The sequence below is a fragment of the Eucalyptus grandis genome, chromosome 7 (genome assembly GCF_016545825.1).
Source record: "Eucalyptus grandis isolate ANBG69807.140 chromosome 7, ASM1654582v1, whole genome shotgun sequence".
Lineage (NCBI taxonomy): Eukaryota > Viridiplantae > Streptophyta > Magnoliopsida > Myrtales > Myrtaceae > Eucalyptus > Eucalyptus grandis.
The window spans coordinates 18,719,494-18,791,582 of NC_052618.1; the positions used below are offsets into that span (position 1 = coordinate 18,719,494).

The window sequence follows — 72,089 nt, forward strand, 5'->3', positions numbered from 1 at the left end:
TTTATTTCCTGTGAAATTTGGATATGTTGTGCCTCAAGAGGTTCCCTACAACTTTCATTAAGGGATATAAGTGAAATTTCCAAAGAATAGTCACCATATGGGTCCAAGAAGTCTCGGGTGTCCAGTACCGTATTTCCAGATTTACCGTCTTCAAGAGAAAGTCGATTCACTAGGCTAAACTTGCTCATTTTACCTCAAATTTTAGTATGTTAGTCTTTAGGATGTTCGCTACAAGTTTTATGAAGAAGTCGAAAGGAAATTCTCGGTAAAAAGCAACATGCAACCCACAAAACTACCAAAAGGTCAACAAAACAGTTCCAGATCTAATGTCTTCGTAAGAGGAGGGTTTCACCCCTTAAAACTCAACCTTTTCGTCTCAAAGTTTAGTATGTTATACTTTGAGATGTTGTATACAACTTTCATGAAGGAGTCGAAGTCAAAATCCAACTCGAAACATGCATGCAAGCCTCCACAAGTTTCTGGGTCGAGCGGTATACACGAAATCAGCAAGCATTTTCAAGAACAAACCACACTAGCTTCGGTTCCTTACTTCTAAACACCCAAGAATTCAACCACACATGCAAGACACACATGCAAGAGTAGAAATTGATCCTAACTTGCCTCTAAGATCAGGTGAACGACGGCACACGGACGGCACACGGACGGCGAACGGGCGGCGACGGGCGTGCGGGCGAGCGGCTCCTTCTTCTCCTCTCTCTCTCGACTCCTTTCTCTCGCAACCCTCTCTCTCTCTCTCTCACTCTCTTGGACGACAGCCCTCAACCGGCCACTCTCTCTCCCCCTTTTATTTCCCTTAAGCCACAATCATTAGCAATGATGATGTGCCTCTCCTCAAGCCAATGCATGATCTACACTTGGCAATTTGAGAGAGACACATGGCCTTCTTCATGCAAAGATGGGCCTCATTCTCGGCTGGGCTTTGGGCCAGCAAATGGGCCGGTCGACAGCCCCTCCTTGGCTCCAATGGGCCGGCCATTTGGCCCACCAAGAGTCCAAGCTATTGGGCCTAAGGCCCAAACCTAATTAAACCCTAAATTTCACTTTCAATTATTCATCTTTAATTCTTTCTTTTATAGATTTCAAATTTTAAATTTCACATGGCCAAAATCTTGTAACATTTTATCTATAGGAATTTAGCCTATGAGGTGCATGGCCAAGAATAAATCATTCTCATTAATTTATCCTATAATACTAATTTTAAAAACTCATGAACACAAGCCTATACCACTTAGTCTTAAGAGAAAACTAATGGCTAAAACATAGACCATAGGTAATTTCATTACCTAATTATGGGCTTTAATACACCTTAGAGCTTGTCTTGAATTTTTGGGATGCCACACACATAGTCTCTCTCTCTCTCTCTCTCTCTCTCTCTCTCTCTCTCTCTCTCTCTCTCTCTCTCTCTCTCTCTCTCTCTCTCTCTCTCTCTCTCTGCTCTCTCTCTCTCTCTTTTTACACTTGTTTTTTGGATAAGAAAAGTGGTTTTGTCTTGTTTCATTCAATATTCTAACCATGTGAGGTTTCAAACTTATCCAGCATGCTCAAATCATGCTTGAAGAATTTTTGGTGATTCTGCACTCTTCAGATTCTATAGCTCTTGTTGGAATCCTACACGCATTGGCTTTTCATTTGGAAACTAAGGCCGAATCCGTATCTCTTGGTAGTTGCGACAAAATGAATGATCTCCATCATGAGAAAATATTGGGTGGGTCTTACCCTCCATGTAGGCGTAGGGTAAGACCATTTATTATTCGACACGTGGCTCCACATAGGCGACAGGTCAGAGGTTTAAAATTTGCGCGGCGCGCTCGTGGGGCCCACCACTCTGATGCTCTTTGTCCTCTCAACAACCTAGCGCTTCTTTCTCTCTCTCCTCTCTCTTCTCACTCTCTCCCGAATGACTCTCGGCTGGTGGCTCGGCTCGGCTCGGGTGGCGGAAGAAAGGACGGGCGAAGGGATGATAAATGCGCGCTTAAAATTTCTCTCTCCTCACTCGAATGTTTTTTGGGTTCTCTCGTCGTGGAAGAGCAGAGAGAGAACCGAGCTGCACTTCCTTCTCAGCGCATCCCACCGCCTCCGCCTCCCCAAAAAGCCTCGCCGGTTGCCTCTGTCCGATTGCCTCCCTCCGACGAACTCGTCATCAACTCTGACTTCGAGCCGGCGCCGCCGATGGTGTCCTCCGTCTCTGGCATCTGCTCGTCCTCCCCCTCCCTCAGGCTGAAGATGCCGCCGGCCTCCACCGCGAAGCCGTTGATCTCCGGTAGGAGGGAGGCGGCCTCGGTCTCGTTCTCGAGCGGCGCCAGGCTCCCCGTCGTCGACCGGGTGTTGTCCCTGTCGCTGGCCTGATTGGTCGCGAAGGAGATCTCGGTGGACTTGGGCAGGGCCGACGGCGCGGCGAAGAAGGAGAGGCGCGGGCTAGAGGGCTGGAGAAGGATTCCCGCTCTGTGGAGGAGGTACGTGGACTAGCTGCACCAGCACCGGAGCTAGGGCTTTTCCTTGGATGTGAGCCGAATCGGGTTCACGGACGAGTTCGTGGAGAAGATGGAGCCTCGGTTCTAGGCTGCGTTTAAGGCGATGGAGGAGCTGGATAAGGGCGCGATCGCGAACCCGGCCTGGACGAGGGCTGCATGGTCGGGCACTACTCGTTGAGGAAGTCGGAACTCGTCGACAACGGTCAGCGGTGAGGTCAGTTATGGAATTCCAGTCTTTGTTGCTCTCCGTGTGGTAAAAGAGTGTAGGTCCCTGCGTTCTTTTTTTTTTCTTCTTGGGAATCGGTTTGCTGTAGATGCCTGTTTCAGTTTTCTGGTAAATGCCAGCGTATCTCGAGGAAGCGCGAGCCGATGATAAATTGAATTGGTTTCTGGTCAAAGAGATGGAGAGCTCGTTTACGTATTATTCACTTGAAATGACCAGAGATTTCCAACTCTTAGACTCAGTAATTTCAAAATTTTCTTCAGGTTTTCCAATTAATGTCAGCATGAAATTCGGTTTTTGATCGTTGGTTTTCTTTTAGTATGCTTAGCTGATTGCATCGGACACGGACGGATTGATTGACTTGATAATGTTTGACGCTTAATTTGCAGATTAAGCCCCCTCCTACTTCTCCTGTGGATCGCTTTACTCAAGTACTTTCAGTTGGAATAGGAAGTTCAGCTCTTGGGCCACAGTTTGTTGCAGAGGCATTGGCTCCTGATAATCCTCCATTGAAGTGTTAAAGATTGGAGTGTTCATCCTCCTCTCGCAATCTACCCTTCAGGTATTCAGCTTCATGGATTGTGCTGCTCTGCTCTTTTAATGTTTTATACCTTCATTGATCTATCCATTTGAGTTGTCGGTCGATGCACATTGCACCGCTGATAGTGGAGGTGAGCACAACCCTTTTTCATTCAGTTGGGCACCGAACCAAACAAACTGCATTAATACGGTTTACCAAACCAAACCACACTATGTTCTTTTTGGTAACTTATACTGCATCCTATTTTTCAATGCAAGCTGAACTGCTCACTTCCTTCGGTTTTATTGGCAAATTGTGCGGCAAGCCAGACTCTGTTTTTCTGCTTAGCGCATTCCTTCCCCCTCAACAAAAAAGAGTCCCCCTAAAATCTATGGCATGGACAAATATGTGCACTATTTGGTGGTTTAAATCAGCACCTAACCTAGCTTTTCACCTTATGTCAAGTTTTATTGTCTTTATTAGGAAGCAGCAGGAGTTGGTATTGCTCCATGCTAAAGAAGTGGACGAAACTGATGTTCAAGGTGAATCTGCGTTCAAATCATTGGAGGTATAGATCTATGAGAGAATCCCTATTTGAGCTTTGCTGTTAAATTCTTTATGATATCTGACATTACCATGTTTTTCTTTTATTTAATTTTTCCACATGAATCGATGAGCTCTAAACTTCTAGAATTGAATTCACTGCATTTTTTTGCAATTGATTAGGATATCTTTCCTCACAAAGTATCATTCCGTATCATGGACACGGCATGTAGAAGATCTACTCTCATCATGTCTATGCTCTCAGCATGTCCCAAATGAACTTCTTTTATACTTCTCTTATTTATTTCTTCCTTCAATGAAGTAGTTTAGAGTTTAATAAAGAAAGTGATCTATCTAAATTACTTCCATTCACATCATCTACAGCTTCATGTTTAATTGCCAGAATCAAAAATTGCTACCTGTTTTATCGCATTTCAAGTAACTTCAATGGTTAATTGTAATAATAATAGAAAACTTTCATGGTTAATCACATTTAAAATAAAGCGAGCTACAGAGGATGTATATCCACTGGATAAGAATACCTTAAATCCCAGTACTCATTTCAAATTGTTAAGTTGCTCAACATTTGACACTCATAATAATCTTTTAGTATCAGGGAAAAGTGTTGAGAGATGAGAATATGAGCCCCAAAATTATTATTTGATACTCCTGATAATTGCTTAGTCGTAGGTGACTTAAGGACACATAAAAGAGTTACATATTGCTCTACGACTTCAATACTGGCTTCTTGTTGACTACATATTATTGTTTGTCATCTAATATTCGTGAAATTAGTTGGAGAGCTTGGATTAGCGGTGCACAGCAAGTCCAGTTCAAGCCAAGAACCGGGTAGAGCCATCCTGATGAAGTCCGGTTCCAGGTCAATTCTCAAAATTGGTCCACTTCTTGATAATGAAACCGTAGAGTCGGCCTTTTTCTGGTTTGGCTCCCGGTTCTTATACTAAAACCATCTATTGGACCTTGAAACCGACCAACCAAGGGGTTCTAGGCTCGAACCAATCTAGAACCCATGTTTCACCTTATTTAAAAAAAAAAAAATGTAATAGCAAGTTGCAACCGAGAGGGATTGGAAGCCATGACCTCAAGTATGAGGTGTATGCATAACACCACTAAGCTCACAAGAGTTTGCTTGACGACAGTTATAAAAGATGATCAATGATATTTTAGACCTGATTTTCACAAAAAAACCTGTTTCTTGAGTACTGGAAACCGGCCTGAAACCAGCCAAGTGTAATTGACTCGGTTCTTGATTCCAGCCTAGGAAATGAATCGCCCAATTCCCAGAAAGAGCTTTTGTGGAAATCAGATCATACATATTGTATGTTATTTTCCATTGCTCATGTCCAGGTCAGTTGCAGATCATTTGTAACTGAGACCTCCATGGTTTGTACTAGGTTTTTGCCATGGAATTGACACATCCTAGAACAGGTTGCCTGTAGTTTTAGATGTCAATTAGCAGTATTCTTTATACATCTGATTTCTCGATCTCAAATTTTCCTTTCAATGATTCAAGGAATTGATACTCCACCAACCGTTGTTGTTTGATAGGGTGACAACAATCTATCCTTTTTCTCATTTTTTCCCCCTGCCTATAGAAGTTTCACCGACAAGTTGTTGAGTTTCATGTTTTCTTTAAAGATACTAACTAGAGCAGAGTTAACAACTAATTATTAGCTTCTCATCACACGCAAGAGCTATAAGCTATTGAATATCAGACTTATCCTTTTTATTGCAAAGAAATTAGTTGATCTTGGTTGATGTGCTCATGTGGTTATCACAGAGTAGGTTCCATGGCCTTTCTATTATTGTTGCACATAATAAATAAATAATAATAATAATAATAATAATAATAATAAATCAAACACCCTGTTGCTTTCTTTTCTGGTTGAGCATTTTCTTTAGGGCAAGCTTCCAGATGTCTCAGGTTGAACTCTATTTTGGTGCATGTATTTTATAATTAGGATTATCCAGTTTAGTGGATTTTTAAAGTCATTATTGCTAATGAGGCTTAGTCAGTTTGTTAGTCTTGCGTGGAAAAGTTATTGCTTGTGATGTATAACAAAATCTTGGGTTACTGGACTTGCATGAAGTTATGTCAAAATTAATCTTTTCGGTCGTTTGCTTAAGTGAAATTTTGGCACCTTCAATTTCGCAGATATTGCATTGATCACTATTTTTCCCATCATGAATGCAGGGTGTCCCCATAACATGAGAACTCGTTGTTGGACAATACAGTGCGGATTGAGGGCTGGTTGGCTAGATTTCCAATGTTTGACGGGGTGGGTGGCAGAACATCTGACATGTCTGCAGTTGGTCTATTTCCAGTAGCCCTTCAAGTTCGTAAGCCTTACTTCTAATCTCCTTGTGGTTATATTCTGATTTGACTCGAAGAGCATATTCATTAGCGAATCCAACTTCGGGGGGTTGATATCAGAGATGCTTGTTGGTGCATCCTTGATGGATGAGGCTACCAAGATGAAAGTGGTAACATTGCTGTCAACTAATATTTGGTGTTTCTTCGGAACGTTCTGTTGTTACCCAAGTCCAGTAAGGGAATTAGTTTTGGTATCAATGGGGCAACTTATGGTGTAAAATCTTACTCAGTGTGTAGTGCTCAGGATTCTGCATGTGCACTTTTATGATGTAGGAAGCTGAGTCGTCAGAATGAACTAAGTATGGTTGAGATATCAGTCTTGATTATAGATAGCTAATCAGGCATTAAAGGATGTCAGCTAACAAGTTGAATGGTTGTCTTTGATGGTATGCACTGTGATGTATGCAAGAGTAACTTGTGAACTTATATGCAGTAGAATCGTACTTGTATCCAGTCATTGTGCGCTGAGAAGATTTTGTCGTATATGTGCTAGAGGATGTCATACAGTATAATTCATTGTAAAATAAAATGTAGAGGATCCATTTGATGCATTTAAGCTCACGACTGGCAATTGCTAGCAATTGATGTTGTTGTCGTTTAGTTGCTTCAAGGTATGTTCATTTGTAGTTGCCAATGCACGCTACAGTGAATCAAAGTACAATGCACTTCGATTTGTGCCTTCTCTTGTTGCCTGCTTGTAGTATCAAATTTCCTAGCAATTCGAATCCTTGTTCAGGATGCAGAGTAAATCTGCAATGCAAGTCGGGGAGATGATTATGTTTCTTTGTCCAGGATATCCATTATTTTGTAAGTTGTCTGAAAAAGAACCATAGACACGTTCATTTAGGGACTGATAGCATATCCACACTGTTTGCATTCCTAGATTGTGATTCCTTTGCCTGCTTGCAGTATTAAATCTGGCAACAAATAAAATTCTCTTTAAGGATACAGTCCAATATAAGTCTGGGAATTAATTCTGTTTCCTTGTCCAAGACATTGCTAACTTGTATGTTGCGTCAGAAGAAGATCCACAGAAAATTGATGTAGGGACTATAGATTAACTTAGCATGTCCACATTGTTTGTGCTTCCTACATTGTAAATCCTTTGGCAAGTAACTTATCATTGTACTACTTTCGTCAAATAATCACAAACATAAATGTCAAGGTCTGTTTGGGTTGGCTGTGAGTTTCAGCTTGCCTTTCTGGTTTTAGCTGTGGGTTTGAGTTTTTGGCTTTACAAAAATGAAGTTGGCGGAAGACATAACTTCTAACTTGAAAATGACTATGGCTCATTTTGAGAATTTAATAATACTCAATGCTGAACCTTAAACAATGATGTTTGGATTCCTGGATAATTTTACTTCTAAAATGAAGCATGTGATGACTTTTAGTGACCAAAAGCCATATACCTGATGCGCAGTCCCTATCATCCCTCCCCCCCATCCCTGGTGGGTGCAAAAAAAGAAAAAGAAAGTAACAACACACACACACACAAACAAAAGAAGAAGTTACAACATAAGCAGTATCAGTAGTTTTCCGTGGCTGTCTGAGTGGCTTCTCTACTGATACTGATGAAAGGATGGTTCTTGCCTTTTGTAGTCCTGTGCAGCGAAAATAACTCGTTTCTTTTCCAGGTGAAGAACAACCCTGCTGCATTTCCAGATTCTTTCTCCTTTTCTTTGGTAGGAGTAAATCATTTATCAGAATGACTGTTCTGTAACTATAAGTAAGGAGAAAATATGGGCCTCCATCTTTCAAGATTCTTGCTCTTAATGCTTTTTATGATCACTTGTGTTTTGTAGATGGGAGAAATATCAAAGTGAGGAGGAAGCGGCTCTTGGTTGGGGAAAGCGTGTTAGAAAAGTTGTTTCTTACAAAGAAGCATAGGCAGCACATCCAAGTGAAATGGCCAACGAGGTATTTTATCTAAATTGCCTTCTCTTATGCTGTTAGGGCTCGAAACTTTAGAATAAGAGTGCACCTGATGGTGTTAAATATTGACCAAGGGATTATGATGGTGATGTAATGGTTATTTCTTTGATATGTTGAAGAAACTCTCTGTTGTGCTGAAGAGCAACTTCATGGATCCACTTTTAACCATGCTCCTTTTATGGAAAGGGCAACTAAATAAATCCCTTTGTCATTGTTCTTTATTTATTCTGGGTCCTGGCAGTTGAAATTTGGATTATGAAGTTGCAAATGTCTTTCCTTTTTTAATTGGTTATTATTCCACTAATAAAGGAAAGTTCAGTCGCAAACACTTGTAAGGAGGACTCATTCATTGAACATACGGCTTATTTTCCTCCTTAACGTTTGTGCATGCATGAGTTTGCTTTCAAATTCCTGTTGAAAGATATATTTTTTCTCTTCATCTTGTCCTAATGTCGCTTTTAGCTTGAATTGCTGACATCCTTGAAGGTAGGATGCTGGTCTGTATTTTGAGTTTTTCACTGAGTATAATAAGCTATTTGCTCCATTAGAAAATTTATGGGCTATAAAATCAAATTTGTTCCTGATCTCAATGGTGCTGAGGTTTTCATGCATTGACTTGCACTTATATAGCATCATAATTTCATTATTTTTTGGTTTACCTTTGAAACATAAAGCAGAGTGGTGACGAAGAGGAACGGGTGCCAGAGCAAGAGCTAGAACGGGAGTATACACCTGCTGGACGCGCTCTAAAGGAAAAATAGTAAGTGCCACAATTCTTTATGTTTTTCTTCTTAGTGTAAGTTTTTTGCTGCTAATTCAATTGATGAAAGGGATGCCAATGCTTATTCAGTTGATGAAAGAGAAGTTGTGACTGCTCCTCCGCCCCTACCAGATCCTGAGCTGCCACCCATTGTATCTGCAATAGCTTAATCGGTGAGACTGTTAAATGGGGAAGATAAGCCTACCATTCCACCTTTTGTGATACCAGGCCCTCCTTCTCGACCTAAGGATGCGAGACTCATTCTTAAAAAGAGAAAGAAGTCAGAGCAAATGCGGCCCATCCAGGCAGAAGTCCAGGAGAGCAGGCAACTCCCTCCGCGGAATTTCTTAGGTGATGATGCTGCTTCAAGTTCTATCCCTCTGGTCCCTAAGCTTAATGCATTTCCACCATCGGTGGTCACAATGACAGGTCCTGCTCAGAAGGAGGCTCCACTTAACACATCAACTTCAGCGATGTGTCAACCTTCTTGGGAGAAAATGAATGCAGAACTGTCCTAACCATCTGAAGTACTTCAGTTGGTTGCGTCGAGCATTGGTCTAGGTCAGCAGCTTGCCCTTTTTCTGCCCGCGAAAAGCTTAGATCTCCCTGGAAGTGATGTATCCTTAATGAAACAGTCTTGACCCTACAGGCAATTCTGAACCAAATCATGCTGGAGGCAAGGAGCAATCACATCCCGTCGATGGGCTTGCAGATCCCCAGAAGTTAGACCAGCCTGAAAGTGGGAATTCTTCCAGTAAGACTTGGTCGGTTCTTTCTTGGACTGATCATCTTGATGCAGAGGAGTCTCATATGAGGAGATTGTTTCAGGTCATCCCAAGAGTGACACTGATCCGTAAATTCAAGGCAAGGGAGTGACAATATATGGAAATCACAATTCTTTCATGGGACTAGAAGCATTAGGGTGCTTTGCAGATGGTGGCATAAATTCTTTTCTTGTAGACTTTGAGCAGTGACGGTGAGCAATGAAACCGCAAAGACAGGGACGATTAGCTAAATTAGGACACCTCTGTGTAAAGCTTTTGTTATAGAAAATGAGATTAGTGTTAGTCGATGTACATTCATCTTACTCAAATGTTGCAGGTGCTAGATTAGCATAAAGATGAGTTAGTGCAGGCGTTTAACCAGAGTAAGGTTGCTGAGTGGCTCTGTCCAATACATCACCCTTAGATCAAGTCTAACTAGTGCATTTACCTTTCTTTTCTTCACTTGCCTTGTTTTATCTCCCCAAGCTTTTAGAAGGTTCTTTTGTATGAGACTAAAAGCTTGTATCATATTATTGTATCATCAAAATATCACAAATTTTCTATGTTAATAAGGGTTCATTTTCAAGTTGTAGTGAAATGAATTTTTTGCATAATGAGCAGTATTAGCAACCATGAAAAGCCATTGTTAAAACTCTGCCAAGCTTTCAGGAGGACAAAGGGGAAACGTGCATATAGTTTACCTGATTTGTGAATCATTTCTTATAGATTCATATTAATCAAAATCGGGACTATGAGACTGCAGAGTGTAGAGTTATATCTCTTCAGGCACAAAAACATACTTAGTGAAATTGAGTTTTACTATGATGACCAATCAAAGGAAGGAACGGGTATGGAGACTACTAATGAGATTTAACTAGCTAAATTGAGAGCTTAAAGGACCAAAGTGAACGGACTTATAACTTATTAAACCAACATCTCGTCAGAATTGAACAATGCTGCGTCTTCTCACCCACATTATCATGCGAAATCGAAAGTGTATTTTGTATGACACTGGTATTATGTGGTCAAGGGCCAAAAAGGACTCAAACATAGCATTTCGATGTTTGAATAACAAAGTTTTCAAGATATCTTCCAACAATACAAAGAGTGAGAATTAAGAACCACTATATTCTTTATAACAAGAATTAAAAATTCAAGATTGCTCTGATTTCCAAAAGTAACTGAAAATTAACTAATATCAATTTTGTTTGTATATCTACACACACTCAAAAGCTGCAGAAATTCTTTAGATCCTCTTCCTTGGCATACTGGCTTGGTATTTATCTTCGAAATGTGAGGATATAGATTCTTGGAATTCCTAATCATCCCCTCGGTGACTTCAGTAACAAGTGATATATTTGCACAAACATTCGGTTATTTATATGCACGCGTTGTTTCAAATGCCATTTACATATGCATCAATATGTCTTTAGTTGTTTAAATTGAATAGGATTGGAGAAACTAAAACCTTGGGGAGACTTCTTCTCATCTGAGAGCTGAGTGGTAATGTAAATAATAGCTGCTGCAATGGATATGGGGCTCCTCCTGCAAAATTAGAGGATAAAAACAGAGGAGAATACGTTCAGCACTAAAGGAACAACAGTAAAGCATTTGAACTAAACCCGGTAAGTAATCTTTATACACAGCAGGTCTACATTGACAAACCTGCTCAAATCACGTCTTTCAACCTCAATAGAAGAAAGATGAAATGTTGTCAACCAAGTTTTACAGTTTTTGACTCTTCCTCCAACTTTACCATTAAAATTCCAGCTGATGTGAGAATTAACCACTGAAAAACATTCAGATTGTGCAGTTTGATATCACTGTCAATGCTTATATCAGCTTGTCTGTCATCAGCAAGTCCACCCGTCTCCTGCATCTAAGTTGATTTCGCCATGAAGTACTATGTCAATGTCTGTCCTGCTTCTCTAGAACAAGTAAACTAATAGAATTAAGGATGTCTACAATACATACAGAAACATAAAACAATGAACTTGCATCATTACCTCTAACATGACAGCCCAAAACCCGATCAACCTGAAAAATAGAAAAGTATCAAATGAATTAAAGATGGATTCTAAGATCGATCACCAGAATCAAACAACAAAGTTGGTCGTAGGTAGATTTACCCGGTGAAATTCTCTGGCAGCGTAAATGGTGCGACGAGCACCAGCATATTAGGCATGAGAAAAATAAGGACTAGGGGAGAGAGAGGGAGTAGTATTTATACCAGGTACTATTAACTGTCTCATATTCATGTGGTCCAATTCTCTCTACACTTAATATGTACAACTCAGTACATCCTCCCACATGATGGCACACCCCTCAAGTGTATAGTATCTTCTCTTATACATAATATGCATCCCACTAGCTAATTCAGGTTATATGCCTCTCACTAACTTAGTCACATAACTGAGACCTACTTCACAACTGAGCAGCACAGCATCTAGTTTCTCTGGACACAGAAAAGCCATGAAAACATCAAGGTTGTGTATGGATTTAGCCAGCTTTCTTCTGAATCACACGTTCCATCTTTGATTGTCGTGTTTTTCAGTATGACTGTTATCCCTGACCTGATGTAGAATCCTTCTTCTGGTCCATCTGCTTCTTGAACACCCTGTAAATGGAAGGATCACATCTAGTCATAAATCCGGATGGAATTGAAGTATCAAGATTGCAAAAGGCAATACTTACATCGGTGTTGTGAATAACCACATTTTTCCCTATCTGGGCATTCTTGTCAATTATGCAGTTCCTTGAGAAAGGAAAAGCAAGGGAATTTGTCAGTGGAAAGATTGTGAACTATTCTATTAACAAGTTGTCGATTCAGAATTTCCTATAGACATGCCTATTCAAAAAATGAATAATTACCTGATTTTAGTATTTTGTCCGACCCCAATAGGAACCTTCCGTTGTGCCAGAAGAGATGTGATTTCAGCTTCAGTCTGATAGTAATCTGCACCCATCATCATGGTATCCTGCAAATTCAAACGTGTCCCAAAAACCAGCACCCATTAAAGTATGTTACCATTGCTACAGAAATTGGCACACGAACTAACCCCAGTATTGTGAACTTTTAGGAAATTTGGAATGTCTATACTGATGACTTGCTTAGTACATTAGCTTAACAAAGGAAATTAGTGTCTATAAAAAACGACACGTAAAGCGACCATCAAGTAATCTAAATACTTGTATTAGAAGCATCCTGACTTGTTCTAAGTCCACTATACCTTCAACTTGAGGAAATACAACCAATAGATGAAGATACAGCAATTCAAAAAGATCACTGTACACCAGAGTTATATGAACAAATTGAATGGCATCATTTGCCCCTGTTAAATCTGGTCCACCACCTCAAAATGTTCTAATGGGATCTATCAACCCAAATTTTTTTTTTTTTTTGGTAAAGTTATTAACCCAAAAAGTTGAAAGCTGAAAATGTCAACATTCCAACCAAATCATCCGAGAATCTGAAAATTAATTTTCTCAAGCAATCACCATTATGATCTTCAAAAGGTCAAAGAATGTATACAAAAGCAGCACACCTTAAACTCAACACCATAGTCTAGACGCAAGCGCACACCAACAATGGAGTGTTCAATGCTACATTCTTGCAAGAAGCAACCGTGAGAGATTATTGCATCTACAATCTGCAGAAATAGTTCAAACAAGAGACAGTTTAGACCATAACAAAAACAGAGACTTATCGTGTTGACAAGCTTACCCTGCATTTATCAACTTTACTGGGGGGTAAGAATCTTGGAGACGTGTAGAAAGGTGTTTGCGGATCATAAAATTCGAACTTTGGAGGCTGCATTACAGGAAATTAACCCACATTTAGAAAAGCCACTATCTCCTCAAAGGACAAATAGTATCGCTTTATGACAGCCAAAGTTTGAACTCAAAGCTTCTATGATTTTTCTGAGAACGTGATTGAGATCAGGCCCCAGATTGACATAGAAATTGTAGCCAAAAAGATCTAAAGAGTAAGTATTTTTCCAGCCCTAACGTTAAGCCAGCATATCAAGTGATTAACGACTATAGAAGGTGATGACTGAATTAGCAGATGACATTAACAACTCCAATTTTGAGTTATCGAGCAGAAGATGCAATACCACACACACACCTGCTCTGTTAGGGCCAAATTAGTGTCAAAGAATGACTTGATTGTTCCAATGTCCTCCCAGTAGTCATTAAACATATATGCTTGACAAATCAATGCATCCAGATAAGTCAGCATTTCTGTTAAGGTAGCTTGCAAGTACAAGTTACATATAAACACACATCTCTAATGAAGGGGATAGAGACAGAGAGAGACAGAGAGAAAGCCCGCAGCTTAGTCTATGTTAAAGAAAAGGTCCTGACCTGGACATTATGCTCTGCAACAGCTGACGGAATTATTTCAGAGCCAAAATCATTGCATGAGGGGTAGCTCCATCTCAGAAGCTTTAGTAACACGTCGGTTTTAAATACATAGATGCCCATTGAGGCAATGTATGGCAAGTTCACTGCATCTTGCTTTGATAGCCCAAGAAGAGTACTGTCAACTTGCTATGGGCAGAGGTTTGTGCAGGAGACAAGAATCCAAATAAGATTAGTAACTAGTTAATGCATTACATGATGTGCAGAGATGTTGTCTGCTAAGGAAACAACCAAAGCAGTCATGTCAAATGATAGGAAGTGTTTATTGCATTAATGATACCATTGATTTTAGCTCATTGCCCTTCGGTTTTCCAGCAAATTGGATAATCCGTCCAGTTCTGTCAATCTTCATCAGTCCATAACCCAAAGCACGACTGCAGCAACAAAAACCAGAAAGGGTTAGTTGCTTTCTGGTTTTTGTTGCAAAACTCATCAGTAGCTCTAAATTTAGTGCAACTGAAAACAGACGTAAGAAACAATATAATCACAAAATTTTGGTTCTTCCCAACCATAAGTGGAATGTCAAGGAGAACTGAGCTTTATATGCTCTTAAATCTTTTAAGGCAATATATTTAACCACAATAAGAATCTGTCATCCATTGGGACACATGAAACTGTGATATCGGCATTTGTATCAATATGCTTCTGCAATCAAGCCACAACTGGTCAGTTTAAACTCACAAACATATTAGATGGAGTTTACCATGAAATCTTCAAAGTACCTGTACAAAATTCATGTAATTCATCCAGTACAGGTGGTCACCAGACAAAATCAAGATATTCTCCACATTCTTGTTCTTGGCATCCTACGGAAATAATTTGAAACCAACATTCAACTTCAAGAGAAACTCCAAAAAACTTTGCACAAGTAATTGTCAAAACCCTAAGCACTCGCCTCAAAGACCCATATGAATTGCCTAACAGCATCAGCAGTCCCCTAGAACCACCTCTTTCCAGCTTCACCCGGAGTTTGAGTTGCCGCAAGGACCTATATGTGTTACCAAATTTTTTTCATATTAACTTCAGTCGTTTCTTTAGTTAAGTCATCAGGAATCCAAAATAATAAATCAGGAAAAAATTATACCTCCACAAATCCATCACCAAAACTAACACCACTATCAAAGTTGTATGTCCAGGAAAGGCAGTGATTGAGGGAAAAGGAATTAAACTCCGTTAAGATGAATATTTTTCTGATACCACTGTTAATGCAATTGCTCATTGGGATATCAATCAACCGGTAGCATCCTCTTATAGGAACCTACAGATTTAAAAAACCACATAATTGATTATATAGTTGAGAGAGTGCTATGTGGGTAAACAATGGGCACATACAAATAATCACTGCCTGCTCACTTGACCCTTCTGCTAGTAAGTGGAAACAGTCATGTTCCAGCACCTCCTCCTAGTATAATTGAAGCAACACTCTTCGGGTCTGCTCTTGGAGTTTCCAACATTGGAGCTTGAAGAGTCTGAAATCACAGTTCAAGGAAAGTAACAAGTAACCCACATTAGGGAACAACATACTGGGATCCAAAGTAAATCTCAGATAAGAGGAAAGAGAGGAGAGCTTCTTCAACTGAGAACTTCCCCATTTTTAGACAACTAAATTATCTCAATCAAGTACGATAAGACAAATGACAGCAATTAACACATCGAACTCAAGGCAAAGACCCCTCAAATAGCTATGAACTACCTTGAGAGGAGGATCAATGCACTCAATATGAAAGGTCTGGGGAGCTATCACAACATAACAAGTTGCCTCCAAGATCACTAATAACGCCTTCATAGTAATACTGCAAGACAAAATGTTACAAAAACCACTAGTTAGAGAACAATAGATGGTCCTCAAAAAGTCATCAACATCGAAATGATACGAATTCTCAAGACATCTAATTGACACAAAAGAGGATAAAATTTTATCCTGTAGACAAAATTTTGCCTATGGTCACTGTTATGATTCAACAAGGGTTTAGTGTAAATATAAAGGAAAACTACAAGGTGCCTCACGACTTAAGAAACGGCATAGTTACAAATAAACAGAAGTGGCATGTGATGCCAAAGCAATTAACAATATATTACCCCCATCAATTCCTTTCTTCTTCGATGAATACCAATCTAGAGAAATTTCAGATTTTAGCTTGTTCCTGGCAGAAGTCGTAGTCTTTGGGACCTCCAAGGCTACTGAATTCTGTTCTTTATAATATTTCTGAGTGTCAGGACTGTTCTTAAGTACTCGGGGCAAAAGCCTCGAGCTACAGCTTGCCATGTAAGCTCGAGACCGAAAAACTTCTACGAACTCCAGAATTTAATAGCCGATTCATCTCGATCCAAGAGCAAATAATACATTCCTCAGGGATATCTATGAGCTCAAGACAAGGGATGAGCGAGAGAAGATGACGGCGAGAGAGAAAGCGATCCACGGGAGAAGTAGGAGGGAGCTTAATCTGCAAATTAAGCGTCAAACATTATCAAGTCAATCAATCTGTCCATGTCCGATGCAATCAGCTAAGCATACTAAAAGAAAACCAACGATCAAAAACCGAATTTCATGCTGACATTAATTGGAAAACCTGAAGAAAATTTTGAAATTACTGAGTCTAAGAGTTAGAAATCTCTGGTCATTTCAAGTGAATAATACGTAAACGAGCTCTCCATATCTTTGACCAGAAACCAATTCAATTTATCACTGGCTCGCACTTCCTCGAGATACTAAGACAATGCTGGCATTTACCATAAAACTGACACAGGCATCTACGACAGCAAACCAATTCCTAGGAAGAAAAAAAAAAGAACGCAGGGACCTACACTCTCTTACCACACGGAGAGCAACAACGATCGGAATTCCAGAACTGACCTCACCGCTGACCACGTCGGCAGCAAAATTGCAGACGGCGTCGAGCGTGCTCTCAATCTGTGCCTTCAGGAATCGGGCCGACACGAGTTCCGACTTCCTCAACTAGTAGTGCCCGACCATGCGGCCCTCGTCCAGGCCGGGTTCGCGATCGCGCCCTTATCCAGCTCCTCCATCGCCTTGAATGCGGCCTAGAACCGAGGCTCCATCTTCTCCACGAACTTGTCCGTGAACCCGATTCGGCTCACGTCCAAGGAAAAGCCCTAGCTCCGGTGCTGGTGCAGCCAGTCCACGTACCTCCTCCACAGCGCGGGAATGCTTCTCCAGCCCTCTACTCACACCTCTCCTTCTTCGCAGCGCCGTCGGCCCTGCCCAAGTCCACCGAGATCTCCCTCGTGACCGATCGAGCAAGCGACAGGGACAACACCTGGTTGACGGCGAGGAGCCTGGCGCTGCTCGGGAACGAGACCGAGGCCGCCTCCCTCCTGCCGGAGGTCGACGGCTTCGCGGCGGAGGCCGGCGGCATCTTCGGCCCGAGGGAGGGGGAGGACGAGCAGATGCCAGAGACGGAGGACGCCATCGGACTCGGAGTTGGAGTTGATGATGAGTTCGTCGGAGGGAGGCAATCGGATGGAGGCAACCGGCGAGGCTTTTTGGGAGGCGGAGGCGGTGGGATGCGCTGAGAAGGAAGTGCAGCTCGTTCTCTCTCTGCTCTTCCACGACGAGAGAACCCAAAAAATATTCGAGTGAGGAGAGAGAAATTTTAAGCGCGCATTTATCATCCCTTCGCCCGTCCTTTCTTCTGCCAGCCGAGCCAAGCCGAGCCACCAGCCGAGAGTCATTTAAGAGAGAGTGAGAAGAGAGAGGAGAGAGAGAGAACTGTTGGGTTGTTGAGAGGACAGAGAGCGTTAGAGTGGTGGGCCCCAGGAGCGCGCAACGCAAATTTTAAACCTCTGATCCATCGCCTACGTGTTTTACAAAATTTTACATTATATTAGAATAGGTTAACAGTGGCTTCATCGAATTTTACAACAACCAGGCCAATTCTAGTATTATATATTTCTATTTCAGCTTTCATTTGTGGAAGATACTGTGTCGGGCGTATATCTTTAAAGCGTCCCAACAGTGACCTTCCGTATCTTGCTTGTTCTTTTTCAGTTTTTCAAGTCAGCGTGTTCTTTGGAGTGCAAGAAATTCGAAGTCGATAAGACATTTCTGTCCATGCCTTCTTCTTTTTTTTTTGGTCGAAAGTGCGTTTGATTTCATTTACTTAGGAAAGTTCGGACTAATTACATCAAGAATGTTAGCAAATAATAAATCAAATAAGGCTGTCAGAGGATAAATTACCCAATTACTCGGAAGAATATTCTCACGTTGGGCTTTTGCAATCCAATCCGCGGGCTTGTTGGCCTCTCTACTGCAGTGGGCCAAGGAAAGGCCCTGAAATTCTTTTAATTTTTCCTTGATTCGATCCAAGGTCGGCAGCAGCTTCAAACTGAAGACTTCTTCGAACAATACCCCTGCACGAGCTACAAGCAATCTGAGTGGACTTCAAGACTTTCATTCGTGCATTCAAATGGAAAAGCTAGGGTTTCCAGCAGAGAGATGGCTTCTACTTGTTCCGCCGAATCGGCCTCCACCTGCTTCGAGAATCCGTCAATTAGGCGTCCCCGCGAGTCTCTGCAAATACACGCGATGGCTGCTCTGTTTTCTGTCTGTCCTCTGGTTTCTTCCCGACTCGCCGCTTCTTCCGCACCCGATGTCTCGGCTTCCCCGTCGGATAAAAGAGGCGTCGATATTACTGGGAGTGAGCCGACAGGCGGGGTTGCCATTGAATCGTGTAAGTTTCTCGCTATTTCTCCTTTTCTGCCCTTGTGTTCCAGGTTTCGAAATTGGCTTGCAATGCAGCTGCTCTGAGTAGGGTCTGTTTCGGATGGAGGGGTTTGTTCTGGAAGATGTACTGATTTCGATCTTGCTAGATGCACCACAAGGTAGTAGCAATCTTGTTAAACTTTGTTGCTCTTTGAGGGTCTTCTTTCTGGGTATACAGCCAATCATCAAACCTGGTTAACCCAATCCTATTTATCTTTGTTTGTAGCGAGTTGTCTTTCCATATTTGAGCTATCCAGGGGCATCACAGCAAGGTGTGTTCTATTGTCTCAGCTTCATGATGACACACGGGGCAAAGTGGATCAGGTACTATTTTTCTTCGGTATAAATTGTCCACTGTAGGTAGTGCGTTATGGCATGTGTTCCATAGAAATTGCCTGACTTTAGGTAGAATTCCAGAATGCCAGATGTGTTTCCATAGATCTGGCTTTGTTTGGTGGGAGGAAGTTGCTGTTCTTTGGTGTGATTTGCTGCTTGATCCCTTGTAGTGAAATAACCGCTCTTTACTGAGTACAACCCTGTTTTATCTTGCATCCATACAATTTTATCTTCTATTGTGGGTAGTCCAATAGGAATAGCAAGGATTTCCTTCGCCCTTTGTTCATCAAACAGCATTCGAATCATTGTTTCATTCCATGCACCTTTCCCCTGCTCCATCAGTCCATCCACTTTCTCGGGTTCATCTCTCGTAGCCGAGCCTCCAATTGATCCACTGCTCAGTCATCTATCTTCTCGTACCAAGATTTTCTGACCATTCCCAACGGACCACATGACATTTGGACATATAGAATCCCTTCCCACTATAATGCTTCGCCATCCCCATGAGGGTCTTGAGCCATATCCAACTTTCCAGAATTCGCAATTTGGGTAATATAAACCCTTCATGAGTCTGCTTAAAAGGGAATTAGGTTGCTGTGCAATACACTATGCTTGCTTTCCTAGCATAGCCTCATTGAAAGCTAGTAAATCTTTAAAGCCAAGGCCTCGTTCATCTTTTCTGAGTTTCAAAGTCTCCCATTTCGTCCAATGAATCCTAGCAGATTTCTTCCCATTCTTCCACCAAATATTTGCAATCTTCTTCTCAATTGCTTTGCATATAGACACCGGGATCTTGAAAATAGACATGGCGTATTGTGGGATAGCCTGCACCACAGATTTAATTAATATCTCTTTCCCTGCTTTGGACAGTAAATTTTCCTTCCAACTTTCTAACTTCTTGTTCACTCGAGCCAAAATCCAGGCAAAAATATCTTTCTTAGAGCCTCCCCAATCCGAAGGAATACCTACGTACTTCCCTGTTTTGTCTATTTCGAGGACCCTCAACACTGCTGCCATATTATTTCTTAGACTCATCGGGCAACACTTGCTGAAGTATATGCCTGATTTGTTTAGATTAACGGCCTGTCCTGATGCAAAGCAGTATTGGTGTAGTATTTCCGCCAAATTCTGACATTCCAACATAGTACCGTGAAGGAAGAAAATGGAGTCGTTCGCAAATAGCAAATGTGATAGGATAGGGCAGCCACTATTAAGTTTAATTCCCCGAATTGTACCATCCTCTACTACTTTTTTCATCAAATGTGAGAGGACATTAGCTGCTAGGATAAATAGGTAGGGGGATAAAGGATCACCTTGGCGAATCCCTCGTGTAGGCTTGAAGAAAGGCTGAGGCTCGCCATTAAAATTAATGCTGAATGAGACCGTTGACACGCATTGCATCACCCATTGCACCCACTTCTCACATAAACCCGTCTTAAGCAAACATTCTCGAAGGAAATCACATTCAATTCAGTCATAGGCCTTTTGCATATCTAACTTTAGCATCGCTTGGAATTTACATTTTCTCTCCCGAGTTCGCAACTTATGGAGTACTTCTTGCACAATAAGAATATTGTCTTGAATTTGTCTTCCCCCCACAAAAGCACTTTGTTCTTCTGCAATGATACTTGGTAGTATGGGTTTCAGTCTATTTGTCATCACCTTAGAGATTATTTTATAAACGAAGTTGCAAAGGCTAATTGGCCGGAATTGTTAAAGCTTTTCGGGATTGGGGATTTTGGGGATAAGGGTGATTTGGGTTCTGTTTATATCAGGGTTTAGGTAACCTGTCTCAAAAAAGTTCTGCACTTTGCTAAATATATCTTTTCTTATATATGTCCAATGACTACGGTAGAATAATCCATTCAGCCCATCTGGTCCAGGAGCCTTAGATGCCCCTAGCTGTTGCATTGCTGCTATGATTTCCTCCATTGTGACTGGTTCTACTAACCTTTGATTCATGTTCTCGTCAACTGAAGTTGGAATTTGTTGTATGACAGGTTGTAGGTTGCGCCGCCCCACCGATTTATACAAGTTACTGAAGTATGATGCTATTATTTCCTTCAAGGGATGATCCTCCTTCACCCATTCCTCGTCAGCATTTTTTAGCAAGGTAATTCTGTTTCTAGATCTCCTCTGAATCGTGGTCGCATGAAAAAATTTTGTGCTTCTATCTCTCCATTTTAGCCATGTAATTCTAGAGTGCATACCCCAATACATCTCCTCTTGTTGCCATAGTTTTTCAATTTCCTGAGTTATCCTTTTCGCTGTCTCGCTTTCTTTATCCGTATGAGGATCATTCGTCAACCTTTGTAAAGCATTCTCAGCTCATTAATTCTGATTTTTGCATTACAGAGGCTTTTCTTACTCCAACTATCTAGTTTTTGTGCCACTTTCTGCAGCTTCTCCACCATATTCAAATTTTGGGATTCCAATTCAGCCCATGTATCTTTAACAAGTTGCCCACACTTCTCATTGTCTGACCAGAATGCCTCATATTTGAAAGCCCTCTTTTTCCTCTTCATTCTCCAGTTAAATGAGAGTAGGAGCGGACTATGGTCCGACCCAATGGCTAGTAGTGTTGTACAATCAGCATTAGGATGTGCGATCCTCCATTCTATATCACAAAGCGCTCTATCTAGTCGTTTCTTGACTAATTGCTCCCCTATTCTGTTATTTTTCCAAGTGAAGGCACAGCCCTTGCTCTCCAAGTCCATTAAAGAGCATCGGAGAAGAAAGTCCCTAAATGTAGTAAGCCTGTAAGTTTCAGCCCTCTTTTTGCCCACTTTCTCCCAATGGTACAGTATTTCGTTAAAATCCCCCAAACAAAGCCAAGGTAGATGGTGTCTAATACTAGTTCTGTATAGAGCCTCCCATAACAACACTCTTTCTTGAAATTCATTAGAAGCATGTACAAAAGTGATATGCATCCGCTGCTATGTTTCCTTAAGTAAGCACTGGACATTAATATGGTTTTTTGACTAAGAGTCTAAATGTAACTCTACCTGATCATCCCAGAAAAGAGCTAAACCCTCTGCACTTCCTTCCGGATTTACCACGAAACTGTTTTGGTATCTCAGCCTTCTCCATATGCGTTGCACTTTTTGTTCTTGATTCTTCGTCTCCATTAAAAAGATAACACTGGGCCTTTCCTGGGTCACTAGGACCCTCAAAGCTTGAATTGTCAAGGGTGTACCTAACCCCTGACAATTCCAGCTTAATAGTTTCATGGATAAGCCGGTGGCTTATTAGAGCTAGCCACCAAAGCCCACTGGTTTGACTCCTCCGCCATGTGAATGTGAGTTTCCACCAACTGTGTATTGTCAAAATTTTGAGTTTTTGAAGATTGAGCACCATACAGGCAAAAACACTTACCTTTTTTACCATTTGTTGACTTGGAGCTCTTGGATTTGGATTTGACCAGCCCCTTTTCCCCTGGTAGCGTCTCTTCCATATCCATCGCCGCCTCCTTAAGTTGCTCCTCATATAAGACCATAGCAGACTCAGCATCAATACAACTACTTCCTCTCTTCTGTGGTCCTCTTTCCTCCTTGAGTAATAATTCTATATGCTAATGTGGTTGTCTGTTCTCTTGTTCTACAACTTGATCTGAATTCTAATCTTGCTGGTGCTGCTATGATTCAAGAGCTGCATGGATGGGTGTCTCGGGCACATTCTCTACTTCATCCGTTATTATCTCTTGTTTGCCATAGAATATCTTCCCAAACGGACTGAGTTCGCGAGCTTCCACTCTTAGCCAATGTCCAAACCTTCCCGGTAAGTTCTCTGCCAGCCCCGATTTCTCATAGGGTATTTCACTGCAAAAGGTGGCATAATGCCTAATCTTTCCACAAGAATAGCAGTAGTGCGGAAGTCGTTCGTATTTAAATTCTATCCACAGTCTCTTTCTTTCCAGATTAAGTAGAACTCCTGTCTTCAAAGGCATTGCCAGGTTCAATTTGACTCTTTCCTTACTGAACTTGTAGTTGCTGTTGCCTTTTGTTTCTAGTTTTACCTCAATCACTTCTCCCAGTTTTACTGCGATACTTCTAATGACATCATGAGTCACTCTTCCATATGGAAGTCCATAGAAATGCACCCAAAAATCACAGCATGTAAAATCATAACATAAATCAGGGGTATCGGGATCACATTGCTGTAATATTAGTAAATTGCTAGAGAAAGACCATGGCCCCAGATCTAACACTCTTTGTTTCTTAGCTTCGGACTGGAAATTGAAGGAGTAGTAGCCCGGTTCGAGTACCGTACAGGTAACATCATCGACCTTCCAAACTTTCTTCATTGTATTAAGAAAAGTGGTCAAGTTCACATTCGGTTTAGTATAAAATTTCCCAAACAAAGTTTTCCGGCATTCAGATAGTTTCTCTTCAGGGATATCACCTGTAATCTCGACCACATCCTCTTCCGACCACAGATTTCCAAGGCTTTTATAGAGAGCTGCGACCCTCCTCTCTTCTTCATTTTGACTTGCCATTTTCTATCTCCAGATTTGAGGGGCTTCACGCTAGCTGGCTGGACACTTTTGGAATCAGCAGGGAGATCGATTGAAGGGAGCTCAGAGTGGAAATACAGCCGAAGGGGACTCCGAATGGGGTTTGATCGAAATCTGATGTATGGGTTACGAAAGCAAGGGATTTCAGACGAGAGATGAAGGGGTAGGGATTAGGGTTAGATGGGTATTAGGGTTTTGATTTTGGGGGAGTATTGTTTCGGAACATTTTTGATATTGGGGGGGATTGAGTTGCAAAATGGTGGGTGATTATGTATGATGATTCATGGTTTTCATTGTATTCGGATCGAAGGATTACCTTGAATGAAGATGAAGATGGAAACTACCCTTACGGTAGAGGGGTACTCGCCATTTGGGAGCGTGAGAGCTCGATTTGTTTTCCTTAGTGGCTTTGTCCATGCCTTCTAAAATAACGTCCTTATTTACTAACCCATTTGCAGTCGGGAAGCTCCTTTTTTGGAATATTTGAGGAGACCTGTTACCCGCAGATAGCACCTCAAGCACCCCAGGGCGATCGTTAAAAAGAAATATAAAGAATGTCTTGGAAATTAGGAGAAGTTCGACGTAATAGAGTTTGATTTTTTCCTTTTATAGTCCACCGTCGGAGGCGCTATCTAGAATAAAAGAGTCGAGCAGTCCAAATCATGAGCTGTTGAAGTGATTTATGTAATATATACACACACACATATAGGCCATCTCTAAGTATCACATAAGTTTAATAATAAGCAATTATTTATTTAATACAGAAGATAAATAAACATATTCATATTTATTATATGTATTGTGCATATACACATTCATAATCCATCTATAGTTGCAGATCATTAGCATGTCACAGGACCTCTGCAAAGAAGATGTACAATTAGGGTGGTTTATGATTTTGCTTTGTCTTCCCAATTGAAGCTTGCAGATAGTATTCTGGCCATAGTTGGCATTGGCCAGTAGCTACAGATGAGGATTTACTTGAATCAAGGCTGCTATTTGCAGTTCCGTAGTTCCTAATCCTTCTATATATGAATCAACTAAGCTCGCTCTAGAAGCGAATGTATCATTGTACATGGTTTTGTTGAGAGAGATCTCTGTTGCACTGCTCAATCACGGTGAGAATCCCTCATCTAATGACAATTCGAAATTTTCGTCTTCTAGTTTTGGTTATGTAAAAAGGTCGAGAAAATGTCAAAAATCCGAATGGGTTGGAATTGAGATTTTAGTTTTGAAGTAGACTTGAATAATGGGCTGGCTGGCATCGAACCTAAAAGCCTACCTGTGATTCGAAAACTACTATATATATATATATATATATATATATATATATATATATATATATATTTATTTATTTATATAAAAGGATGCATGAAGGTACAGCAAAGGCAATGGTTTAGATTGAAATTTAAGTGTTGCGTCACTATCATCTTCACGCTTAATTTGTACATTATGTAATCATTAGTCGGTTTGACAAAGTACACTCGGTCGTCCAATATCTTGCCTGGTATTACAAGAGAATACGCAATGAAAATGGGAGAGTTTCCGATATGACTCGTTACGCTTAGTTCAAAGCAAAGAAGCACATCCTTTGGAGAAAAAAAGAGTCTAAAACTTTGTTGGAGTTGCCATTGTAGTTGGTCCAAAAGAACGCAATTAATCAGACTCAAGATCAAGAAAGGCAATACTTCACTATGATTAAGCTCGAGATAATTTATGAGGGATAATTACAAAAAAAATAAAAATAAAAATCCTAAACCTATTATACAGAGACAAATTCAGTTTTAAATCTTTCATTTAGCTAGCTTAATCTAAGTCTTTTGATAATTTGCCTATACAATCATTCCGACCAGTTTTGGGGTAATTTCAGCTCCAACAGAAAAACATTATATGCAAAGGTCAAAATCTAGACAAGTCGCACACTTAATATGATTTTTTCCTGATATATCCTTGTTGCAGTAGTTGCAGTGGTAGGAAGCCCCTTTCTCTTCATTTCCCTGACCAATAGCTACATTGCACAGCCAAATTTTCAGCAAAATTAGAGACAGGAAATCTGTCTTGCCCTGCCTAAGAAGAAGCATGATTAGACCTGAGTAGGTCTTTAAACTGCTCACATGGTTTCTTGGGAAGGGTTCTCCCAAAACTCCTCCCCACAGGGCTCTCCGCCACAACCCAAACCCCCCTTCGGGGGTAGGGCAAGGAACTCACCCTGGATCCCGCGACGCCTCATCCCCATGAAATACCGGGTCAAGGCTGCCTAAGAAGAAGCATGATTAACAAGATTTAACCCTTTAAGCATGATATAAATACAAATCATTCAATCTACCACTAATAGGTTATCCCCTATCTAGCTCGTCATATTGTAGGACCGTAAAATATTGGTACTTTTATAGCCTTTAAGAATAAATTCAAGAATAATCTATGAACAACCCATGCTTAACAATCGAAAAAGAATTCCTAAGTCCCATAAGAAAAATTGGGCACAACCGACTCAAACATGCGAATAGAAGCCTGAAGAATAAAGAGAGAACTCATATCCCCAAAAAAGAGCAAAAAAGTTGCTGAGAAGTACCTGCAGATGCAGAGTCTACATTTTCTGGACCACAGGCAATCTTAAGCAAGATAAAATGTAAACTTCGCTGAATTAAGGTCCCCCGGAAACGCATTCGAATAAATTCCTAAACATACCAAAAGGCACAGGACTAGTTGAAGTCAGTAGATAAAGTATACCCAATGAACGAACACAACTACGTGATCGAGGCATCCGCCCAAATGACCCCGGCCTCGAACTCGATTCTACCTTATAATGCTAAGAATTATGGCCATCTCTCCAAACTCTTCAAAGAAGTAAAACCAGAATGGAAGCGAGTCCATTTCAGAAGCTTTAGAGAACAAAGAGCACACAGGTCCTAGGCATTCAAAGCAGGGAATGGCTCACGCAATCCTTCAAGCCTCAGCTCTCGAGCTAATCAATATCGCGTGCGAAGCATCGCTAGACTGTAAATGAACGAAACCAATTACAATCACAGACCGACACAATCCCCCTAACCGCAGGGCTCCAATCCTGCGGAGACAACTTCATCCTTTAGAAATTTTTCACGACAATCCAAATACATCAGTCCTCGTCTCACGATTGCAACCAAAAACTCGCACACCGCAGGGCTAGTCGCAAACGCAACGAACCTTTGATTCGGGTCTTCATCGGCCGGGCGAGAACTTCCCATCGGAGCCAAACGCGCACCGTCGCCCGATTCCGAGCCGAGGTGGCGGAGCTGCTCGAACGATGTCCCCTCAGTCCGCGGCCGCCTGCACGATGCGAATCGATCGAGCTCGCTCCCGAAGCGCTGCTTGCATCACTGCAAATGCTTCCGTCGATGGAGATCAATTCTCGTCTTTTGCCGGGGCTTTTTACTTTTATCGCTCTTTTGATTGATTCGTACGCGGGCTTGGGCCTATTTGGGCCTGTGATGTAAACGGGCCAGATAAAAATCTGAACCGAATTGAGATTTGGGTTTTGAACTAGGCGAAGGTTTAGATCGGGTGTAATTAATTTTATCAAGTTCATGTTCATGCTTAATTTGTAGTTGTACGCGAGGTTATCATAAACTGCTTCGATTAAGTAGGTTTAAACTACGAAAAATTATAAGAGAATATGCAATTAAAAAGGGGAGAGTTTTGGATGTGATTTGTTAATATTAGTCCGAACCAGAGAAGCACATTGGCTTGGGAAAAGGGTTGAGTCTTTGTTAAAATTACCGTTATATCTAGCCCGAAACATTGTGATTAATCATAGTCCAAGGTGAAGAAAAGTGGTCCCTTCCTTATGATTAAGCTTGAGATAATTGATGCAGTAAAACGGGGTAGTCTGTATTTGAAAAACAATCTGGTCATGCATCGAAGGGTCAACTAGATATCTAAGGCTTCGTGGCCATTAGGATGACCATGTACGTAACATAATTGCAAAGGTTCACTGGGCCAGCTTATCCAATTGTTAATGAAAGAGTGTTAGGACTTATGGGAGACCTGACAACAATTTGGAGATTCATATCTCATGAAGATTTCGTATGGATTTTCATCTAGAAATAGAAAATTCAGTCTTTAGAAATTGAACTGCTGTACCAGTTCAACGAACCCGCATACGATTCAAAGATGTGTGGTTTTGATATGGCTTTCCGAATATCGCTGTTGCTCCGGCTGCCTCACTTGTTTCTCTATGCACAGTTCTTTTTGTTCTCACGAAACTTCGGGTTTGGCCCAGTGTCCTATACCTAGTTACGAATTCTCACCATGGCCTAGGAGGCTGCCTCTCATGGGGAATTTGCATCACATGCTCTCTTCCTTACTGCATCATTTGCTTATAGACATGGCAAGCTAGCAAGGCCCGACCTGGAGGTCCTCCAGGTGGGCGAAGTTTTAGCCACGATCTTTTGATGCAGAGCATCGCAAAGAGGTGTTCAAGGTCCAGGAGCTAGCTTCTGTCCATATGGTGAAAACCGGAGACAACTCAGAAAACTGGTGGTCCTGGAGATCCTGAGCAATATGCAGGTCCAGTCTTTCAGATCAATAAGAGAATAAGAAGCAAGGAACTTCGTTAGCTTGATTGCTTTGTCTCGAGGGGCACAAATCAACAAGAGCAAGAGATTTGTCTCGAGGGGCACAATATCCTGGGCCATATTCGGTGAAAAACGAACATATCAGGACAGGTTAACCTCATTGCTCATTGAACAGTTAATGCTGTCTGGAGGCTTCGATCTACCTGATTTGAACCACTCTCTAATGCTCCTGGGGTTCTTCGGGGATGAGAAGGGCACTAGAAAGAATACACTGTAAAATGGAAAAGATTCTTGATGACGTCACTGCTAGTCACAAAGGAAAAATAGAATCGGCCAACAGGGCCGATGAATCTGGCGAAGAAGATCTAATCGATGTGCTTGTAAAGATTTAGGAATCTGGAGAGCTTGAGTTTCGACGTATGACAGATAATACCAAAGGGACCCTCTTAATCTATTTAGGCCTCTACTAAGATGAAATTCCATGGCAAGGCATAAGTGAGGTCTGTGCAAACTTAATTTGGATGCTTTTAGTCCAAGAAATAAGAAAATCAAACCAAACATTCTGGGACGCAGATTCAGTCCTGCTGATGCTTGCCGGAAAATAAGTGTAGTCTACTTCATTTGTAGGAAGAAAACTTGGAAGTGCTGCATAAAAAGTAGCACGAACTGTGAAAGGATGAAATCTCTGTTTCTTGGGTGGGCATTGCGTCCTAAATTTTGCGACTAATTATCAGAATATGCTTGCAATTACCGAACAGTTGAGTGTTTACAATTCCTATATCTTCAGAAGAGTCTACACATAAATTTTGTGCCTAATTTTGTTGGAAATCAGAGTATGGCTGAAATACTGAAGAGATCAACTTGCGTTGCCCACTACTAAATGTCAAAATATGCTTCTGTCTACTCCTTTCCTCCACTTATACCGAATGTTGATTCCCTGAAAGACCCTGCATTTGTCAGCCAGTCTCGACACCGCCAATTTTCGTTCTGTTTTCGCAATCGATCAAACTCGTAGATCCCTTACTTTCTGGGACATATTCTCAGGTGGAAGCTCAGGTACACTGACAACCCTGAAGTCAGCAACAGCGGAAATGCTGAGAAACCCAAGAGTTTTGGAGAGAGCACAGTCCGAGATTTGGCAAGTCTTTTCAGAAAACTGAAAGTCAGCGAGGAAGACCTCTGGGAACTACAGTACTTGAAATTAGTCATCAAGAAACTGTTCTGCGTGCATCCTCCTTATCCCTTGATTATGGGAGAGTCAAGGGACCGATGTGAAGTCCACAGATATGAGATACCACGAAAAAACTAGACATCATCATGGTATGGGCACTCGGAAGAGACCCAGATCGATGGACAGGTGCTCATCATTTTATACCGAAGAGATTCGAAGACTCTTCAGTTAGCTACAAAGGGACCAACTTTGAGCATATACCATTTGGGCCAGATGTCCCAGGCATATTATTTGGTCTTACCAGTATTGAACTCCTGCCGGCACAATTGCTCTACCACTTCAACTGGGAGATCCCTGGTGAGATCAAGCCAGAAGAGTTCGACATGACCTTAGTATATAAAGCAACCGTTCGAAAAAGACTGAAATGAACTTACTTGCCATTCCTGTCACTTTAGTTCATCAGAGAAGTTATCGAGAGCATTCTGGGTGAACAAAGCTAAAGATGGCATGTTAATGAGGATCCAAGTCGAACTACTGAACTTTAATTTTTAGTGAAGGATCATGAATTCTCCTTGAACTCGAGGTTTATCTCACAAGGAGAAAGAATTTGACTGTAGGAGTCATGAATCCAGCCAAAAAGACCTAGGCAATGTGCTCTTAAAGATTCAGGAACCTGGGGAGCTTGAGGTTTACTCACGACCTATCCCATCAAAGCAATTATCATGGTTGGACAAACACTTCAAGACCCAATAAGTGAACTAACTTGTACACGCTTAAGAAGAAGATGGTATTGACCAATTCTAAAAGTCCCATATCCTATAGAGGATAAAAGGACATTAGAAGTGTCATTTCAATGCCAAAACTTATGAGCAATCATTTGAATGCCATTTTCGTTAAAAAAAAAAAGAAGACAATTGTCATCGCTGATTTGAGTTGCCAAAAACTTCGACGTGGTGATAGTTTAATATTTTTCCGACGTGGCTTGCTAGCAGCATGTGTGAGCATGGATTGCTATTGTATATATGTGTTAACTGAGTGAGATAAGTGAATATGAATTGCTTTTATATTAAAATTCTCATAATTCAAAAAGATCTTGTGTTCAACTTTTGTAGAGATCGCTAAGTGAGTGCCCCTCATCTTCATTTGATCAAACTTGACAATGCTGCTACCTTTCCCTTCCGGGACATATTCATAGTAGGAAGTGAGACATTAGCTATCACACCCATGTTGGGGTTCAACATCGGTTGTGGAAGGGGCTGCTAGGCTAGTAGTCAGTTTATAAGTAGGAGAGACAGTCTCACTCGTTAAGCTAGCTTTTGTCAAAACCCACGGCTCTATAATGTCCTAATCTATCTTTACCATGTGATTTCACAGTTTAACAACTCCTAAATTGGATTGTGCAGTTCAAATATCACATAACTTCTAACTTTTACCTAACTCCGAGAATAGATTAACAAAAGGCTTGAATCCTTAACGAAGTTAATTCGAACTTGATAAGGTCACCGTAGTGTTTATGCAAGAAACTTTCTTTCTTCCTTTTCGTTGTTCATTACACCAAGCCACACTTTCCTCTTTCTTTCTTTCTTTTATCTCTGCGGTTCTTGCAAGAAATCTTTCATTTCTTATTTTTTTTCTCTTTTCTTTCTTTCTTTTCTTTGTTCACTGCACCAAGCCACACCTTCCTCCTTCTTTCTTTCTTTTATCTCTCACGAGTCTTACAAAAAACCTATCATTTCTTCTTCTTTCCTATTCCTTTCTTTCTTTTATCTCTTGTGGGTCTCGCAAGAAACCTTTCATTTCTTCTTTTCCTCCTTTCTTTCTTTCTTTTCTTTGTCCACTGCACCAAGCCACACGTTCCTCTTTTTCTCTTTCTTTCTTTTATCTCTCATAGGTCTTGTAAGAAACCTTTCATTTCTACACCAAGCCACACTTTCCTCTTTCTTTCTTTCCTTTATCTCTGTGGGTTCGTGGGTCTCGCAGGAAACCTTTCATTTCTTCTTTTCCTCCTTTCTTTCTTTCTTTCTTTTCTTTGTGCACTACACCAAGCCACACGTTCCTCTTTTTTTCTTTCTTTCTTCTATCTCTCACGGGTCTTGTAAGAAACCTTTCATTTCTACACCAAGCCACACTTTCCTCTTTCTTTCTTTCCTTTATCTCTGCAAGTTGGCAGGTCTTGCAGGAAACCTTTCATTTACACTTTCCTCCTTTCTTTCTTTCTTTTCTTTGTCCATTGCACCAAGCCACACATTCCTCTTTTTTTCTTTCTTTCTTTCTTTTATCTCTCGTGGGTCTCGTAAGAAACCTTTCATTTCTACACCAAGCCACACTTTCCTCTTTCTTTCTTTCCTTTATCTTTGCAGGTTTCTTGGGTCTCGCAAGAAACCTTTCATTAATTACCCATTCATATGTGGATTTTTTTGAATTTTTTATTAATTGTCCAAGTTAGCGTTGTCAATGCTATGTAGGACAACTAGCATCTATGCTAGATTTTTCGGCGAGGCAAATTGCTAAGGGCACTTAAGTGATTGATTATTTAATTTTATGGCATTGAACTGAGCACCGTATGAAAGTCATGAAACTCCTAGTGTACTTATCCCAAAAATGCTTATACATGTGCCCATTGAAGGAGTGATCATTTAAATATTTGGGAAAATTATCAATTTAGTCTTAAATCTATTGTACGGATGTCAATTTAGTTTTAATTTTCTAATTTTGTAAATATAGTCCCACACATTTGTGCGACATTTATATGCAGTCTCTATCGTCAATTGTTGTCGCAAATTATGACATGGAATTAACAAATTGTCCACATCTGCATGCCACTTAGGATGGCCACCGGTGACTAGACACCACATTAGCAATTTTTGGTGGTAATTGGCAGGAAAGAGTACATTGAAATATGGCCCAAAAATTTAGAACAATATTGACAAAATTGAAAAGTGGGGTTGATTAAGTGGAATAATTAATCGTTGACAAAAAAATTATGACAATTGTAATTACATTATAAGACAGTTTAACCAAATCATTGGAAAATACATATTTTTTTGTTAATTTTAAATGCATCAAAATTTCCAAAGAAATAGAAGAAATAAAACTAAGAAATAATCTTAAATCTAAGACTTGCAAGTGATATTGTGGTTGATTTAATGTAGTAGGGGCGTTGAAAGTCATAAGATGGATGGAAAAAGCGCAAGCCATTATGCATTTATCCTTTTCAATAAAATTGCTCAATAAATATTAAACCTAACCTACTTATTTATATTTAAATTGATGCAAGTAAAATAAAGAGAGAGTATGATGGGTTTCTAGAGTCAAGGACTGTACAAGGTAATTTATAATTAACATTGCTTACGTATTAGTGCATAGGGGTATGCATGGTTCGGGCGGGTGGTTCTCGACCTAGAACCAGGAATTGCTTGCTAAGAACCAGTTCCGAAAAATTGGAACCGGGAACTGCTCGCTAGTTGCATGGATCCACCTGGGAATCGGACCAGACCGGTGGTCCGGTTCTCGGGTGGATCCATAGAACCGGTCCAACCTCCACACTTTCCCCTTTTCACCTTCAACCGGTCATGACCCTCACTCCGCTTTCATCCCGGCCACCACCACCATCTTGGCCACCGCCTCCATCGTCTCCCACTCCTCGGTTGAGACCGACAATGAGGAGGACAATGGGGACGATGAGCCATTCTTAGACCTAGAGTTCACCCATCCCTAAAGATGAGGATGATTGGGAGAAGCCTAAGGAGGGGGATGAGGAAGAGGGGAGGTAGAAGCGGGACAAGCCCAACAACGAAGAGGACGATAGTGACAGTGAATGCGGAGGTGGCGACGACATGGAGAGAGAGTTCAAGTTCAAGTTCAAGGGAGGAAAAGAGAATTAACTCATTGTTTCACCAAGTTCGAACTAGGACTCAAAGGGTGATGAGTAGATCCAGAGATGAATCGGAGAGGAAGAGAGAGCTTGGGGAGATTTTGAACTGAGAGAGATGAAATGGAGTAGGAGAGTAGTGAATTGAGACAAGATAGTGATTGGAGCCCTAAAATTTTAGATTTGCCAATTTTGATTTTTTTAAATTAAAAATTAATATATTATTATAATATAACCAGTCCAGTCCGAGTGGGCGAGTGAACGGATTTACCCATGGAACTTGGAACCGGACCGGTACCCAGCGGTTCCCATAAATTGGAACCGGGAACCGAACCAATTCCCTTAAGAACCACCGGTTCCGGGCGGTCCAGCGTCCCAGTTCTTTTGCACACTCCTAATAGTGCATATAATTGTTTTGATGATATTTTAATTTGAATTTTGGTAAAAATTTACTTTTTAAATCTTTTTGATTTTATATTCAATGGTCCTCATCCATGAGAAGTACTTAGTTTTATATATGTGGTACCCACTTATATCCATAAGTCTTGAAGAATTAATTAGTGTCTTGTGGTATAGTTTAGAGGGAAAGCTGCATTGATTGGCCATCCCAACCTTTTCACTAATAAATAAAAATGCTTAGGATAAGGATAGCAAGAATGCCACAAATTTTATAAAGCGGTCACTTGATTGCTATATTGAAGTAAAATCGATCATTTGAGTGCTATTCAAGGCAAATCGCCGTACGTGGATTTATTTACTAATTTTCCATTTCGACATGAATTTTTTTATTTTTAATTTTTTATTAATTGGGACTAATCGCGTCTACATTAGATTTTCCAGTGAGGCAAATTGCTGATGACATTCAAGTAAACGATTTTTCAAATTTGTGGTATTCAAGTGAGCAAAAAAAACAACAGTTATGGTACTCAAGTGAGTGTTATGTGCTGCTCTTACCCCCTTATACTTGCAGTTTGATAAGAAGTGATCAAACCATCTTAGTGAACAGTTCAATGGAACTCGCAATCTTCATACAAAGAAAGAGATGTGAAATGGGAACAATCTCATATTATACCAAAAAGATGACTTGATGTTTGGCCCAATCAATCTTCGCTCTACATCCCTTTCATCATTACCAACCTACAAGACAACTCCATAGAAAGTCTGGAGCTCTTTCTGCCGCATAGTTCCAATTGAATGGGTTTTGTGATCAGATCTCTAGCTGATCAGGTGTGTGATTGGAGAGAAATTCACCGCATGACACGGAGATGAATGCATGTATTTACACTGTGCTCAAGTGTCACAAGATAGGAAATGGAAGATTATAGGATATTACACAACCAATATACAAGTCTAATATGATCTTCCTGCTTCCTATTTTATAATTGTTAGAATATCAAATTATTCAAACTACGTCTTTATCTAACAACTTAATCTTTTGAAATAGCTGAGAATGAACTCACCAAATTTTATATGGTATCAAAACATCAAGTTCGAGTTCAAATCCTTTAAGGCCCTTATCTAGAATAGTTGCATTGGTCTCACCAAAGTCTAAACTAACCGGCTAAAATCTAGTATTATATATATTTCTTTTTCAGCTTTTATTTGGGGGAAGAAACGGTGTCAGGCTTGTAATTTTAAAACACCTAAAAAATGACATGCCGTATCTTGCATTTTCTAAGCTAGTATGCCCTTTGGGGCACAAGAATTCTGAGCCGAGAGACATCTCTGTTCATGCCTTTCAAATTAGTAGTCCATATCTTGAAGTGTTATCTATAATGGAGGAATCGAGTTCCACAATCGGTCATAGAACTAGGTCATGATCTCTAGAAGGCCTTGTGAAGGACGTTATGGATTGTTTTAGACTATAGCGTCTTGATTTTGATTTGCACTTCCGGTTCAATTCTGAGGATGGCCATAAGATTAGGAAGGTGGCCAGCCTCAAATTTGAAAACCGAATGTCGAGGTCCTTTGAGTGAGACCCACTCCTTAATCACCATCTGTGCGATCGAAGACTTCCGACTCAATGCATCTGCGACCTTGTTAGCCTTTCTAGGATGATACAGGATGTCGCAGTCATAGTCCTTTAAAAGTTCCATTCAACGGCGCTGTCTCATATTCAACTCCTTCTAAGAGAATAAATACTTGAGATTTGATGGTCGGTAAAGATCTGGAATCTTTCTTCACACAAGTAATGTCTCCAAATCTTCAGAGCGAAGATAATCGCTGCAAGTTGTAAGTTATGCGTCGGATAATTCAACTCATGAGATCTCAACTGGTGGGACGCGTATACAATGACTCTGCCATGTTACATTAACACGCAACCCAGTCCCCTGAATGACGCATCACTGTAGATTTCATATCCTCCTAGACTAGAGGGAATTGTCAGCACTGGTACGGTAGTTAGCTTGTGCTTAAGTGCTTGGAAACTACGTTCGCATTTCCGTTCATACAAACTTCTTTTCTTTCTTTAGTAGTCGAGTCAAAGGCGAGGCTAATGCTGAAAACCTTTCCACGAACCATCTGTAATAACCTGCCAATCCCAAAAAGCTTTTGATCTCTATCACGGTCATCGGTCCTGGCTAGTTGATCATAGCTTTAATCTTGGTTGGGTCCATAGATATTCCTTCACCTGAAATCACGTAACCTAGGAATGCCACAGGAGTCAACCAAAACTTGCACTTACTGAACTTAGCGTACAATTCATGATTCCACAGAGTTTAGAGCACTATCCTTAAGTGCCTTTCGTGCTCTTCAAGACTTTTCGAGTACACCAGGATATCGTCGATGAAAACAATCACAAACTGATCCAGATATTCCTTGAACACTCGGTTTATCAGATCCATGAAAGTAGCTGGGGCATTCGTCAAATCAAACGGCATTACGATAAACTCATAATAACCGTATCGCATACGAAATGCCGTCTTCGGTATGTCTTCCCTTATGATCCTCAGCTAATGGTATCCTATCCTCAAGTCAATCTTGAAAAATATCGGTGCTCCCTGCAACTAGTCAAACAAGTCGTCAATCCTTGGCAGCGGGTACTTGTTCTTGATCGTCACTTGATTGAGTTGTTAATAGTTGATGTACAGACGCAACGAACCATCTTTCTTCTTCACGAACAGAACTGGTGCTCCCCAATGTGATGCACTAGGATATATGAATTCCTTATCCAACAACTCCTGCATTTGCACCTTTAGTTCTTTCAACTTTGATAACGCCATTCGGTAAGGAGCCTTAGAGATTGGCTCCATCCCGGGGGCCAACTCAATCACAAACTCAATCTCCCTTTCTGGAGGCAAACCAGGTAATTCATTCGGAAACACATCTGGAAACTCTTGTACCATTGCAACGTCTTCCATCTTTGGCTCCTCAATTGTTGTATCCATGATAGTCGCCAAGTAACCTTGGCAAACCCCGTCTAACAAACGGGTTACCTCAAGCAACGAGATTAAGGTGATCGAGGGTCCTTCTCGATTCCCAATAAACTCGAAACTCTCACTGCCTAATGGATTAAACTGAATCGCTTTACGATAGCAGTCCATCTTAGCTCTTTACTTGATGAGCCAGTCCATGTCAATTATCATATCAAAATCATACATGGCTAGGACTATCAAATATATCATTTCCTCTCGCTCACCAATAACCAACTTACAGCTAGGACAGCCTACTGTAGACAACACTTTATCCTTTAATGGTGTAGAAATATTAACCACTGGCTCCAATATTTCAGGACTCAACCCTACCAACTTAATGAACTGCTCAGCTATAAATGAATGAGTAGCTCAAGGATCAAATAAAGCATAAGCAACATGGTTGTTTAGTGAAATAGTACCTATGACCACATTAGGCAAGTCCTCTGGCTGTTGTCTCATGACAGCGTACACCCTTCCTTGAGCTGGAGGCTAGTTCAAACCACCCTACAGTGTATTCTAGGGCACATACCCTCTATTCTGACCCATTTATGGTGGTGACGGCAACTGCTGTGGTCCCATCGAGCTTCTAGGACAGTTTCTGGCTAGGTGACCCTGCTGGCCACGCTCATAACAAGCATTTGTCCTAAAATGGCATTGGGCTGATCCATGTTGCTTTTCATAGAAGCGACACACACCATCTTGACTTGGCGCTGACTTTGCAATCCCACCATTCTGTTAGGTGGAACAGGGTACTTTCCTCTGGTCATAGGCTTCTTTCCAAACTGATTTCCATCCTTATTCGACCCAAACCGCGACCTAGATGTTGTGGCTCGTTCATTCAGGTTTCTTTCTATCAGCTAGGCCTATCCATATAGCTCATTATAATCCTTCAGATCGAATGGCACTAGCGGATCTTTCAGCTTCGGTCAGAGGCTATTCCTGAACCTCCTAGCTCTGTCCTTTAGATCTTCTACTAGCCTCGCGACATACTACGACAACTCGGGAAACTTTGCCTTATACTAGTCTACCATCATCAGACTTTGACGAAGGCGCTGGAATTCTTCCATCTTCTGTTCCCGGGCAGAGTCAGAAAAATACTTGCCATTAAAAGTTCCAACGAAGGCGTTCCACTCCGAAACCACACCTTTAGGGAACACTTTACTTCTGGTGGCCCTCCACCAGGTATTTACATTTCCCTGTAGCTGATAGACTGCAATGACCACCTTCTCTTCCTCCGAGCACCTCAGTAGTGCGAAGGCTTTTTCCAACTCTTGGACCCAGAGGGTTGTAGCCTCGGGATCACCTGATCTTGTGAACCTTGGCGGGTTTAGCTTCAGGAACTGCTCAATGAGCTTATGCATTGGTCTCTCAGCAACCACGTTCCCAGGTGGAACCTTAGCAGGTGTGATAGTAGCTACGACAGCGGCGACATTGGCAGCAATAGTGGTGGCTGCAATAGTGGTAGTTGTAGCGGCAACAATAGCGGCTTAATTCTGGGCTTGCTGCCCTACCGTGTTTCCCAGCGTCTGTACGATCCCCTCAATTTTAGGATCACTAGGGGCTGCTAAACCAGCATCGACTTACGGCGACCCTAATCCGCTTGCACTGGCCTAAGACGGCGCTCTTCCTCGAGCACCGCCCTTTGTCGATGTCCTACCTCGAGTGATAGATCCTATTGACCTCTTTCTAGAAGTCCTCTGCTCTTGATCACTCATAGTGCAAGATCCTTACAGAACTTACTTTCCAATTCCACACTGAATTAGAAACTGAGCGATCACATCAAACAATCTACCAATCAGCTATCAATCACATGCATCAGCATAAGAAAAAGGCCGTTCCTACTAACTATCCCATAACCCATCGCACCTTATCACTCCGACTACTGACCAGCTTCGATACCACTTCGGGCGGGGATGTCACACCCTGAACCTCGAGTGCGCACATCCTTTGGTGGTCGATTAAATTGCGACATTCCTAAGATGCGCCGCCGACCCAAACGATTCATGCACGTGCAGAAGCGTAATAAACAATCTCCATACACACTCAAACATGAGATAAGAAAGCAGGACAATCAGATAACACAAACACACTTTTATAAACAAACCAGGCCAGCTTGTAAGATATATACAAAAGTCAATGCCCCAAAAAGGACTACCTAGCTAACCTTACCACGACCCTATCTATTTGGGATCCGGGTCGATCACGACACCGTCAGGGATGTCGATGTCTAATGGGTCAACTGCCTCCTCAACTTCAGGCTCCTATTCATCCTTAGGCAATTGGTTCTCCGCGATATTAGCTATAATATCGGCGTCCACAACAAGGTCGAGTACCACCCCACCCTCACCCTCGACGGTGGGTTCGTCGAAAACATCCACGGGACATTCCCGTTCCCCGTTAGGCCCATGAAGAAACCACGCCTTGAATCGATGAGGTACCCACTACGGTAGACCATCAGCGACTAAAATTGTGGTCACGACGAGCTCACGGATATAGGGATTCCCGAAGATAGGGAAGAAGGTACTCTGTTTGCTATACCCTTGCGGCTGCCTAAAACAAACTAGACGAACTTCCATCTAAGGACCTATAAAAAGCTAAACCACGACGGGGTGAGACAATGTCTCAACGAGTTCACGCCCTAAACCCCGATTAAGAAGGTAATACACCTAGAGGCAACCTAATCACACACCACAGAGGACTTACCTCACCTCAGCACTTCCCTGCACGTCAATACAGTTCATATAACATTTATAAATCCAATAGATGCAATCAATAACTGGAACGCCTCACTTTCAAATCAATCAATCACATAGGTCCCGATTATAAGGCCAAATCATTATGACACGTCCCATTTCGTGCCACACTATTTTGTCCCATAATCAGGCGATGTCATCTCAAACATTCAAGCGTTCCAATTAATTACGGCCCCACGGGCATGGCCTACTCAACATTTGGCAGTCTTTCGGTATAACCGGGCATCATCTCGCCTCATCGAGTATAGTAATGTCTACATCTAGACAGCATTCCTAAAGGAGCATTGGTCTAGCCTTTACCGCGATCCGGCATCCGTTGTCAGGGGCATTCTATATAGGAGCAACGCCCACCCGATGCACATCGAGTGACGGGTTCTCATAGCGTTCACACACACAACCAACTTCGGCCAAGGACATCGTGTCTTGCACTCAAATGCCTCAATTAAAATAATGTGCTTGGTCTATTTTCTTCATATTAAAAACACCTGGTAAAATAGGTGTGTGTGGACACATGTCAAATCGACCCATAAAGCGTGATATCTCCTCCTTTTAAAATTCAATGACTTTATATAGTATTAAAAACGTTTTTGGCGTAAAAAACCGACACCCGGTATTTTTCTTATTAAATACCAAAATTCCATAATTTGGAATAATAACTTAAAATCAACAATCATCATCTAATTGCACAATTTAACAGTCAATTGCACAAACTATCCACACCACGACAATCGGCATAAAATTCGACGACCGCTTATCCCGGTATAATTCCGAAAATATTAAATAATTAAATAAATTATAAAATAATTAAATAAATCACTAATTAAGCTATATACACTAATCTAACCACCTAATTGGATTTAAATAAATAATGTACAAAGCTAATTAAATCACACAATCTAATTAAGCCCTAACTAAACTAATCTAACCACATAATTAGTCTAATTAATTAACTAAACCACTAATTACACTAACTAATCCTCATAACCCACGAAAAGAGGTCCGAAAGGGCCCGGAAAAGGCCCACGAAGCTTCCAGCTCTAAGCTTGAACTTCGCCCGCCGAGGGTTGAGAGGGCTGGTTGAAAGGCTCGGCGGGACCGGGCGGGCGGGCGGAGGCGAGGCGGTGGCTCGGGGACTAGCAACGACGGCTCGGGGGCTTCAAGATAGCGACGGATGACGAAGACGACTAATTGGGCTCGCGGGACGGTACGCTCGAGTGCGGGGGAGCTGGCTCACGGCGACCGGCGGCGTGTGGGCTGCTGCGGCTTCAACGGGCGGAGGTGGCTTAATGGCGGCGGGGATGGAGGACCGGCTAATCTTGGCTGGTTTTCTGCTTCTACTTCAGCAACAATGGAGGAGAAATGCTGAAGAAGAAGAAGAAGAAGATGGGGTTGCAGCTGGAAAGGAGGGATTCAATGCTCACCAAAAGATCTAAAACACTTGAGTTTATGCCCCAAAAGTCCACACCTTGATCCAAGAAAGCAATTTCCTTCCAATCTTCCCCCACAAGCCACAAATGATGTCTCAAATGTTGCAGCCCGCATGGCCTACAAATTTTGTGTCATCTCCCCACCAAAGCCACTCAATTTCACTCCAATTAGCTCTAATTTGGTGACAAAAAATACTAACCAAGGTACCCACATCAAATCCATGATTTTCCTCACCAATTGATCCCACTTGAAGGAAAAAAAATGCACCCATTTTGACCTATCCAAACTTTCCGGTCCAAAATCGCCCAATTTTGATTTTTCGCGGAAGATCCGGGCTTGCCAAAATTCTTCGAAGGATGAGTTGATGTTCCTAAAATAAATTGTGACATGCCACAACTTTCGATTTCTGAAACCAAGTTCAATTCCGTGGTTAATTTCAATCGGACACGATTTTAGCATGATCTAACCTACCGAGTAACTTTTAAGAATTTTTAGCGCGTTTGACTCGTGGTCGATTATTTTCAATCCACATTGTGCATCTTCGACTCATTGGTGACTCTCGGTTGTCGTAAAAATCTCAATGTTTCAAATACGGGCACATGGTATAGAAACGACATAAAAATCGGTTTAGTATCGTTCGACATAAATTTTGCAATTAGGTGGAATCATCCACACTTTAATTACATGCCTCTGTCGAATCGACTTATCGCTGATCTCTAATCGATTTTAATGGTGTCGTATTGACCCTCGCAGATTACCACGGTCGAGCAGTCGATTTCTAGTCGAATTCTCAAGTCAATTGCGTTTAGATTCCTTAACGGCTTCATCAGATAAATTAGTTATCTCATGAGTGATCAGCTTAGAGAAAAAGACTACAGGCGTGTTGATGAAAAGCTCATTTCATATAATCGATATAAGGTCGAAAAATTAGGATGTCACACTCGAGGTTCGGTGCGTGACAACATCAATAGTCCATCAATCTCATGCTCAATATCTAACCGTAGTCACGACATAATGCCGTGTGACAAGATGACTAAAATTCCCCTTGGCAAGGTTTTCATCTATTATCAATTGGTAGCTCGCCCTAGAAGAACATCCTGACAATAGTTTGCATACTCACTAGGTTTTAATTGTAATGACATGAGCATAATCTACTAACATCAACCTCCATTAATCCATAAACCAAATCCAGAATTCATATCACAAGTCTATTTTACAAACCAAAACATATAATCTTTGACAAATCAATTCTTTTCATAAATTATTTCACAATAATCAACTCATAAGCCATTTCTAAAAAAATGTTGTATTATGTTATTTCAAATAATCAAAAGGTAGTAAATACCCTATCCAAATTTACTGCCACAATAATGCTTTAAATATCACTTCTACCTTTTTATAAATATCATGTCGTGTCATACCATTTGTATTCATAATATATATCAATTCTATCACTTTCAAATATGTATGTATAGATTCATGGAAGAGATAATACTATTTATCTACTCCAATCATCAAACTCGCAATCATATCAAATAAGTAAGAAACAAAGTCAAAATCAAGTAAAACGCAATCTCAACTATGAATTGGCTAAACTAATTTAATTGCTAACAACATGATTCTCACATATCAACAAATCGCTCGCTCAAAGTAGATGTTCAAAACTATCCACAAATGTCAAAATTTCTCTCCAACTAAAATGTTACTTTTCAAATTGATTTTCATCAAATCCCACAGCTCCATGTCGCTCTAATCTATAATTTCCATAATATTCCACAATTTAACAACTCCCAAATCAGACCGCATTTTAAATTTCACATAATTTCGAATATGATTCCTAACTTAGAAAACTATTATGATTAGATGAATAAGTGGCTTAAATTCTTACCAGAGCTGCGAAATGAAGTTAATGGCTTGGCAAGATCCCTATAATGTGTGCCACTTTCTCTTTTCTTTTCCTCGTATTCTTCTTTCCCTTTTCTTCTTTTTTCCTCTTTTCTCTGTTCACTGGACAAGGTTGCACTTTCCTCTTTCTTTCCTTTTATCTCCTGATCGTCTTCTTTTTCTATTTAATTATTTATTTATTTTTTCGTTGCCCACTACTTTTGACCAAGCCTGGTGAAAAAGGCATTATTACATGACTAACTTTGGATACATTCCATATGGAGCAGACTGAAGGATGTATCCTAGCATATTATTTGTCTTGCCAAATATTGATCTTCCACTTGCTCAATTGCTCTACACTTTGATTAGAAGCCAGAGGAGTTTGACAAGACCAAGGTATATGGAGCTACAGCTTGGAAAAAGAAAGAATTGAACTTAATTGGGCAAAAGAACGCTTCAAGTGCCATAATTTTGCTCAAAGGGACACTTAAGTGCCATAATTTACGAAAGGTACACTTAAGTGCCACATTCGAAGAAAAACGGATCACTTGAGTGCCACTTCGGCCAAAGTCCGGCCAAAACGCCGACGTGGCATTTTTCCGGCGAAGCGCACCTAAAACGACGCTGCTTTGCATGTTGACGTGGCCAAATAATGCAAAAACGGCGTTGTTTTGAGCTTGACGTGGTAAAAAAATAATAAAATTAAATTTAAAATTAAATTTAGTTAAAATATTTAAAAATAATAATTTTAAAATGAAATTTAGTTAAAATATAAAAAAAAAAAAAAGGAAAGAGGGGGAGGCGGCTAAGGGATCAGCCCTCGGCCACCGCCGGAAGGGTCGGCGACGGTGGGGAGAGGGTTGGCGGGGTTGCCGGCCCCCGGCCAGGGCTGGCAATCCCGGTTGGCCGATGGTGAGGGCTCGCGAGCCCTCACCTCGATGTGGGCGAGGGTCACGGCCCTCGCCCGATCCGGTGAGGGTTGGCGGCCCTCGGCCCGGCCGGTGAGGGCCGTCGACCCTCACCAAATCTGGGGCAAGGGCCGCGACCCTCCCCGGATCTGTGGCCGTGGCAAGGGCTCGCGGCCCTCACCCGGATCCGGCGAGGGTCGGCGGCCCTCGCCCGGCTGGGCAAAAGGGCCGCCGCCCGCTAGGGCGACCCCGTGGGGCGACCCTTGGCCCGGCCGAGCGAGGGCCGCGACCCTCGCCGGATGCGGGCGAGGACTCGTGAGCCCTCGCCACCGATCGGCCATGGTCGCCGGCCCAAGGCCCGGTGACCCCGGCCGACCCTCCCCCACCGTCACCACCCTTCCCGATGGCGGCGGGCGGTGGCGGTGGTGGCCGAGGGCTAATCCCTCAACCGCCTCCCCTCATTTCCTTTTTTTATTTTATTTTATTTTATTTATTTATTTATTTATTTTTAATTTTTATATTTTAACTAAATTTAATTTAAAATTATTATTTTTTAATATTTTAAGCAAATTTAAATTTGAAATTCATTTAATTAATTTTTTTTTTATTTTTTACCACGTCAGCCCAAACGACACTGTTTTTGCATTATTGGGCCACGTTAGCGTGCAAAACGCCGTCATTTTGGGCTCGGTTCACTGGAAAAATGCCACATCGGCGTTTTGGCCGGACTTTAGCCGGATTGATACTCAAGTGATCCATTTTACTCCGATTTTGACACTTAAGTGTACCTTTCGTAAGTTATTGCACTTAAGTGTCCATTTGTGGAAAGTTATGGCACTCCAGGGGTCTGCACGTCACTTAATTGCCAACCTATAACATTTCATCTCAAAGCGCTGAGAGTAGTAACAATGACCATTACGCACCCCATGTCCTCGTAAAAGAAGATTTTGCCATTGAGGCATTACTGACATAATAAGACACTCTTACTACTAATAGGGCCAGCCTTTCTTCCTTGCAAATTTGCAAATTGCAGGAGCATGATACCAATGTACTGAAGCCATACTTGGATACATTGAATGAATGTGAATCAATGCGCATCAATCCTTATATCAAGTGAATCCTGCAAAAAATATCAAGTGAGTCCATCTGTGAGACCAATCTAGTTCAACGTAGAGTCCACTCCTTCTATCCTCATCCTTACGAAAAATATCAGTATCCTTTCTCCGAGATAATCCCCTGAAATGGGGAGGTCCACTGCATATTTTTTTCCGATGCAATAAAGTTACCTAGTGTTTATTTTTTGGTTGGTAAAGGGTATTTACATTGTGACCTTTTTTTGGGATAACAGGAAAAAAAAAGCACTTTTGTTTTAAGTCAAGGTCATTGAAGACTTTGCACATTGTCAAGAACGTCAATTCAAGTCTGGCCCTGCACTTTTCACGGTCCCTACCAAGAGCTAGTTTACAGATACGAAAAAATCGTGTTGATTACTTTGGCTGGCACGAAGATGAAGACATCTGTATTTTCCAGGAAACTGCCGTGGGAACATGAAGGAGAGGACCTACCCAGTAGCCACAAGTTTCTTTTAGAGTTTTAAAGGACGAATGGTCCTTTGATGGACAAATTGTTAAAAAAATTGAAAATCTAGAAGTGCTTAACACGACATTTTGAAATTCATCTTAAATTAACCATACTAAAACTCACCCCTGATATTTGGGGAAATAAGCTAGAAAATCAACCTTGCTCATCCTTTTCAAAACACCCAAAACCAGATTTCTTGGCAAGTGACAATTCCATTTTTTTTTGTGACAAGTTAATAAATTCTACATCGATGTTCCATATACATCAATAAAGAAGTATGATAAGGTAGCCCTACTAATTACTATGGCAAGTCAATAGTACCCATACACTGTCCTTCGGTAACAACTCAACCTGTGATTACGTACCAATATTCCAAGAACACCTCAAGTAATATGCCGTGATATAACACTTGCCTCTCTTTTTCCTTTCTTCTTCTTTCCCTCTCTTTCTTTTTCCCCTTCTCTTTTCTTCTTTGTGCCCCCTAACTTCCCCTTTACAGCGTCCACTTTCTGCTTGGGTTTGGTTGACGAGTCAACTTTTTTCTTTCCTGCCCAATTGACTCAGTCAACGCCACTATCACAATCACTGCCCATTTGCACACGAACTGCCATTGCTGAGAGATATAGGAACGAAATTATATGTACAATTCAGACACGACATTTGACGATTCATGCATTTGGACTGGTGTCCCATTCTGTATTTGCAGTTTGATAAAAAGTTGTAATCAGATCGTTTTGTGAACAATTCAACGAAACTCGTGATGTAAGAACGTCTTCATCAAAGAAAGAGATGCGAAATGGGAACAATCTCATTTGTCCGAAAGAGATGACTAGATGTTTGGCCTAATCAATCCTCACTCTGCATCCCTTTCGTCATTGCCGACCTGCAAGTCAGCTCCGCAAAGAGTCTCAAGCTCTTTATGTTGCATGGTTTCCACTTGAGAGGATTTTGCGATCTGGTCTCTGGCTGATCAGGTGTGTGATTGTAGAGGAAAACACCGCCTGATATGGAGACCGCACACATGTAGTTACACTATATTCAAGTGTTATGAGATAGAAAATCCAAGATTACATGATATTACATAACCAGCATAAACATCTACTATGATCGGATATTCCTAACTTTTACAGTAAGAATATTAAATTATTAAAACAATGTTCAGCTAACAGCTTAATTTTTTAGAACATTTGAGAGTGATCTCACAAATCTTTACATGGTATCAAAGCAGAAAGTCCTAAATTCAACTCTTTTAAAACCTTTTTCTAGAACGATTGTAGCAGTCTTACAAAATTCTAAACTGAGTAGGTGAAATCTAGTATTATATACTTCTATTTCAGTTTATATTTGGGGAAGAAACAGTGTCAAGCGTATATTAATAAAGCGCCTAAACAATGACATTCCGTATCTTGCATTTTCTAAGGAGGCGTGCTCTTTGGGGTGGAAGAATTCTAAGTCAAGAGACATTTCTGTTCATGCCTTCCAAAGTAAAGCAGTCCACGTCCTGAGGTGTCATATATAATTGGAGGAATTGAGTTCCACAGTCGGTCACAGAAATAGATCATGATCTCTAGAAGGCCTTGTGAAAGACGTTACGGACTATTTTAGAAGGCTATCTGGTCAACCAACCCATTATAACATTCACACGGTAACATGATCTGTTTATCATAGTCTACTCACTGTATTAGATTAAAGCATGAAAATGACATCGGAGAAGAACTCACCTATATAACATCTCCATCATCAGGCCTTATGTACACCTGAGTCGGCAGAGTTAGTGTGAGAGTACCACTGGATTTGCTAAGCCAACCATGGAAAAAGAGTCACTTCACTTCAAGTTTTTGATACTCTTGCTTACTTGCGTTGCTTCACACTCTCTTGTTTCAACCCAACCACATTGCCAAGAAGACGAGAGATCTGCATTGTTGGAGTTCAAGGCAACCTTCTTCTCTAGAAAGCCTCCTTGCTGTTCCAGCGCCACTTCAGATGTGCAACCAGAGATCGAATCCTGGAACGCATCAACAGGGGAAACTCAAAGCGACTGTTGTTCTTGGGCTGGTGTTGAATGTGATGAGGTAAGCGGTCACGTAATCGGCCTCAACCTCGGTTGTAGTTGTCTCTCGGGTAAAATATACTCCAACGCCAGTATTTTCCGTCTTCTTCACCTAAGAAGCCTTAACCTTTCCTTGAATGACTTCAATTGTGAGATTCCTCCGGCAATTGGAAATCTTAGTTCCCTGATGTACTTGAACTTCTCCGACTCCAACTTCATGGGCCACATCCCACATTCGCTCGGTAACTTGACCCGACTTGTCCATTTAGACCTGTCAAATAATAGGTCGATGGGCACAACACTCAAGGACCTGACCACATATAAATTTGCAGATATTTCCTATGCGGACTTTGAGCCAGATAGGAGATTTTGGCTTGCTTCACGTGTCAGCCCATTAATATGTCCGGATGCTGCATATGTTGGCCCATATAAAGGTGAAATCCTATCTTCTTTTGGACGTCTTAATCACCCGAAGCATTTAGATCGACGCTTCAATTTTATCACGGGTGAAGTTCCATCTTTCTTGGGAAATTTGACCCAGCTTAAGAGTTTAAGTCTAGCAGGCAATATGTTAATTGGGCAAATTCCATCCTCTCTTGGAAATCTCGTCCAACTTACCAGTCTAGATTTAAGCTTAAATAAGTTAACGGGCGAAATTCCATTTTCCATTGGAAACCTAGTTCAACTTACTCATTTAGATCTTGGATACAATCAATTAATGGGTGAGATTCCACTTTCTTTCCAAAACCTCCTGGACCTTGGGTTCTTAACACTTCGGTCAAATCAACTGAGTGGCAAAATCCCATCCTCGTTGGGGAGACTCACCCGGTTGATTGAGGTTGATCTTTCATTCAACCAATTCCATGGTGCAATTCCAAGCACGACTTTCCAATTACAGGGTCTCCACACTCTTAATTTGAATTCAAATAACTTGAGTGGCACTATAAAGTTAGATAGGTTTTCAGAGGCCAAAAGCCTTCAAGCACTTGGGTTATCCTCTAACAAACTGTCGTTGATTGTCGAAACCAACATAACTCACAAGTACTATGCTCTAGGTTTAGGATCATGCAACTTGAATGGTTTCCCGGAGTTTCTGCAAGATCAAGATGACTTGTTTTTCTTAGATCTATCCTACAATAACATTTCTGGTCAAGTTCCTGAATGGTTTCTGGATGTGAGCACAACAAACCTACGTCATTTGAACCTTTCCGGCAACTTTCTATCAAGTTTTGCTCAAGACCCCATTATTTTCAAGTGGGAACAACTCGTTGTAATAGATCTCCGTTTTAACAAGTTGCAAGGATCAATTCCTATTCCCGCTTCTGAGAATATGTGGTATTACTTCATCTCAAATAATAGGCTCTCAGGAGAAATATCGCCACTTATATGCAATCTAAGCTCTATCCAGATGATCGATTTGTCTTATAATAATTTGACTGGGTTTCTTCCACAATGTTTAAGTAATTTGAGTGGTACTTTGGAAGTAATGAGTTTACAGAGCAACAACTTTATTGGGAAAATTCCTCCTTTGAATGGGAATTTCTGTGCGCTTGTTATGATTGATCTAAGTTGGAATAAATTGCATGGGCCATTGCCAAGATCGCTCCGCAACTGTGACAATTTGGAATTCCTGAATTTCGGAAACAATCAGATTAGGGATGTCTTCCCCTCATGGTTGAGCTCACTTCTCAGGTTGAAGGTACTTATATTGCGGTATAATAGATTTCACGGACTTATTGGGGAACCCGCTGATAGGATTGAGTTCCCTGCACTGCAAATCATCGACCTATCCCAAAATATTTTTTCCGGTAGCTTGCCATCGGGATACTTCAAGCATTGGACTGCCATGAAAGTTTTTGAGACAAATTCGTCAAGCTACATTGGGGATGCTATTAAGCGGGCTTGGATTTTCTCTTCAGACACAACCTTTCATTACTCTATGAGAGTAGTTGCCAAAGGCATCCAAATGAATTACTCAAAGATCCAAGGGTACCTCACATTGATTGATCTCTCGAGCAACAACTTTAGTGGAGCAATCCCCAAGGCCATCGGAAGCCTTAAGCAAATAGTATTGCTCAACCTTTCCAACAACATTCTCTCGGGTCCTCTGCCTCCATTCTTGGCAAAGCTAACCAATTTGGAGGCGTTGGACCTATCTCAAAATCAGCTCTCAGGAGAGATCCCTCAGAAGTTGACGCAACTCAATTCGCTTTCGGTCTTCAACATATCTTATAACAGTCTAACCGGGCCAATACCGCAATCACAACAGTTTGCTACATTTGAAAACAATTCCTACGAGGGAAATTTGGGGCTATGTGGCACTCCTATGTCTAGAAAATGCAGAGATACCAAAACGCTATCAGCATCTCCTACATCCGAAGAAGATCAAGATTCGGGGAGTGCAATGGAATTAGAATGGAAGATCGTGTGCATGGGGTATGCAAGCGGGTTAGTGATTGGAGTAGTCCTCGGGAACTGCTTGATCACAAGAAGAAGGGTTCAGCGTCTTGCGAAGAACTTCGGCAGAAGAAAACAAAGGCGAAGAAGGTAGAAGAGATGGTCCGCACCAAGGAATGCTCAATCGAAATCCTTCGTCTTCTGTTATTTAGTACTTGTAACTTTCTCTGTTTTTTTGCTATAGATATTAACTAGTCCATAAGCATATTGAGTTTAAGAAACCATGTTGTTTTGCGATGGTAAGTCCCAATCATAACGCCCCATAGTTGTGTTTGTGAAGACAAACATATTCCAAAAAATGAGGTAAAACCGCCAATTAAGTCAATCCCTTTATTTCGGAATAATCCTTTGGCTCCTGCAAATCTAGAATTAACTTTAAATGATCCATTTATATTCAGTTTAATCCATCTTGGTGGTGGAATATATAGAGCATTTTCTAATTATTCATGCGTGGGACATAAATAATAAAAAAAATTGGTTAGAATGAAACTTTTGAAGCATCCCTAAAATAAATTCTTGAAAGTGATTCATGTAATATAATATAAAAAGGTCAATACTAATTGATTGTATGCATTGGATAATAAGTGATCGTTTAATTATATATATTGGCTCATGAAAAAAAAAGTGAAATTTTTTAGAGATAAGTATGCTATAAGTCATACAACTTGTTCAAAAGTGCTATTGATTCCTAAAATCTTCAAAAAGTGCAATTAAGTCCTAAGTGTGATGGAGTCCTACAACTTTAAAAAAGTGTAATTAAGTTCTATAACTTATTAAATTCGTGTAATCAGTCATTCTATTAATTGCATCCATTTTTTTTTATTAGTTTGTAACTCCATCCAACTTGACAAATGAAAATTACTAATGAGGTTTATGACTTGATTGCACTTTTGGAAAGTTTTAGAACTAAATTCCACTTCTATGACAAGTTCGAGGACTTGCTTACATTTTTAAAAATTTTATGACACAATTACACTTTATGACAAATTTTAGAACTCTCAGTGAACTTACTCTTTCTTTCTTTTATATCTTGCGATCCTTTTTTTTTTAGCCCACACTTTTGACCTAGTCTAAAGTCCTCATGTTACATTAGCCATGGCCCTTGAATGGGCGATGGCCAAAATGGTGAAGAACCCCAAAGTAATGGAGAGAGCTCAATCTGAAATTCGGCAAGTTCTTTAAGGAAAAGAGATGATCAATCGGCGAGACATCTAGCAACTACACTACTTGAGACCAGTCATTAAAGAAACTCTACGCTTGCCTCCTCCTATTTCCTTCATCACAAGAGAGTTAAGGGACAGATGTGCAGTCTCCATATAAGAGATACAACCAAAACCTGTAGTCATCGTCAATGTGTGGGCATTAAGAAGAGATCTTGATCAATGGAATGATGCCAAATGCTTTATTTCAGAGAGATTCAAAATATCTTCAGTTACCTACAATGGGACTAACTTCGAATACATTCCATATGGAGCAAGTAGAAGGATTTGTCCGAGCATATTATATGGTCTTGCCAATATCGAATTTTCACTTGCTCGATTGTTCTACCACTTTGATTGGAAGCCAGAAGAGTTTGACATGACCATGGTCTTTGGAGCAACAACTCAGAAAAAGAATGAATTGAACTTAAATGCCATCCTATAGCATTCCATCCCAAAGCATTGAGAGTAGTATGAAGGGCTATTATGCACTCATAATCAAGTTTTAGGACTTCATTTCACTTTTTGAAAGTTTTATAACTCAATTGTATTTTCCCAACAAGTTATAGGACTTAATTGCATTTTTTGAAAATTTTAAAACTCAAGTGCAATTTTGTAACAAGTTTTTGAACTTTCAATACACTTATTCCATCATTTAATTATATATATTGGCTCATAAAATGAATGCAAAATGTTAAATTATTTAATAGAAGATAAAGAAACATACATTCCTATTTCTTATATGTATTATTCAAAGAGTTTGAGTTGCCGAGAGATGATCCTATATACGAAGAGGAGAAGAAAATGAATATGAATGCAAGTGGGAGCCAGAGTTTCCTTGTCCAAGATCCTAGAGAAAAGAGAAGAACAAAGGAGGAATGTGGGACCCGTAAGAAAAGAAAAGGAATAAATAAGCAAAAATGGAGGAAAATTTGACCGAAACATGCAAGACAAAGGGGCAAAATGGCAAAAATACTGTTTTTGGGAGTGCCAAAGCCAAGACTAAGATGGAAATAGTTCGGACTTTTACTTTATTCACTCTTTTATTCATTTTCATTCGTACACGACTTTGGCACTTTTGGGCATGGTGATGTAAACGGGGGCCATTGGGAAAAAAATCCGAACCGGTCCGAATTGAGACTTTCGTTTTGAACTATACTTGAATAATGGGCGGACCAGTATTGGACCTTAAAATCCTGCTGGTAATATAAAACTATTAACTTCTTCGTAAAATAATCGGGCTTGCAGGGCTTTTGCGGGCCTAGGTGGATGCACCAGGGCCCAAGAGAAATTACATGGTTAGACCCGCCCAATTTGTATTTCGGGCCTGGGCAGGCTTCAAAACCCGTTATTAGATCTGTTTTAGATCGAATCCATTAACCTATAAATTTTAATATCGAACGGTTCGAGTACTTGAAAACAGATTTACGAAACTGGCACGTCAGAAACGTAACAGAAGAGGGTGAAGAAATGGAACAAGAGAAAGATGAGGTAAAGGTTTGGATTGGGCTTTAATTCTTGCGTCTTCTTCACGTTCATGCTTAATTTGTACACTATGCTTAATTGCATATTCTCTCCGCTAAGTGGAAAGTTTTGGAAATGATTCATTAGGATTAACTTGAACCAAAAAAGAACATCAGCTAAAAATAGGGTAGAGTCTTTGTCGAAGTTGCTGTTATAGCTAAGTTGGCCTGAAATGACTCAATTGATCATACTTCAACATTGATAAAGCAGTCCTTCTTTATGATTAGCTTTGAAAAATTAATGTAATAAAACTAGGCAGCCTATATTTGAAAAGAAATCTGCTCATACAAGTTAGGGATCAAATTTTTCTTCATCGCTGCTAATTTGCATGCGAACTGCCATAGCTGAGAAACATAAGAACGTAGTTTCAAGAACAATTCAACCTCGGTAGTTGACAATTCATGAGGTCGGAATTGTCTCCCACTTTTTTTTTTTTTTTTTTGAAGTTTGATAAAAAGTTGTATTCAGACCATCTTAGGGAACAATTCAATGACCATCGTGACGTAAGACAACAAAGGAAGAGATGTGAAATGTGAACTTTCTCATTTTCGTCCAAATAGGTGATGTGATGTTTTGGCCCAATTGGTCCTCACTCGGCATCCCTTTCATCATTGACTGACTGCAAGTTAGCTCAACAGAAAGTCCGAAGCTCCTTTTACTGCATGATTCCGATTAAATGGGTTTTGTCATCTCGTCTCTAGCTGATCAGATGTGTGATTGGAGAAGAAAACCACGCATCATCGAGACCGCACACAGGTATTTACACTATATTCAAGTGTTACGAGATAGGAAATTTAACATTATAGAATATTACACAATCAAGATCACATCTACTGTGATACTATATCCCATTCTTAATTATTAGAAGATTAAAGTATTGAAACTGTGCATTCAACTAATGACTTAAACTTTAAAATTGTTGACAGTAATTTTACAAAAGTTTACATTATATTAGAATGGGAATAGTTAACAGTGGCTTCATCAAATTTTACGACAACCGGGCTAATTCTAGTATTATATATTTCTATTTCAGCTTTCATTTGTGGAAGATACTGGGTCGGGCGTATATCTTTAAAACGTCCCAACAGTGACCTTCCGTATCTTGCTTGTTCTTTTTCAATTTTTCAAGTTAGCGTGTTCTTTGGAGTGCAAGAAATTCGTAGTCGGTAGACATTTCTGTCCATGCCTTCTAAAATAACGTCCTTATTTACTAACCCATTTGCAGTCGGGAAGCTCCTTTTTTGGAATATTTCAGGAGACCTGTTACCCGCAGGCCGCAGATAGCACCTCAAGCATATCCCAGGGCGATAGTTAAAAAGATATATAAAGAATGACTTGGAAATTAGGAGAACTTCGACGCTATAGACTTTGATTTTTTTCCTTTTATAGTCCACCGTCGGAGGCGCTATCTAGAATAAAAGAGTCGAGCAGTCCAAATCATGAGTTGTTGAAGTGATTTATGTAATATATACACACACACACATAGAGGCCATCTCTAAGTATCACATGAATTTAATAATAAGCAATTATTTATTTAATACAAAAGATAAATAAACATATTCATTTTTGTTATACGTATTGTCCATATACACATTCATAATCCATCTATAGTTGCAGATGATTAGCATGTCACAGGACCTCTGCAAAGAAGATGTACGATTAGGGCGGTTTATGATTTTGCTTGTCTTCCCAATTGAAGCTTGCAGATAGGATTCTGGCCATACTTGGCATTGGCCAGTAGCTACAGATGAGGACTTACTTGAATCAAGGCTGCTATTTGCGGTTCCATAGTTCCTAATCCTTCTATATATGAATCAACTAAGCTCGCTCTGGAAGCAAATGTATCATTGTACATGGTTCTGTTGAGAGAGATCTCTGTTGCACTGCTCAATCACAGTGAGAATCCCTCATCTAATGATAATTGGAAATTTTCGTCTTCTAGTTTTGGTTATGTAAACGGGTCTATAAAAAGTTAAAAATCCGAAACATCCGAAACAGTTCGAATTGAGATTTTAGTATTGAAGTAGACTTGAATAATGGGCTGGCTGGTATCAATCTGGTCATGCATCGAAGGGTCAACTAGGCTTGTAAATCAACAGAGACTACGGATATCTAAGGCTTCGTGGCCATTAGGATGACCATGTACGTAACATGATTGCAAAGGTTCACTGGGCCAGCTTATCCAATTGTTAATGAAAGAGTGTTGGGACTTATGGGAGACCTGACAACAATTTGGAGATTCATATCTCATGAAGATTTCGTATGGATTTTCATCTAGAAATAGAAAATTCAGTCTTTAGAAATTGAACTGCCGTACCAGTTCAACGAACCCGCATACGATTCAAAGATGTGTGGTTTTGATATGGCTTTCCGAATATCGCTGTTGCTCCGGCTGCCTCACTTGTTTCTCTATGCACAGTTCTTTTTGTTCTCACGAAACTTCGGGTTTGGCCCAGTGTCCTATACCTAGTTACGAATTCTCACCATGGCCTAGGAGGCTGCCTCTCATGGGGAATTTGCATCACATGCTCTCTTCATTACTGCATCATTTGCTTATAGACATGGCAAGCTAGCACGGCCCGACCTTGAGGTCCTCCAGGTGGGCGAAGTTTTAGCCACGATCTTTTGATGCAGAGCATCGCAAAGAGGTGTTCAAGGTCCAGGAGCTAGCTTCTGTCCATATGGTGAAAACCGGAGACAACTCAGAAAACTGGTGGTCCTGGAGATCCTGAGCAATATGCAGGTCCAGTCTTTCAGATCAATAAGAGAATAAGAAGCAAGGAACTTCGTTAGCTTGATTGCTTTGTCTCGAGGGGCACAAATCAACAAGATCAAGAGATTCGTTTCCTTGATGAATAACCTAATATTCTGGGCCACATTCGGTGAAAAACGTACATATCAGGACAGGTTAACCTCATTGCTCATTGAACAATTAATGTTGTTTGGAGGCTTCGACCTACCTGATTTGAACCACTCTCTAATGTTCCTGGGGTACCAGTACTAACATCCGAAGAGTCCGATCCTGTAGCGGAAGCCAAATTGGCATCATCTTTTGGTGGCAAACCAATGACAATGTCCGAAAGCGAATGGATGGTGCTCAATCGGAAGTGTGCCGCTCAAATCCGACAATGGATTGATAAGAGCATTTTTCAAAATTTTGCTGATGAACATGATGCTAGTGTTCTTTGGCAAAAATTAGAGAAAATGTACGCAAGAACAATGGTGCAAAATAAAGCAAATCACATGCGGCGGCTCGTGAATCTGAAATACAAATACGGGAGCAGTGTCTCGGAACACATGCGTGAGTTCCAAGGTATAATAGACCAACTCAATTCTATGAAGATGACATTAGATGATGAATTGCAAGCATTATTGCTGCTTAGCTCTTTGCCAAAAGCTGGGACACACTTGTTGTGTCGGTCAGCAACTCGGCTCCTGACGGCAAGCTTACCATGGACGTGGTAAAAGATAGAATGTTGAATGAAGAATCCTGGTGAAAGAGAGTGGAGTCAACCCTGCGTCCCGAGGCTCTTGTCATTAATCGACAAGAAAATCAAGAGCAGAGAGGGAGAAGCAAAAGCCGAAACTTCCGGAATCAGCAACGAGGAAGGTCCCAATCCAACTTTAGATGAGACAAGAAGTGCCATCATTGTGGTAAATTGGGACATTTCATCCGAGAATGCAGAAAGCTAAAGGTAGAAAAATAAAAAAGTCATAACATCAACAAAGCTAATGAGAACCAGACGAATGACATTGCAAATATTGTAGATGAGGTGATCATTATTCAAAGTGATGATTCCATTAATCTTGCATCCCAATATTCGACATGGGTAGTTGATTCTGGTGCATCCTACCATGTCACGGCTCGTCAAGATCTTTTCACATCTTACACCACTGGTGATTTTGGACTCGTAAAGATGGGAAACAAAGGTACGTCCAAAATTATTGGTATGGGTAATATTTATTTGGAGACTAATGTTGGATGTAGGCTACTACTCAAAGATGTGAGACATGTTCCGGACATACGCCACAATCTTATATCTACCGGCAAGCTTGATGACGAAGGCTACATCAATTTCTTTAGTGATGGAAAATGGAAGCTCACCAAAGGTAATTTGGTGATAGCCAAAGGAGAAAAGACTAACTCTCTCTATATCACACAATTCAAGCCGTGTAGAGGAGAGGTGAATGTAACCGGAAAAGGAGTCACCACTGAGTTATGGCATAAGCGACTCAGACACATGAGTGAGAAAGGACTTAAGATTCTCACTAGAAAGCAACTTCTACCTGGAATAAAAGGTACATCGTTGAATACTTGTGTCGACTGCATTATGGAAAAAAAACATAGAGTAGCATTTCATAATTCCCTACCATCTAGAAAAGCAGAAATTTTAGATCTGATATATACTGATGTATGCACAATGCAAACAAGGACACTCGGAGGTGCGCTTTATTTTGTAACATTTATTGATGACCACTCTAGAAAGGTGTGGGCATTTTCCTTGAAAACTAAAGATCAAGTGCAGGAAATCTTCAAGCAATTTCATATGAAGGTTGAAAGAGAAACAGGCAGGCGATTGAAGTGTGTACGCTCTGACAACGGTGGCGAATACCGAGGACCTTTTGAAGATTATTGCAAAAACCTTGGGATCAAACTAGAAAGATCCATACCAAAAACACCTCAACACAACGGTGTCACCGAGCGGATAAATAGAACCATATGTGAAAGAATCAGATGTATGCTCTCCAATGCAAAGCTGCCAAACCACTTTTGGGGTGAGGCAATGAGAACAGTAGTTGATTTAATCAACCTATCACCTTCAGCTCCACTCAACGGTGATGTACCACAAAGTGTCTGGACTGGTGAAGATGCTTCTTATGGCCACTTGAAGGTGTTCAGTTGTAGAGCATTTGTTCACATTCCAAGGGATGAGAGATTAAAGTTTGATGGGAAATCAAAGCAATGTATTTTTTTTTGGGGGTATGCACATGAAGAATTCGGCTACAGACTCTAGGATTCCATTAACCAGAAAATAGTCAGAAGCAGGGATGTGGTATTTCTTGAAGATCAGACAATCGAGGACTTTGAGAAGCACAAAAAATCTCCATCAACAGACGAATACTCAGTTGATCTTAGCCCAGTCGCTCCTCCTATCAACAAGCAAGTTGAATCTAGGATTGAAGGGAAGACTACTTCAATTGAACTTGAACCAATTGTTGAACAGATTCCATCAGAACCTCAATTGAGGAGATCAACTTGTGAACGGCAATCTAGTCGTAGATATTCTCCCAATGAGTATGTGATGCTCACTGACGGGGGAGAACCAGAGAACTACCAAGAAGCCGTATTACATGAGCATAAAGAGGAGTGGTTAAAAGCTATGTAGGAGGAGATGAAATCCTTAGACGAAAATCATACTTATAATTTAGTCAAGTTGCTACAAGGAAGAAAAGCTCTCAAAAACAAATGGGTGTTCAGATTAAAGACTAAAGAAGGTAACTCACAGCCATGATACAAAGCAAGGTTGGTTGTGAAGGGATTCACTCAAAAGAAAGATATTGACTTCGATGAGGTATTTTCTCCTATAGTTAAAATGTCCTCTATCCGAGTTGTCCTTGGCTTGGCAACAAGCTTGAACCTGGAGGTCGAGCAACTTGACGTGAAGACCGCGTTTTTACATGGAGATCTAAATGAGGAGACCTACATGGATCAGTCAAAAGGTTTCAAAATCAAAGGCAAAGAAAATCTTGTGTGTAGATTAAGGAAGAGTCTTTATGGGCTCAAGCAAGCACCAAGATAGTGGTACAGAAAATTTGATTCCTTCATGGAAGAAAATGGGTTCAACAAAACCACTGCTGATCACTGCGTTTTCGTCAAGAAATTTACTAATGGTAATTTCCTCATTCTTTTGCTTTACGTTGATGACATGCTAATTGTTGGCCAGGATAAAATCAAGATCAACAACTTAAAGAAGGAATTAAGCAAGTGCTTTGCGATAAAGGATTTGGGACCCGCAAAACAAATTCTTGGGATGGAAATCTTGCAAGACAGACAAAATCGTAAAATCTGGTTATCTCAAGAACAGTATGTTAATAAAGTTCTTGAAAGATTTAATATGAATAAATCCAAAGCAGTTTGTTCTCCACTTGCAAATTATTTCAAACTCAGCTTAGAGTAGTGCCCAAAAGGTGAGATAGAAAAAAGGTTCCTTATGCATCGGCGGTTGGCAGTCTAATGTACGTGATGGTATGTACGAGGCTTGATATCGCATATGCAGTTGGTGTGGTAAGTAGATTTCTATCCAATCCTGGTATGGAACATTGGGCAGCAGTCAATTGGATATTCAGGTATCTTCGTGGTACATCTAATAACTACATATGTTTTGGTGATGGTAAAACTGTGTTAGAAGGTTTTTCGGATTCAGACATGGCAGGGGAAATGGACTCAAGAAAGTCTACATTGGGATATCTAATGACTTTTGCAGGGGGAGTAGTTTCATGGCAATCTTGACTACAAAAAAGTGTTGCCCTATCTAGTGCTGAAGTAGAGTATATTGCGATAACGGAAGCATGTAAAGAACTTTTGTGGATGAAGAAGTTTCTACAAGAAGTGGGCCACAACCAAGAGGAGTATATCTTATATTCAAATAGTCAAAGCGCAATACACTTCAGCAAAAATGCAACTTTCCACTCCAGATCCAAACACATTGACGTCAGATATCATTGGATACGTGATGTGTTGGAAGAAAAAGCCCTACAACTAAAGAAAATGCACACTGACAACAATGGCTCAGATATGATGACAAAATCTCTATCTACAGTGAATATACAAGCCTGTCGAACTTTTGCAGGTTTGACACCTTCTCCAAATTTCTCGTGAGGGGGAAATTTGTTGAGTAGGTCACTCCCAATTGGAGAGGCCTAATGCATTTATGTATATCTGTAGTAGAATATGTATAGTAGTGAGTGTGTAAAAGAAAAAAAAAAGAGAAAAAGAAAATATCAAAAGAGATCGGAAGATAAATCAACGTGATCTTTCACATCCAGAAAATCAAGGGAGATTGTGAAAGAAATCAAAATGATATTTTCATATATACAAAATCACGAGAGATTAGGAGATAAATCTACGCGATTTTATATTGTACAATTTCAATTGGGATTGCATTTGCTCCTATAAATAGGAGTCCTCAACGGAGAAGAGGTTACACAAAGCAAGAATATCAGAGCAGGGTAGCGGAAGAAACAATTTTCTCCTTCCAAGAAAGAGAGTCATCTTTGAGAGTTATCCAGTTTGTGAGAGGTTCAGATCCACAAATTAAAGACAGCGAGAGATCCACCTTTGGGTGAAGTCGTATCCCATTATTTATCATAGTGGAAGTTTGAAGTGGACTATGGTCCCGTGATTTTTCCCTTCACCTTGGAGAGTTTTCCACGTTAAAATTCTAGTGTTATTTATTATTTATCTTTACTGCTTTCAGTTAGTATTTTATCCTATTTAATTTTCACAGAAATAGTAGCGGGAAAAATTTTCTGGGCGTTCTCCACAAATATTTTTCCAACAGGTTGGTCTTGTTTTCTGTCCATATGGTGAAAACCGGAGACAACTCAGAAAACTGGTGGTCCTAGAGATCCTGAGCAATATGCAGGTCCAGTCTTTCAGATCAATACGAGAATAAGAAGCATGGAACTTCGTTAGCTTGATTGCTTTGTCTCGAGGGCCACCAATCAACAAGAGCAAGAGATTCGTTTCCTTGATGAATAACCTAATATCCTGGGCCATATTCGGTGAACAATGTACATATCAGGACAGGTTAACCTCATTGCTCATTGAACAGTTAATGCTGTCTGGAGGCTTCGACCTACCTGATTTGAACCGCTCTCTAATGTTCCTGGAATTCTTCGGGGATGAGAAGGGCACTAGAAAGAATACACTGTAAAATGGACAAGATTCTCGATGATGTCATTGCTGGTCACAAAGGAGAAATAGGATTGGCCAACAGGTCCGATGAATCTGGCGAAGAAGATCTAATCGATGTGCTTGTAAAGATTTAGGAGTCTGGAGAGCTTGAGTTTCGACTTATGACAGATAATACCAAAGGGACCCTCTTAATCTAAGGAAGAAACTTGGAAGTGCTGCATAAAAAGTTGCATGAACTGCAAAAGGATGAAATCTCTGTTTCTTGGGTGGGCATTAAGCGTCCTAAATTTTGCGACTAATTATGTCAGAAATCAGAATATGCCTGCAATTACCGAACAGTTGAGTGTTTACAATTCCTATATCTTCAGAAGAGTCTACACATAAATTTTGTGCCTAATTTTGTTGGAAATCAGAGTATGGCTGAAATACTGAAGAGATCAACTTGCGTTGCCCACTACTAAATGTCAAAATATGCTTCTGTCTACTCCTTTCCTCCACTTATACCGAATGTTGATTCCCTGAAAGACCCTGCATTTGTCAGCCAGTCTCGACACCGCCAATTTTCGTTCTGTTTTCGCAATCGATCAAACTCGTAGATCCCTTACTTTCTGGGACATATTCTCAGGTGGAAGCTCAGGTACACTGACAACCCTGAAGTCAGCAACAGCGGAAATGCTGAGAAACCCAAGAGTTTTGGAGAGAGCACAGTCCGAGATTTGGCAAGTCTTTTCAGAAAACTGAAAGTCAGCGAGGAAGACCTCTGGGAACTACAGTACTTGAAATTAGTCATCAAGAAACTGTTCTGCGTGCATCCTCCTTATCCCTTGATTATGGGAGAGTCAAGGGACCGATGTGAAGTCCACAGATATGAGATACCACGAAAAAACTAGACATCATCATGGTATGGCACTCGGAAGAGATCCAGATCGATGGACAGGCGCTCATCATTTTATACCGAAGAGATTCGAAGACTCTTCAGTTAGCTACAAAGGGACCAACTTTGAGCATATACCATTTGGGCCAGATGTCCCAGGCATATTATTTGGTCTTACCAGTATTGAACTCCTGCCGGCACAATTGCTCTACCACTTCAACTGGGAGATCCCTGGTGAGATCAAGCCAGAAGAGTTCGACATGACCTTAGTATATAAAGCAACCGTTCGAAAAAAGACTGAAATGAACTTACTTGCCATTCCTGTCACTTTAGTTCATCAGAGAAGTTATCGAGAGCATTCTGGGTGAACAAAGCTAAAGATGGCATGTTAATGAGGATCCAAGTCGAACTACTGAACTTTAATTTTTAGTGAAGGATCATGAATTCTCCTTGAACTCGAGGTTTATCTCACAAGGAGAAAGAATTTGACTGTAGGAGTCATGAATCCAGCCAAAAAGACCTAGGCAATGTGCTCTTAAAGATTCAGGAACCTGGGAAGCTTGAGGTTTATCTCACGACCTATCCCATCAAAGCAATTCTCATGGTTGGACAAACACTTCAAGACCCAATAAGTGAACTAACTTGTACACGCTTAAGAAGAAGATGGTATTGACCAATTCTAAAAGTCCCATATCCTATAGAGGATAAAAGGACATTAGAAGTGTCATTTCAATGCCAAAACTTTTGAGCAATCATTTGAATGCCATTTTCGTTATAAGAAAAAAAAAAAAAAGACAATTGTCATCGCCGATTTGAGTTGCCAAAAACTTCGACGTGGTGATAGTTTAATATTTTTCCGACTGACATGGCTTGCTAGCAGCGTGTGTGACCATGAATTGCTATTGTATATATGTGTTAACTGAGTGAGATAAGTGAATATGAATTGCTTTTGTATTTCTTTCATATGAAAATTCTCATAATTCGAAAAGATCTTGTGTTCAACTTTTGTAGAGATCGCTAATAAGTGAGTGCCCCTCATCTTCATTTGATCAAACTTAACAATGCTGCTACCTTTCCCTTCTGGGACATATTCATAGTAGGAAGTGAGACATTAGCTATCACATCCATGTTGGGTTCCACATCGGTTGTGGAAGGGGCTGCTAGGCTAGTAGTCAGTTTATAAATAGGAGAGACAGTCTCACTCGTTAAGCTAGCTTTGAGGTAAGAGAGGCCTAAGATCACTCAACACTAGTGTCAGAACTTAGGTTATCTATAAGTCTGGATCCAAAAGTCATTTAATTAGGGTTGTTGTGACTCCAACCTAAGTTCGATGTGTGAGGAAGAGATTGTGAAAGGGGCTGGTGGTCAATTTATAAGTATGAGGGCAAGTCTCGCCCATTGAGCTAGCTTATAGGAAACAAAAATGGGAGATAACATGGCTATCCTTTCACCTGAAAGACACATCTTTAAACACAAACCAACAACTTTTTATCAAAATACATATTTTCCTAGCATATACAGCTCATACAAAAAAATCTTACTAACAAATATTCCCTGCTAACGGCTCACCCTACTTGCCGCTAATTGAGCAACTTGAAAAAGTTGAAGACAAATGATATGAGCAACCACAACCTAGTGAGTAATATATTTCTTCCAAGCATGTCGAGTATCCATTATAGATACAAAGCAATGCCTGAAAATTTATAATTCTAATTCAAAAATATAATTAACCTACCAAATCAAATAAGAGTTGTTTTGTTTTCAACAGGGCTATAAACACATTAAAAATACTCATTTAATCCACCATAACAAGTCAAACAATAATAATCAAATCTGTTGATCAATCTCTATAAAAACACAATGATCCACATCATCGACCGATCTATTATTCAATAATCAACCATGGTCACAATATAAAGCTTAGTAACACGCAATCAAGATTCCACCTTAGTAGCGTCTTCACCTATCATTAATTGGTGTCTCGGTCCAAAAAGATATTCTCAAAGCAGTAGCATTAATAGAAACCCCTAACCAAATTCAGAGCGGTAACAGGTGTCAAATCATCATCCTCCAGTAACATAAAACAAATCTAGAAGACATTTTACAAACCAAAACATATATCCTTTGGCAACTCACCTCAAAATATTTTTCATAAATCATTTCTCAAATGATCTTATAATTTATTTCATAAACTACATTTGCAAAGATACACACACACACACGTGTGTATCTATATATATATATATATATATATGTATAGGTTTCACAATACCCTTCACTGCACATTTCTCAAACCATCTAAAGAGTGGTAAATGCCTAAGCCAAATTTCACGCATCAAAAATGACATTTCATAACTCACAATCTATCTAATCCATATTACTTATGAAATATGAGTTTACAAACTCAAGGAAAAGAAAAGTTAAACATCATTCACTTGGGAAAACCTAAAACCAAACAACAAAGGTTGTTTGAACTTTTGAATTCGCAATCCTATCAAATAAGCGTAAAACAATATTAAAATCAAGTAAAACATTACCTAAACTATGAATGAACTAAACTAAACTTAATTGCTAACAAAAATGACTCCCACAGTCGCTCAAAGCAAATATTCAAATCTATTGGTAGCATGATATGAAACTTTAAAAGTTTTGCTCCAACTAAACTGTTACTCCAAATGTTTAGATCATTCACTACATTCCAAGACAAAAGAGATTTTTGTCAAAACCCACGGCTCTATAATGTCCTAATCTATCTTTACCATGTGATTTCACAGTTTAACAACTCCTAAATTGGATTGTGCAGTTCAAATATCACATAACTTCTAACTTTTTACCTAACTCTGAGAATAGATTAACAAAAGGCTTGAATCCTTAACGAAGTTAATTCGAACTTGATAAGGTCACCGTAGCGTTTATGCAAGAAACTTTCTTTCTTCCTTTTCGTTGCTCATTACACCAAGCCACACTTTCCTCTCTTTTCTTTCTTTTATCTCTGCAGGTCTTGCAAGAAATCTTTCATTTCTTATTTTTTTTTTCTCTTTTCTTTCTTTCTTTTCTCTGTTCACTGCACCAAGCCACACTTTCCTCCTCCTTTCTTTCTTTTATCTCTCACGAGTCTTGCAAAAACCTATCATTTCTTCTTCTTTCCTATTCCTTTCTTTCTTTTATCTCTTGTGGGTCTCGCAAGAAACCTTTCATTTCTTCTTTTCCTCCTTTCTTTCTTTCTTTTCTTTGTCCATTGCACCAAGCCACACGTTCCTCTTTTTTTCTTTCTTTCTTTTATCTCTCACGGTTCTTGTAAGAAACCTTTCATTTCTACACCAAGTCACACTTTCCTCTTTCTTTCTTTCCTTTATCTCTGCGGGTTTGTGGGTCTCGCAAGAAACCTTTCATTTCTTCTTTTCCTCCTTTCTTTCTTTCTTTTCTTTGTCCACTGCACCAAGCCACACGTACCTCTTTTTTTCTTTCTTTCTTTTATCTCTCACGGGTCTTGTAAGAAACCTTTCATTTCTACACCAAGCCACACTTTCCTCTTTCTTTCTTTCCTTTATCTCTGCGGGTTCACAGGTCTCGTAGGAAACCTTTCATTTCTTCTTTCCTCCTTTCTTTCTTTCTTTTCTTTGTCCATTGCACCAAGCGACACATTCCTCTTTTTTTTTTCTTTCTTTCTTTTATCTCTCGTGGGTCTCGTATGAAATTGCTTTTGGTTTATGCTTTAGCTATTGATTTTCTTTTAAGACCGAGTGTTATGTGGATGGAAATGTATCTTGTGTTCATGGGTTATTAAAATTAGTATCATGGGATAATTTGATAAGAAGAATTTGTTCTTGGCTATACACCTCATAGATTTGATTCTTATAGTTTAATGATACAAGTTTTATGGCCATATGAAATTGCAAATTTGGAATTTATAAAAGAGGGAGTTAAGATGAATTATTAAAAGTGAAATTGGATTTAATTAAGCTTGGGTCTTAGGCCCAAGAGTGTGGGCCTAAGATGGGCCAAATTGGCTGGCCCATAAGCCCATGAATGGGTCGTCAACCACAAGGAGAGGAGAAGGCCGGCCCATCTTCAAGCCCATCATGTGCATGGGGTTTGCCAAGTGGCAAAAAGGGGAGTTACACCCATTGGCCACCTTGGGCGGCTCCTAATGATTAAAAATGATTGAATAAAAGGGAAATAAAGAGAAGGAGTGGCCGGTTTTGAGAAAGGGAGAGAGAGAGTGAGGGAAACTGAGAGAGAGAGGAGGAGAAGGCCGCGTGAGGAAGAAGTCCGCCCGTGCGTCCGTCGTTCGCCGCCGTCGTGCTTGCCGTAGCTCGATTTAGAGGCAAGTTAGATCCTTTGATCTGCTCTTGCATGTTGTTTCTAGAATGTGTTATTGAATGGTGATGAATTTCGGATGTCTAGGGTGTGAAAAACCGAAGTTTTAAGAGTGTTGTTTTGAAGTAGTAAGCTGTTCTCGAGTAAACAGTCTGACCCAGAATGTTGTAGCGGCTTGCATGCGATGTTTGAGTCGGATTTTGGCTTCTACTTATTCATGAAAGTTGTATATAATATCTTAAAGTATAATATACTAAACTTTGAGGAAAAATGGATGAGTTTTGAGGGGTGAAACCCTCCCTCTACGAAAATGTTAGATTTGAAGCTGTTTTGTTGACCTCTTGGTGATTTTGTGTGTTGCATGTAAATTTTTAATAAGAATTTCACTTCGACCCCTTCATGAAAGTTGTAGAGAACATCTTGAAGACTAACATACTAAAATTTTAGGTAAAATGAACAAGTGTAGCCTAGTGAAACGATTTTTCTTTTGAAGACATTAGATCTGGAAATGTCGTACTGAACTCCAGTGACTTCGTGGACTATAAAGTGACTTTACTTTGAAAATATCACCTTGATGCCTTAATTAAAGTTGTAGTAGAACTCTTGAGGCAAAACATATCAAACATTCAGAGGAAAATATGGAAGATAAGTAGGTGAAATCGTGATTTTTCGGAGACTGCTAAACCTGGAATGTTCAGTACTAGGAACAGGGGCTTCAGCCGTCCATAATTAATTATCTAGGACGAATCTGACTTCGATATCTTCCTGAAAAATATACTTTAGGGTCTTGACTACTACATATTCAAATTTAATAATTTTTGAAGGTCATTAAAGTACTTAATCGGAAATATTTCAAAAACCGTGTAATCTGACGCGTTTGGACTTAGTCAGTTTCAGTGCGTGGGCCATATCATTTTGGATAAAAATTATTTCGGCAAAGTGTTCTGCATGAAGTATCTTTATTTATGTCTTCCCTGAAGCATATTCAAAGTTCATAATTTTTTAAGTTCATTTGCCCATTTAAACGAAAATGTTTCTAAAACTGTGCAAGCTGGATTGTGCGAATTCCAAATGCTGAAATTTATGATTATTTTGTTTTGGATGAGCCCTATTAATTATATTGATTGAGATGATTGAATCTTGCTGAGTATGTGATGATATTTGGCATTGCATATAGAATCAAATGCTGAATTTGACTTTGTTGCCATTACATCATGTGCTATGTTGATTGTGAGACATAAATTGGTGAATATGAATTATGATGAATGAGGAAACTATTGGAGGTGGGCCGATAATGCCCTGGGAGTGTCAGGATGCCCGGGATGGGGGGTGCCAGATGCCCGGTTGTATTGTGATACATGCCCGGATGTCCTCGGGAGTTTCAAGATGCCCGAAATGGTTGGGTGCCGGAAGCCTCGGAGGTTTGTGCCCGGGGAATGCCTCATGATGCTAGTTGGGATGCGAGATGCCCGGAATGTGGGGGTGCCGGATGCCCGGTGGTGTGTGCCAGAGGTTTCTTGCGATGCTTGGATTGGGGTGCGAGTGATAAAATATGGGATGAAATTACTGGTCCCGAGAAAGAAAGATGTGGTGATCAAATTGAAAGATAAAAGTGGAAATTGAATAATGCACATATGATATGATGACATATGCATGGCTATATGATATGATGATGATGAGTGCATGGTTGTATGTGCACTTATGGCATGATGGTATATGACATGATGATGATGAGTGCATGGTTGTATGTGCACCTATGGCATGGTATATGTATAACATGATGGTGATGAGTACATGAGGATGTATGTACATATGGTAAGATGACATATGCATGGCTGCAAGGTAAGTTATGCTTGTATGCATGAATGACATGTACTATGCTATGATTGTTATGATTGTATTGTGTGATGCATTGAGTGGTTTATTGGATTTTTTACCTGCTGAGTAGTTGTACTCACCCCTTTGGGGATCAACATTTCAGATTAGAAAGATGCCGCTCCCTACTGTCACGCGGGATACCTTCTATGGCCTCCCATCTGACGTGGAGGTAGAGTGTTCAGAGATTGATTGCGTTACCATTCCTAGTCTGACGTTTGTGCGAGTTCGCGTGCTGGTCATGTATGATGTGGGCCTGGCTGGGGGCCCGGTCATTCAGGAGTTTTTGTCGGTCCATGTCCGCCGAAATGGAGTGATTCGGGGGATGGTGCCGCCACCACCGCCCAACGGGCCAGGATGGGTGTGATGGCCGCGTGAGGAGTAGAGAGCTGACGTTTCTTTTTGGGGATAGCCGACACTGATAGATGGAGGATGACACGTGATCGTTATAGGGGTCGAGGTATCTTTTGGGTTGTGGCCAAGTGTAGTTAAAAGTCTTGGCCTTTCTTTTTGGTTGTACCAACCCGAGAAATCCATCATGAAAATATATAAATAAAAGTGTCTTGGCTTTATCTTATCTTATGGTGCTTAGTGGTGTGCATTGCATTATGGTTATTGGAGGAAGGAATGGTGAGACTTGTTTATGCTTCCGCTAATAAGTTGCGCTGGGACCGTTTTCAAAAAAAAAAATGCCTATGAACTACGATGCTTTTACTAAGAGATGTAACTAGTGTTCATTAGGTGGAGCGATAGGTACCTGTGGTGACCTAAGGTGTTTCGGGGTGCCACACCTCCACACCTTCCCCTTTTCGCCTTTAACTGGTCACGACCCTCGCTCCACTTTCATCCTGGCCACCACCACCATCTTGGCCACCGCCTCCGTCGTCTCCCACTCCTCGCTCGAGACCGACAATGAGGAGGACAATGGGGACGATGAGCCGTTCTTAGACCTAGAGTTCGCCCATCCCTAAAGATAAGGATGATGTGGAGAAGCCTGAGAAGGGGGAGGAGGAAGAGGGGAGGTAGAAGTGGGACAAGCCCAACAACGAAGAGGACAATAGTGACAGTGAATGTGGAGGTGGCGACAACATGGAGAGAGAGTTCAAGTTCAAGGGAGGAAAAGAGAATTAACTCATTGTTTCGTCGAGTTCGGACTAGGACTCAAAGGGAGATGAGTAGATCCGAAGATGAATCTGAAAGGAAGAGAGAGCTCGGGGAGATTTTGAACTGAGAGAGCGGGATGGAATAGGAGAGTAGTGAATTACGACAAGATAGTGATTGGAGCCCTAAATTTTAGATTTGTTAATTTTGAATTTTTTTAAATTAATAATTAATATATTATTATAATATAACCAGTCCAGTCCGAGTGGGCGAGTGAACGGATCTACCCATGGAACCTGGAACCGGACCGGTACCCAGTGGTTCCCATAAATCGGAACGGGAACCGAACCGGTTCCCTTAAGAACTACCGGTTCCGAGCGGTTCTGGTTCTATTCCGGGTGGTCCGGGCCGGGCGAGTCCCGTTCTTTTGCACAGCCCTAATAGTGCATATAATTGTTTTGATGATATTTTAATTTGAATTTTTGTTAAAAACTTACTTTTTAAATATTTTTGATTTTATATTCAATGGTCCTCATCCATGAGAAGTACTTAGTTTTATATATGTGGTACCCACTTATATTAATAAGTCTGGAAGAATTAATTAGTGTCTTATGGTATAGTTCAGAGGGATAGCTGCATTGATTGGCCATCCTAAGCTTTCACTAATAAATAAAAATGTTTTTGATAAGGATAGCAAGAATGCCACAAATTTTATAAAGTGGTCACTTGATTGCTATATTGAAGTAAAATCGATCATTTGAGTGCTATTCAAGGCAAATCGCCCTACATGGATTTATTTACTAATTTTCCATTTCGACAATTTTTTTTTTTTTTTATTAATTAGGACTAATGGAGTCTACATTAGATTTTCCAGTGAGTCAAATCGCTGATGACATTTAAGTAATCAATTTTTCAAATTTGTGGTATGCAAGTGAGCAAAAAAACAATAGTTATGGTACTCAAGTGAGTGTTATGTGCTGCTCTTACCCCCTTATACTTACAGTTTAATAAGAAGTGATTGAACCATCTTAGTGAACAGTTCAATGGAACTCGCAATCTTCATACGAAGAATGAGATGTGAAATGGGAACAATCTCATATTATACCAAAAAGATGACTTGATGTTTGGCCCAATCAATCCTCGCTCTACATCCCTTTCATCATTGCCAACTGCAACACACGCTCCACGAAAGTCCGGAGCTCTTTACGCCGCATAGTTCCAATTGAATGGGTTTTGTGATAAGATCTCTAGCTGATCAGGTGTGTGATTGGAGAGAAATCCACCGCATGACACGGAGATGAATGCGTGTATTTACATTGGATTCAAGTGTCACAAGATAGGAAATGGAAGATTATAGGATATTACACAACCAATATACAGGTCTAATATGATCTTCCTCTTCCTATTTTATAATTGTTAGAATATCAAATTATTCAAATTACGTATTTATCTAACAACTTAATCTTTTAAAATAGCTGAGAATGAACTCACCAAATTTTATATGGTATCAAAACATAAAGTCCGAGTTCAAATCTTTTAAGGCCCTTATCTAGAATAGTTGCATTGGTCTCACCAAAGTCTAAACTAACTGGATAGTTCATGATTCCACAGAGTATGGAGCACTATCCTTAAATGCCTTTCGTCCTCTTTAAGACTTTTCAAGTACACCAGGATATCGTCGATGAAAACAATCACAAACTGATCTAGATATTCCTTGAACACTCGGTTCATCAGATCCATGAAAGCAGCTGGGACATTCGTCAAACCAAACGGCATTACAGTAAATTGATAATGATTGTATTGCATACGAAACACCGTCTTCGGTATGTCTTCCCTCATGATCCTCAGCTAATGGTATCATGTCCTTAGGTCGATCTTGGAAAATATTGATGCTCCCTGCAACTAGTCAAACAAGTCGTCAATCCTCGGCAGCGGGTACTTGTTCTTGATCGTCACTTGATTGAGTTGTCGATAGTCGATGTACAGACACAACGAACCATCTTTCTTCTTCACGAACAGAACTGGTGCTCCCCAAGGTGATGCATTAGGATATATGAATCCCTTATACAACAACTCCTGCATTTGCACCTTTAGTTCTTTCAACTATGATAACGCCATTCGGTAAGGAGCCTTAAAGATTGACTCCATCCCACGAGCCAACTCAATCACAAACTCAATCTCCCTTTCTGAGGGTAGACTAGGTAATTCATTCGGAAACACATCTGGAAACTCTTGTACCACTGCAATATCTTCCATCTTCGGCTACTCAACTGTTGTATTCACAACAGTCGCCAAGTAACCTTGGCAACCCCCGTCAACCCCCGTCTAACAAACGGGTTGTCTCAAGCGACAAGATTAAGGTGATTGAGGGTCCTCCTCGACTCCCAATAAACTCGAAACTCTCACCCGCTAATCGGTTAAACTGAATCGCTTTATGATAGCAGTCCATCTTAGCTCTGTGCTTGATAAGCCAGTCCATGTCAATTATCATATCAAATCATACATGGCTAGGACTATCAAATCTATCATTTCCTCTCGCTCACCCATAACCAACTTAAAGCTAGGACAACCTACTGTAGACAACACTTTATTCTTTAATGGTGTAGATATACTAACCACTGACTCCAATATTTCAGGACTCACCCCTGCCAACTTAACGAACTACTCAGCTATAAATGAATGAGTAGCTCCAGGATCAAATAAAGCATAAGCAACATGGTCGTTTAGTGAAATAGTACCTATGACCACATTAGGCGAGTCCGCTAGCTGTTGTCTCGTGACAACATACACCCTTCCTTGAGCTGGAGGCTGGTTCAAACCACCCTACGGTGAATTCTAGGGCGCATACCCTCTATTCTAACCCATTTGTGGTGGCAACGGCAACTACTGTGGTCCCATTGGGCTTCTGGGACAGTTTCTGGCCAGGTGACCTTGTTGGCCACTATGGCATCCCAAAAATTTCATGGCAACCTCTGGATAAATGAAAGTTGTAAAGGACATCCTGAGTTTTAACATATAAAAAATTTAGAGAAAAAAAACAAGTATAAGTGGGTGAAATCGTTACTCTTTGGAAAGACTGGATCTGGAAATTTCGATACTAGGAACAGGGGTTTTAATCGTCCATATTTAATTACCTAGGACGAATCTGACTTTAATGTCTTCAAGAAGTATCTACCTTATGGTCTTTTCTCTCACATATTATAATTTCATAAATTTTGAGGTTCATTTGGATATTTAATCGGAAATGTTTCTAAAACTGTGCAATCTGATGTGTTCGGACTTTGTAAGTTGCAATGTGTGGACTATATAGTTTTGTATGAGGTTCTTTTGGAAATTTCTTCTGCATGAAATATCTCTATTCATGTCTTCCCTACAACATATTCAAATTTCGTAATTTGTAAAGTTCATTTGCCCATTTAACCAAAAATGTTTAAAAAACTGTGCAAGTTGAATTGTTAGAATAGTAGTGCTGTGATGCATGGTCTATACCGAATTTTATGAGGGTCTTTTGGTGTAGCTTTATTAATGGAATATCTGCCTTTATGTCTTGACTATCACATGTTCGAATTTCATAATTTTTGAAGGT

The 72,089-nt window shown here is 40.5% G+C and overlaps 2 protein-coding genes, 2 long non-coding RNA genes and 1 pseudogene across 5 annotated transcripts; 3 read left to right on the forward strand and 2 right to left on the reverse strand.

The window, feature by feature from the left end:
- The first annotated feature begins 3,726 nt into the window (after positions 1-3,726).
- Positions 3,727-4,665, forward strand: LOC120295364. Its single transcript, XR_005552718.1, has 2 exons — positions 3,727-3,777; positions 4,574-4,665. It is a non-coding gene; the product is annotated as an uncharacterized LOC120295364 (long non-coding RNA).
- A 3,013-nt stretch (positions 4,666-7,678) lies between these two features.
- On the forward strand, positions 7,679-9,015 carry LOC120295623. Of its 2 annotated transcripts, XR_005552987.1 has the most exons (4): positions 7,679-7,855; positions 7,976-8,090; positions 8,783-8,865; positions 8,956-9,015. It is a non-coding gene; the product is annotated as an uncharacterized LOC120295623 (long non-coding RNA). The 2 variants fall into 2 exon arrangements; XR_005552986.1 differs by lacking the exon at positions 8,783-8,865 and having other exon boundaries at positions 8,901-9,009.
- A 2,860-nt stretch (positions 9,016-11,875) lies between these two features.
- On the reverse strand, positions 11,876-17,482 carry LOC104440004 (annotated as a pseudogene).
- Positions 17,483-19,716: 2,234 nt separating this feature from the next.
- On the reverse strand, positions 19,717-22,606 carry LOC120295938. Its single transcript, XM_039317559.1, has 2 exons — positions 22,486-22,606; positions 19,717-20,198 (listed from the first exon to the last, which is right to left on the reverse strand). The coding sequence occupies exons 1-2, from the start codon at positions 22,604-22,606 to the stop codon at positions 19,717-19,719; spliced, it is 603 nt and encodes a 200-aa protein (XP_039173493.1).
- Positions 22,607-47,524: 24,918 nt separating this feature from the next.
- Positions 47,525-49,786, forward strand: LOC120295939 (receptor-like protein 7). Its single transcript, XM_039317560.1, has one exon. The coding sequence runs from the start codon at positions 47,525-47,527 to the stop codon at positions 49,784-49,786; it is 2,262 nt and encodes a 753-aa protein (XP_039173494.1).
- The last annotated feature ends 22,303 nt before the right edge of the window (positions 49,787-72,089 follow it).

Bases quoted from the DNA above. Each gene is read 5' to 3' on its own strand.
- LOC120295938 (XM_039317559.1), bottom strand. From the start codon at position 22,606: ATGGTCTTATATGAGGAGCAACTTAAGGAGGCGGCGATGGATATGGAA. The intron at 20,199-22,485 runs GTAAGTGTTTTT...GCTTTGCATCAG, and splicing joins GTCAACAAATGGTAAAAAAG to GACAGGCCGTTAATCTAAAC.
- LOC120295939 (XM_039317560.1), top strand. From the start codon at position 47,525: ATGGGCACAACACTCAAGGACCTGACCACATATAAATTTGCAGATATT.